The 72,089-nt window shown below is 36.3% G+C and overlaps 4 protein-coding genes and 1 long non-coding RNA gene across 6 annotated transcripts; 2 read left to right on the plus strand and 3 right to left on the minus strand.

The window, feature by feature from the left end:
- Positions 1–8,539: 8,539 nt before the first annotated feature.
- LOC147473229 (uncharacterized) lies at positions 8,540–21,082 on the minus strand. 2 transcript variants are annotated; one of them, XM_086587702.1, is made up of 10 exons: positions 20,884–21,082; positions 20,699–20,771; positions 14,898–15,126; positions 13,738–13,933; positions 11,976–12,146; positions 11,726–11,842; positions 10,872–11,069; positions 10,659–10,718; positions 10,477–10,575; positions 8,540–8,894 (listed from the first exon to the last, which is right to left on the minus strand). In XM_086587702.1, exons 3-10 carry the CDS (start codon positions 15,065–15,067, stop codon positions 8,784–8,786), a joined length of 1,122 nt encoding a protein of 373 aa, XP_086443828.1. In that variant the 5' UTR covers positions 15,068–15,126; positions 20,699–20,771; positions 20,884–21,082; the 3' UTR covers positions 8,540–8,783. The 2 variants fall into 2 exon arrangements, with proteins under 2 accessions (XP_086443828.1, XP_086443827.1); XM_086587701.1 differs by having other exon boundaries at positions 14,898–15,129; positions 20,884–21,071.
- LOC147473230 (uncharacterized) lies at positions 15,457–20,805 on the plus strand. Its single transcript, XR_015210517.1, has 3 exons — positions 15,457–18,177; positions 18,379–18,450; positions 18,592–20,805. It is a non-coding gene; the product is annotated as an uncharacterized LOC147473230 (long non-coding RNA).
- Positions 21,083–24,883: 3,801 nt separating the features above from the next.
- LOC147473231 (cullin-associated and neddylation dissociated) lies at positions 24,884–40,654 on the plus strand. The gene is given in 31 exon segments (XM_086587706.1): positions 24,884–25,025; positions 25,251–25,343; positions 25,467–25,636; positions 26,915–26,989; positions 26,991–27,123; positions 27,375–27,540; positions 27,701–27,830; positions 28,960–29,074; positions 29,174–29,331; positions 29,415–29,538; positions 29,873–29,923; positions 29,994–30,076; positions 30,594–30,678; positions 30,757–30,858; positions 30,946–31,044; positions 31,334–31,444; positions 31,588–31,671; positions 31,798–31,938; positions 32,881–32,973; positions 33,096–33,217; positions 33,312–33,474; positions 33,552–33,791; positions 34,970–35,218; positions 35,307–35,492; positions 36,432–36,578; positions 36,725–36,841; positions 37,785–37,953; positions 38,451–38,528; positions 38,653–38,791; positions 39,888–40,005; positions 40,312–40,654. Coding segments are annotated over 29 exon segments (3,663 nt in total). The 5' UTR covers positions 24,884–25,025; positions 25,251–25,307; the 3' UTR covers positions 39,985–40,005; positions 40,312–40,654.
- A 2,724-nt stretch (positions 40,655–43,378) lies between these two features.
- Positions 43,379–44,794, minus strand: LOC147473232 (RNA-binding (RRM/RBD/RNP motifs) family protein). The gene is made up of 4 exons (XM_086587699.1): positions 44,617–44,794; positions 44,259–44,470; positions 43,920–44,061; positions 43,379–43,824 (listed from the first exon to the last, which is right to left on the minus strand). Exons 1-4 carry the CDS (start codon positions 44,651–44,653, stop codon positions 43,658–43,660), a joined length of 558 nt encoding a protein of 185 aa, XP_086443825.1. The 5' UTR covers positions 44,654–44,794; the 3' UTR covers positions 43,379–43,657.
- A 430-nt stretch (positions 44,795–45,224) lies between these two features.
- LOC147473233 (CCR4-NOT transcription complex subunit) lies at positions 45,225–50,518 on the minus strand. Its single transcript, XM_086587698.1, has 12 exons — positions 50,318–50,518; positions 49,942–50,052; positions 49,728–49,814; positions 49,491–49,544; positions 49,170–49,315; positions 48,877–49,030; positions 48,653–48,790; positions 47,586–47,657; positions 47,430–47,503; positions 47,191–47,332; positions 46,297–46,375; positions 45,225–45,422 (listed from the first exon to the last, which is right to left on the minus strand). The coding sequence occupies exons 1-12, from the start codon at positions 50,462–50,464 to the stop codon at positions 45,325–45,327; spliced, it is 1,302 nt and encodes a 433-aa protein (XP_086443824.1). The 5' UTR covers positions 50,465–50,518; the 3' UTR covers positions 45,225–45,324.
- Positions 50,519–72,089: the final 21,571 nt, after the last annotated feature.

Below are 72,089 nucleotides of genomic sequence, written 5' to 3' on the forward strand. Positions count from 1 at the left end.
CATACATTATGTTAAGGTATGAACACTGATTGTTCATACCCCAAATACGACCATGTGGGGGCTAGACATTATGAACCATTCATCCCACAAAAGAAAACAATACTCAAATACGTCCTGGCAGCCACATATTACTTCACCAAATGGGTTGAGGCAATCCCACTTATTCAAGTCAAAGAAGTTCACGTCATCAACTTCATTTGGACCAATATCATCACAAGATTTGGTCTACCCCACACCTTCGTCATGAACAACGGAACCCAATTTGCTGGCACGCAAGTTAAGGCTTTTTTACAAAAATGGTGCATCACTCAAGCATTTTCTACGCCTAGATATGCACAAAGTAATGGCCAAACAGATACTACAAACAAAGTCATCAAAGAAAATCTCCAAAAGAAGTTGGAGAGCAAGAAAAGCCAATGGCCAGAACAGCTCGAGAACATTTTATGGGAATACAGAACAACAGTTAGAGCCAGTACCAATGAGTCTCCATTCACACTTTGCTTCGGAACAGAAGTAGTCATACCATCATAACTTACAATCACAACCACACGTTCTGAAATCGTCGAATTAGAAAAAAATGACAACATCTCATCCAAAGAAGTCGATCGAACTCCTGAAAGAGCGAAGGAAAACAGCTGCAATATCCTTAGCTCGGTACCACCAAACAATTCAACGATCTTACAACAAGAAAGTCGTCCCAAGATCTTTTCAAGCTGGTGACCTAGTCCTCAAAAAGACTTTAGCACCAACCAAGTTTTACCCAACTTGGGAAGGCCCATACATAGAACACAGAGTCGTTGGAAATGGAGCATACTGGATCAAAACTCAGCTCGGTGATATGCTTCTCCGACCTTGAAATATAGCTCTCCTCAAGCATTTTTACCAGTAATTTGTCTCAAGGTGTATCAATCAATATAAATAAAAATTCATCATCATTATACATACAAATGTTATCTTTACATTACATGAGTACCACGTATTTTTGCACTCACTTCCCGATCTGGGACATCAAAACATCAAGTCATACACTAACGCCAGTGTTAAGCACGACTCAACTATAATTACCACATAGTGGTTAATTATCAATCAAATCTAATTCAAAGTCCCCAAAAATGACCACAAATCAATCTAACACCAACGCCAGGGTTAAACATGATTCAATTATAATTGACGCAAATGTCAATTATCATACAAATACAAACTCGTGGACCCCCAAAAAGGACCCAAAGTCAACTTAAGGCCTTTGAAAGGGTTAAGTGTGGCTCAACTATAATTATCACTCAAAAGCTAATTATTAGTAAAAAATCAGTGAGAAGTTCCCCAAAAAAAAAAACGACTCAGCCAGTACACACACAGGACATAAGGAAACCTACGTGACAACTACGCGCATCTATCAGGCCGTGAACTAAGCAACTACGACCTACAAGTATTAGATGATCTAGCATAGTTCAACAGGTTGTCGAATCCACTACTATACAGCACAGGTCGTCAAATAGCAAAGCACAAAGTAGGAGAATCAATCACCACAAAATTCAAACACAATCTCAATAACAGACAAGTAAGTAATTTAAATAATTTTTACTTAATACAAATGTGGTTAGATACTAAAGGCCCCTAGGTTATCCTGGGAAAACGTCCTCAGTACCCAGATAAAAAAATCTTGCATCCACGACACAGAGGGGTGGTGGTGATACCCCTGATCCGCTTGTTGTCCCTTATTCTCTTAATGAGAAATTACTGGATAATGCATTTCGTATACCTTTCTGAACCGTGAAAAGTATACCACGGACTTGTCGATTGACATTTTCGGGTGCACTAAAATCGGCTCTCTGGGATATTACAACTGATCCTAGTTCAGTTATGCCTTGGGTTCGTCTCCTCCTCTTTGGCGTTGCACTCATAAGTTTTCCGACCACGTAATCGTCAGAACGCGTCGTTCGGCACTAGGAAAAACTTTCAAAGAAAACGATTCTTCATGTTTTGACGACATGGAATGAGCCTGGCGGGATGTTTCATCTCTTAGAGTCTATAATAGAGTCTCCTTCAATCAAGCCGACCAGGAAATCTGCCTCCACTTTCGGAATATGCGTCCGCCGCTTCTGAGAAAGTTCTTCGATGGACATTTTGATGTAGCGGTCAAAGTATTCAGTAGGAGTTGCCTCCAATACTGCGGAGACTATATGTGCATTAGAGGAGAAACACCCGATGCGACAACCACCTGTGAGACCGACTGTTCCTTTTGCTGAGCCTCCTTTAGTGGTAGAGAGAGATGCCCTATTGTCATATATTAGGTCATTTTCAAAGGGTACTTCTTGTGGTCGTGATGGTTTTCGAGCTCAGCATTTGTTGAATGCCATGAGTGGTGCTGCAGCAGCTATATCGTCTGATTTGCTAGATACATTGACCCCTGTGGTGAATCTTTGGTTACAGAGACAATGTCCACAGCCGTTAGCGGAATTTATTGTGAGTGCTCCGCTTACTCCACTTCTCAAGCCGGATAATAGTATTCATCCTATAGCGGTGGGGATGGTTTGGCGTTGTTTGGTCTCCAAGATTACAATGAAAGGAGTTTCCCAAGATGTGGTAGGATACTTGTAGGATTTTCAGTATGGGGTTGGTGTTTTACGGTGGTGCGAAGCGATTTTGCCTTTTTGTCGACGCGATAGTGTATGATAACAAGAACCGTACCCTCTCTTCGATCTTTGCTTGTAGATTTTTAGAATGCTTTTAACATGATTGATCGGGCTACTATGTTGAGAGAGGTTCGTATCCATTGCCCATCTATTGCCCCTTGGGTTGAGTACTTGTATTGTGAACCTGCGAGGTTATATATAGGGGATAGCTATATATGGTGCGCTACTTAGGGTCCAAAGAAGACCACCTTTGGGTCCTTCTTCTATTTCAGACCGGTGTTGCATCCCCGATTCTAGCGGATCGATCCGGTTGTCGATTATTGCTACATGCTTGGTATCTAGATGATGGGACTCGATTGGAATCTGAGAATAAGTGACGACAGCTTTGGGTATAATTCAGGAAGAAGAACCTTCTTATGGGCTGGTTCTTAATGTGGCTAAAACTGAGTTATTTTGGCCATCATTGGATCCACATCAATCCATTCCTAGTCTCTTTCCTTCAGATTTGTCCCGTCCTCAGCAGGGAGTCAGGTTGCTTTGAGGTGCATCAACACTGATCCATCCTTTGTCAGGGGCCTTGCTTGCAAGCGTGTTGAAAAGGTTGTGACTTTGATGAACCGTTTAGCTATATTAAACGATCTACAGTGTGAGTTAGCTCTCTTACATGCTTGTGCTGGGATCTCTAAGTTGGTATTTGCGATTCGTACTTGTCCACCATCCCTTTTTAGAGGCTGACTAAGGCGTTTGATCGGTATCTCCGCGTTGTTCTCGAGGGTATTATGGTTTCGATGGTCCTAACTTTGGTGATTTGCGGTGGCATTTATCGACACTCCCATTACGTCCCGGGTGGGTTAGGTATTTATTATTGCCACCGATGTCTCTACTTTTGCTTTTGTGGCCTCCGTTTGTCCGGACTCCGAGCTTGAGAACCACATTCTTAGGAGTTGTGGGCCAGTGCTTTTGGATAAGATTCTTGATGTTGCTAGTAGTGCATTGAGTCTTTGTATACCCGATTTTGACCTCAGTTCTATGGCTGGGAATGCTACCGTCCCCTCAAAACCACAAAAAATTTTGGCGGAAGCATTCTATAATAAGATTGCTGCTGGTCTTGAGAGGGAGTTTGTGTTATCTGCTCGTCATAAAGCAATCATTGGATGCTTGCAGTCAGAACACGCAAAGGATTTTCTACTTGCTATTTCGATGGAGGGACTTGGGCCGGCATATGTCGTCGGTGGAGTATCGTTCTATTCTCCGGTACCGTCTCATGATTCCTTTGTACTTTGATGGTGGTCTATGCCCTGTTTGCAAAAAGAGTAGACTAGATGCTTTCGAGGACCATGCAACACACTGTAGATATTTTTCAGGTTTCAAATACCGACATGATCATGTCAGAGATATTTTATGTGATGCATTTTGGAGGGCTGGGGTACAAATGAAGAATGAGGCCCCGTGAATTTTCTCACCGATCCGAATGAGGGAATATCTACGCCGACTGCGGATGTATTGATGTACAGTTGGTCTGAGGGGAGACATGCATGTGTTGATATAACTGGAGCCTCTCCATTGGTAGGGCTTGGGAATGGAGTCTTTGATGTGGGGGAAGCAGCTAAGAGAGTAGCGACAAAGAAGATGGAGAAGCATGAGGAAGCTTGCACGGCTAACCAGCATTGTTTCATTCCGTTTAGTTTCGACACTTTCGGTTTTTTAGAACAACAGCCTGTTAAGCTTCTCAAGAGACTTCATAAAGTTATGGACAGTAATGTTATGAGAGATGGTTTTAATGAGTTTGTTTTTAGAAGAATAGGATTTGCTATTCAGAAAGGACTTGCAGCGCAGCTTGTTGCACGCTTGTCCTAATTTTTTGTAAAATTCCTTATCAGTATCAATAAACTTTCCACTTAAATATATTTATATATATATATATATATATATATATATATATATATATATATATAAAGGAGACATAGTTCAAAACTTTATCCACCATCACTCATAATTACAAGAATAGCACAAATCACTAAACACATTGAAGATTCTCCACATTCAAAGGGTCCAGTGGGCAGCCCTCTTCAGCAACAAGGCCACCAGTTGGATCACCACTGACATTTAGCACGTTTGTGGCAACATCTTTAGCTGGGTGAGTAATAGGAGCAGCACCCAGGTCAGATGGTAGTTCAGCGGGCTGAGTAGCAGGAGCAACACCTAAGTCAAATGGTAGATCAGGTCGTCTACTAGCATCTACAACAACACTTTCACAACTACTGTTGCAGCCCCACTTTTGACCAATCTCTGAGGGATTTGTACTTACGTTCTAACTCCATATAATCATCCACTATAATGTGGACATCCCCACCTTCTATCAGATCGACCAGGTTGTTATATTCAGCTTGAGCTCGTTAAGCAACGTCCTGCGCTCGTTTGCTCTTGTTAATCCAATGCTGAACCTCCACTCTTGAAGCATCAAGTGATGGTTGCAACAAGGTCACCTTCCCAGCCAAATCCCCGACCTGCAGTTTCAACCCCGACACTTTTGTCCTTTCCACCTTTTGCACAGCTAGCAGCTTGTCATAGGCCTCCTTGGCAGCATCCAACTCCTTGTACAGGTCGGAGATAGTTGACATCTCCTTCAGCTTCCTATACATGGACAGAACCTGACAAGCTAACAAAATAAGTCAAAAACTAAAGCACCAACTCAAATCACAAAACATAAGTCAAATCGAAAGGACATTTACAAAACATATGGAGCGATCCATATCTTTTAGATTCACCTCCAAATCCTTCCTATACTCCAGCTGGTGCCTGTCACAATCTAGGGAAATACTCTCCAGCAACCCTCCAGCAACTAGTGAAGACTTGAAGTTGCAGTCCTTGTTCTTCACTAGCTTTGTCAGCCCATTCACTGGGTCGTAGTAGTTGACCAGCCTATCCAGGATGTCAGACTCAGCAACCTTGTCACCTGGGGTCGCACTCCTCGACCCCTTACACTTCTGGGCAGCTGGCTCAGTCTCACTAGCCTTCTTCTTTCCCCGGACATCAGCCACCCCACATCAACAGCCAACTCCTTCAGATTCATCATCTTCAAAGGAGCCCGACCTAAAGAAGTACGACCTTCCACCGTACTAGGTCATTCCTTAGACTCAGTTCAGGTCCTCTTCACGCCTTCAGACTCAGCCACTTTAGAACGTCTCTTCAACTGAGGCGTCCGAAAGGGAGCAGGAGTATCAACACTTCCACCTGCACCACGACCAGCTCGATCACCATCACCCCCCTCATAACGTCTAGAAGCAAAACAACTATCAGCAGCTCCTCCAGCCATTCTCACTTCAGAAACAAGTTGCCTCCTTTGGCTCTCCCTCTCCATCTTAGGATCCGAGCTAGAATCAGAGATATCAAGAACAAGCTTACGAGCCCTCTTCTTATGCTCAGCTTTTTTCTTGTTAATCTTCGCACCGCCTCGCCTCTTGAAGTAGTGTGCAACCTCCCCCAACAAAGACGCTTTGTCTTCCCAAGTCAGCTTCGCAAACTCTTCAATCGCCCTCAGACGTACGACCCCGAATTACAACCTCTACAAAACAAATAAATATCAGAACATCATCATATAAACTTATAACCAAAACAAACGACCTACAACCTACAACATAAAAAAAAAACCCACATCAAATAAACGACCTACCATCAGTCCTCACACTACGATTCTCCACCTCACATCCAGGAGGACAATAGTTCCCCACAATCAACAGAGGCCTACGCCACCACTCCTCTTTACTCACACCAACAATCACTGGTGATTTACCCTTCATCACTTGAAAACCAGAGTTCAAAGCAGCGGATATTTTCACAGCGAAATGCTCCAGCACGTCAGACAAACAAATATTATAACCTATGAGTCTCAACAAATCCATAACGTGAAACACCCTCCAACTATTACCCATAAATTGCAGAGGTGCCTTACCACAAAAGTTCAGAACGTCCAAAGTCAAACTAGAGAACGACAACCTCAACCCCGCTTTCAGTTGGCCATACGTAATTACAACCCCACCATTTTGAGGCACATAATCCGAGCCAAACACATTCTTCTCACCACTCATGCCGTATATCATCAGGTCGGGGATGTCAATCCCAAACTCCTTCTCAAGTCCCCAAAGTTATCAAACACCGACCTAGTCACTACCTCCTCAGTCATCGTCTCCAATGAAGAAGATGAGGACGCCTCACCTCCATACTAACATAGTTTTGATTTCAGTAAGCATCATGATCTTGTCGCTGCTTAAACAGTGAAACACCACAAATGGTCGAGGATGGCAACAAAGAAATACTTGGGAACTAAAATTCAAAATCCATGGCCACCCTCAAACTTCACCACAAATAGTTTCAAACCTCCCATTATATTGAATTCTCAATCAACACAAACAACGACATTACAAGATATGTTTAAATCTTAAAATACCTATGAGAGCATACCTTAATTGGATACAATTTGAAAATAAGGCTTTGGCAACTACAAACACTCTAAGAGACTATACCTAGTGTTGAGAAAAAGGTGTTTTTTTTCTCTTTCACGTGTAAGGAGCGCCCCGCCCTCACTTTTGCCTTGATGGTATTTCGGTATCATGCCTTAAGTCGACCTCCGGTGATTGAGTTGGCCCCGCGTCCGCCCTCTTTTGCTCGGTATTGAGCGCCACGCCCAATCGTATTTTAGCTTGAAAATCTTTGTTTGAAGTTTTTCAAAACAAAGATAAATATAGGTTTTTTCTGTATAAACCTAACTTAACCAAAACCAATAAAGAAAGAGATTATAATAGAGCAATTCTTTGTGAGTTGAGTGTTCATTCTTTGTGAGTGAATTGAGAGATTTTGTAATCTGTTACTCCGGACATCTAGTAAAGCTTGGAACTCGCAGTATGTACGTAGGCAAATTACCGACCCACGATATATCTCGTCTTGTGGTTTGTTCTTCTTTAACATTAATTGTTTTATTTTATATGCTTGTTTGCTTGACATTGAGAAGTGTTGGGATTACTTTGGAGGGTGTTGAAGTCTTGTCTAGTGTGTAGGATTGATCTATTTGTTGTGGATAACGTTGTTTCCGTATTATACTATTTACAACAATTGGTATCAGAGCGTAGGTTTACGACCTAGGATTTTGAGTTTTGGTAAAAAATTATAGTGCTCGAAATTTGTGTAGACAAGGTGTTCGATTAAATTCCGAAGTGAAATTGTTTTTTGGGTTATTGTGTGTAACTTGAAAGATGGCTCTCAAGATGTCAAATGCTAAGTTTGAAGTAGAGAAGTTTCATAGAAAGAATAATTTTGGGATTGGAGGATCCAACGTTAAAGACATTCTCATCCAACAAGGTTTGCATAAGGCTTTAAAGGGGATTAACTCAAAGGTTGCGAATATAAGTAATGATGATTGGGAAGAGTTCGATCTTCAGGCTTGTTCATCAATCCGGTTGTGTCTTGCTAATGAGGTCATCTATAGTGTGATGGGAGAAAATACTACTGCCGGTATTTTGCTCAAACTAGAGTCTATGTATATAACCAAGAGCATGACGAACAAGATGTACCTTGTATATTCATAAAGAAAGAAGTTGAATGAATGCTTTAGTCACTAAAATATTTTTCTGGGGTGAGTTAACAAATTTTTTTGGGGTGAGTTCAAAAAAATTTCTAACCTTACCCACCCCACACAAAAAAAGCCTGAAATGTATTTTTGGGTGAACTTTTATGGACTGTTGGGCTCTTTAAACATGAGTATGGATTCATTTTTTTTAAATCATTCATTCAACTTCCTTCCTTGCGAACATACGTGTTTTTCCCACATATTTTAAAATCACGACAAACCCTGAATTCACATGCGTCAAAAGTATACTGAGATAGTGAGATCCATACAGAGAATTCTGAAATAATGTCAACACCACTTTCCATTTGGAGACCCCAAAGAGGATGTTTGATAGTTATAAAATTGCCATACAGTTCACTGATCACCTGATACAAGCAGAAACTATGGCATGTCTTTTCACCTACATTCTAGTCAAATTGTTTGTATACAGTATTTACTTTGGATAAGAGAGCAACTTCAAGCCAAAAGAATAAAAGAATCAAATCCTATTTATAGCTTTTACAAGTTGAGTTTTTGGTTCTTGAAGACTATTTCTGCTTCACATCCTGGAGTTGTTCCTTACTTGAGCCTGCAGGCTGAACAGCTTTACCATTTTTCTTCTCATACTCTTTCTTCAGCTCCTCTAAACGTTTAGATACCTATTAAGTATATCAACCACAATGAAAGATTACAAAACTATAATGCAAAAGTTTAGAATAATGCAAATGCTACTTTCCGTGGATCCTATAATTTATTTAAAAGATGTTGAAGGTAGTACAGAAGAAAAGAAAGAAAATTTCAACATATTCCATTGTAATAAGAGCTGCTCTAAATTTACATGCCAGCATCAACAACGATTTTCGTAAATCCAACCATACAAATATGCAACTTTATGACTTCATCCATACTTGATTTGGATTGTCATGTGGGAGAACTGTAAAATCATTACCAGGAGTAATGCACACAACACATATTTTTTTAATACCTGTGCTCACTGTTGCAACATGATCCGTTATGTTTTCTCCTACCAACAAATCATTGAGATCATAAAATCATGAAACTTTACAGAACATGATTAGAAGTATCTTAAACATAGGTGACGGGGAAACGAAACTCGAGAGTAATGTGTTGTTGCATTTTTAGAGTAGAGAACTTTATCCTTCACGAATAAAATTACAGTTATTATATTTTTACATATTCTTTTCTACTTACTTGATTGTTGATTTGTATCGAGACACGCTCGTGTATGTTAATGCAAATCAATGTTATGACAGTAGGGAGTAGAAAAAGTAGGTAGAATATATAGGTGAGTCCGTGAGTGTAGAACTAATATCCTCCAAGCCAATATACTATAAACAGTACAAATTCACAATAATGCCCCCACTCAGAAAAACTTTCCCTGGTCAATGTGTTTAAGTTTACATTCAACTATATTGAAATAGTTATTAACAGTTGTAAAATACTCTTACCCAAAGTTAAATTTCTTCCACGAAGCTCCTAGTGATTAGTAAATAGCCATGAATCCCATCTTATACCCACTTAAATAAAAATTCAAAAGTTCTCAAAAACAGGGTAGCTCGATGGCTCTCTGAAGATTTTCTTCAATGAAGTTCCCATGTTAGTCCTGGGCAATGTGAAAATGGATTTGCTTATACTGAATAAGAGATTGAAAATATTACAACTTTTTCACCAGCTGTATGCTCTCCTATTATGAAACAAAAACCACTTTAACCGTGGTAGACATCAGAACTAGACTACATATGTTGAATTCATCTTCCTTCACAAAAATGATACTACGTATGAACATATGTTGAACACTATTTTATTTATTTATTTATTTTACCGGTAATAGTTTATGTATTATATTGATTATATGATGAGTTTAAGGATGAGGTATCCCACATACATCAAGATAGATAGATAGATAGATAGAAAAACAAACAACATAAAAAGTAACGGGAACATCAAGTGTCCACAGGACAGCGCCCCAAAAGAGAGATCCATCTAAAGTTCTAAACACAAAACTACCAAAAGGAGTATCCCTCCACTCCTCCCAAATCAAAGTCCAGTGAGCCACCAAACTTTGCTGAGTGCTAACTTGGTATAGCAGTTATGCAAATACAAGACATGCAATTGTAACCCTAATGAATTCCAAACTCAATCAAATCTATGCTAAACTTTACAAACATATAAAACGATATTGATGCAAACGGGAATAGAACAAATATCATAAGAGTTAACCTTGATTGAGTAGGCCATTGGTAACAAAATATCTGGGTCCATGGCTTCATCAGGGAAGTTGCGTAAAGCATGTATGAGCTTCTCAAAAGGCAATTTTATCTGATTGGAAAGTAGAATGTCACATGAGAAGTTGTGGTAAAGTTTTCATCTATAAACAGAAGGTAAGGAGTCAATGTACTCACTAAGTTGTCATGGCAATATTTCAGTAAGGCCAAACCAACTTGAAAGACAATTTGGACACCCTGATGAAAATTATTAATGTTAGAGATTGCTACTTCCAAAAATATGCTTGACTTCATAAGCAAAAGACAAATCCACATTAAGCTTAAATGGTGCTTTAAAAGACTATTCTATAGAGTCTATAACACATAGGTTGCAAGAGAAACATAACCAACCTCATACAAAAAGACATCCCAGATTCGAAGAGCCAGATTAAAAGGGAAGGAGTACGAGAATACAGTGATGAACCACTGGCTAGCATACATGCTTGGGTTTATCATTTCTTGGGAAAAATGCTCTCCAACCTTCGGCAAATGTTCTCTCACCAATTGCTCAAACTGAAAGAGGTACTGTTGTACCAATGGCAAACCAACCTGTACCACAAGAATACAAATAATAATGAGAATGAGTTTGGTTTTCAGATAAATGCAACAGAGGAACAGTAAAACTTAAAAATTATCGAGAATAACAACACACTCACAGCATTCACAAAACGAGATCAACATTTTAATATTCTATATAGCTTCAAACCCACGGTCATTAGTTTTGATACTTGACGATAGAATCAAAGGTAGTCTAAGTCAAGGGTTAAAAGGGCTAGGTTGTGATATGTATCCTTGAGAATATAGCCTTAGTGGATAGTGGGGCATATGACTGAGGCACTTAGGCTACAACTTCTCTTCTACATATCCCTGGTCCACTCCTCCAGCTTGACCTTAAACTATTCATTCAGTTTTCTCATTCTAACTTATTCATAAAACTCTGGATTCTGGATTGATATGCCAAACACGACCTTTGTACATCGTGCGGGACAAGTAGTTTTCCTTAGACAAGTTTGCCATTACCTCTACTTTATTGTGCTTCCTTTGTTCTCTCCATGAGTTTATGTAAACATATAGACTCTCATGTATAGTAATAGAACAGGGCGGTAATAACGGACAGAAAAAATGGCACAATTTATGTCAAGTAAATGTATGAAACTTTTAAAATGCAGCAGGACCAACTGAAAATCTTTTAATGAAAACATTACCAAGTACAGTCCTTCCATTGGAGCCTGGACAGCTCCTTTTAGTAAAGCAACCAACAACCAAAATGCATCTTCCTCGCTCATATAAAGAAGCAACAAACCAGCCAGGAATCCCATTCCCTATATTTCATATCCATATAACCCGTAGAGTTAGACGGTATCCCAAAACTAAAGCTTGAAGCCTAACCTCTATAACATCTATAATTCTATAAAAGGAAATTCAAGCCAACGATGTGGGTTATATTTGTCAGACCTGAACATATCCAACTTCTCTGTCATATACTGAGTATGCCTTAAGAACGTTATAAAGGGACCTTTGACCTGGTCCATGTCTCTGCTGAAAAAAAACATGTGAAGGGAATGTACGAGAGATATCTCGAATTATGTCCAGTTCTGAAGATGACGTCTCGTATAGCACTAGTTGCTGCAGCAGAAATAACAGTTAATCAGGTAGAAGACATCACGTAAAGCAAAAACAGTAAACAATAAACCAGTTAACCAGAACTGTAGCCATCAATGAAAATACTTGATCCGTCATAAGCCAGGAAAAGTTATATTGTTTCAAAGTGAGAGTGTGAGACTTGCCCAGTATGGACAATCAATTGACTCCTTGGCTAAGATGCTTTGGTGTTCACAAAATTGCAGATTAGAGGTACATATAATCTGTGTACAAAGAGATGCTCACTCGCTATAGAGAGCTAGGTTGGTGGATCAGGGGACAAAGAAAGTAATTAGGAAGAAGACCATTTAAAGGAATCCTATACAACTTGTTTGAGTCACATATTTCATCCCTATCTCATCTATCAATCAATAATCACTCATTAGACGAATATATTTGTCAATTTGGATAATTCATTCAAGCTGTTTCAAGTACTGCCCGTGACAAGAAAGTTGAGAGAAATTATATGATCTTCGGAAAAATCAACACTCTTAATTAAGCAAGTGCAATGATGAATCAACAGGTAGCATGTTTATAGAAGAACAATGGATAATAAAATAAACATGTTGCAAGGAAGGCTGCCACTTAGATGCGACTTTGTACCTCAAGGCACAACTTTCTGGTCCACCTATGTACACTTCATTTGAAGCAGTCCCTTTCATAGTTCTTAAGGTAAGAGGTTTACTGGTAAACGGACTTAACAAATGCCTTTCAGTTCTGGGGTTCTCATCTCTAGTTTGTAAATGAAAAAGTATGGTCAAAGAGGGATTCTCACGCAATTTAGACGTACAATTAAGGCCTTGTCAATATGATTTTCCTTGTCTTCAAGTGTATCAACTTAACCTATTGAACTGAATTTTTGGTTCCCCAATTTAAAAATGTGCCGACAAATATGTAGTTGAAAGAGGAACTATACTGTTGTCACAGTTTGAGACTCTTTTCCAAGGACCAGCACCTATATAGCCATATTGTGATTTTATCTCCCACATTTATGTGAATGAATCCGAACATCTTGCCGAAAGAGTAATTATGTGTGAATTGGGCTTCCCTATGTATGATCGGTTTTTCATATTAATGAAATTTTGTTTAACCGATGGCCAGACTTCTTCTCATGCATATCGCTTCTGTATTAAAAAATTAGTATTGGCTAAAATCGAAATAAGCCACAGGTAAATTTGGGTCAAAACGAAACAAGCGTACGTTGTGAAGTGGGCTTCAATATAAAGTTATGATCTGCAAATGATCATGATCTTGGGGCTTGACATACAAGTTAGAATTACCAACTACAGGTCATTTGAGAATGCTGCTTGCCTCTCAAAGTTAATGGACTTGAAACAGAATATACATAGTAGTACTGCGAGTGATCAATGAGCATATTTCCTAGATCCTCTTAAAACTGAAAATGGACATTTCTGAGGTTAATAATATCTTATGACATATCAGATAAAAAAAACCAACATAACAAGGTGCAAACAAAAAATTCATGCTAAAATTGCAACATACAAAAGAAAAAAATTATAAGAATCTCAGTTTTTTCAAGCTTGAGATTGTAAAATGATAGGCCGAAAATGAGTACCTCGTAAACTCCTGCGTTCATTAACAAAAGGTCTCGACTTCCAGATATTAGCTGCCAAACAAGACCCCTTAAGCAATCAGGAATTCCCTTCCTTATACGCCTTCTGACCACATGAGGTTTCCTTCTTACATAATGTTTCCAATCGCTTCCACCGACCCCAATCATTTTCCTCCACTTTCTAACCCTTCTCTCTTCCCTGAGAAGACATATATATATTTCAAGAGGCAAAGCAGTATTAAAATCTCATTCTAGATTCCACAATCAAATGAGAATTAAAATAAACCCAGAAAAGAAAGAAAGAAATTAGAAGATATTAAAACTCTGCGCAACATATGAAAAAGTTAAAATATAACCCGAGTAATGCAACAGTTTAATATATAAGATCATAGGCCAAATTTGAGGACATTAAACTATTCTTTTGGAAGGTGAAACAGGCTTAAAACCTTCGTGCTTGCCTTGTAACAAGGCTCACTAACAATTCCTAGAGGAAAAAGTATTTCACGAAGCAAACAATATGCTCCGAGCAAGTCTTAAAATCTATACTAAATTTACTAACTATTTTGTAAATTATGGAGTAAAACCCAACACCCACTGTGTGTCCATTTGCGGATAAGTTGTGGAATGACTTCTTTTCTTACATTGATGGACACCACATTTGTCAATCAAGGATCGTGACAAGCTGATTAATTAATCTCTTGTTAAAGGCAAGATGATTGGTTGAGCACATTCCAAATGCTATTCCTTGGGTCTTATGGTAAGCAAGAACTAGAAGGATTTGGACCGCGAAGAGAACAATCTACAGCTAATCACCTTTGAGGTGAAGGGGACTCTCTTTGATTGGGCGACGGGGAATCCAACTTTTGAAAGATACAAGTTCCGAGATTTTGTGTTTGGCTGGAATTCTTTTGCATTATAAGAATTAAAATGAGACTATGTAGTCAAAAAGAGGACGCCTGAGACACGAAGATAAACTTCTCTAACTTGAACTTGCCCAGCATAATTTCATAGCATTTTTTAAAATGTGCCAACTTTATAGCCGAAAATCCTACGTTATTCAAAATTCAAACCAATAAATAACCGAACCATACTAGATTATCTGAAACTAACATAAAAAAAAAAAAAACTTCTACTATATTATATCCATCATTGCAAAAGCATACCTCTCCTGTTCATTGGCAGACCCACTCTTGTTTAAGATATCCGGAGAGTTGTTACTTTCTTTCTTTACAAACCCAAATCTGTCCACAGGTTTTGAAGCCGGAACTGGTCCCGTTTCAAATTCCTCAACTCTTTTCCTCTCCATTTCACTATCTGATATAACCATCCTCATTCAAAAGCAAAAGTTGGAAGATCATTTTTTCCCTTAACATAGTCACCACCTCTCAACGACTTCTGGGTCACATGAGAATGAAATATAAAAAATATAGCCTATAACAATTCAAAGTCACCAAAAGTATACTAATAAAAATGACCCCTTTAATATTAATACATGCTCTCTATTCCACTACAGAACAATATCATGCACTGCCATGAAGGGTATATGCTCTTAATGCATTAGAAAACAATAATAGAGAAATCCAAAGAGTCCATTTGGGAATGTGCTTTCTATGTGCCCACTAAAAGACAAGTTACATAAGCTAAAATGCCCACATCACTAAACTACATAATAGTTATGTAAAATCAAGAAATAAAGGATTTAATCGTGACCCAATTAACCTGATGAAAGCTCCTAGTTTCGTTGATAAGAGGAAATCGAAAGGGAGATTGGAAAATTTTATCTGGTCCTATTGGCGTTCGGTTGGTCACCCTGCTCCCTGTCTCTTACACTGTAGTTTATGTTTCAACTTTCAAGCTTACTCCAAAATATCGGCATGATCGACCCACTTAGACGAGTCAAACATGGTCATGGTGGGATAGACCGTGGCACAGTTAAACTACATGGTTTCTCATCCAAATATCTTTGTTATGTGGTTATAGCCTTCTCTGTTAGCGTTTATGAACATTCAAGTGCGCTCTTAAGTCTTTAACTAGAAATAGTTAAATATTCTTCAGTAGTAATGTTAAATTTACCAGTATATATAACAAAAACTGGAATGGAGATGTGAAACTCCCACCTGACAAAGTTTCTTATTTCTGGAAAGGTGTCCACAAAGTCTTTAACCAAATTAGTGGGGGTCTGTTTTGGGCTATTGGAAATGGCACTACAACATCAGCTCTCTATGACCCTGGGCTCTGCAACACTTCAAGAACTGGTAGTTGACAACCCCATTAATTCTTGATACTCTTCATGTATGTAGCTGACTTCTTTATGACTAATTGAAATGAATGGGATAAAGATAAACTTGATACTCTTTTCCACCCTTTTATAAGTCATAAAATAAAAAGAGGTGGTTGGTGCTCAGAATGACAAACTAAAGTGGTGTGAAGATAGCAAAGGGGCCCTCTCGCGTTAAGTCTGTCTACAAGTTCTTAAATAAAAAGAATTGGGAAGGGAAATTTTCCAGCTTTGATCCCAAGACCATCTCAAGGATATGGAAATCCAAAATACTAGCTCATATTCAGTTGTTCATGTGGAAACTTTACATGAAAGCTTTGCCTACGAGTGACTTGTTGATGGAGAGGAAAATGCATGGAGAATTTGCAGGTCCCTTTTGTTTAAGAATTATTGAGACAGCTGAGCACTAATTTTTTGGGTGTAAATGTTGGGGTTAATGCCAATACCAATCGATCCCCACTACATAGATAATTTGTATTTGAACTCACTTCAATTCCAGACAAATTCTAAATATCAACTACAACCTAGCTAATATGCCTAACTCTCTAAACAACTATTAATAACAGATAATAATGTAAAGAAGTAAAACGCATACCACAACACAAAGATATACCGTGGTTCGGCCAATGGTGCCTACTTCCACAAGAGCTAATCTTTTTATAAAGTGGGAAGGAATATTACAATCACTTCGGACATGACATTATTGATGCTAAATTGTTTTACTAAAAGTTTATGTAGCATGTAAAGTGTGGTTCCTGTTGTTTGCTTTTGTGCGTTTTATTTTTCTTCTCAGATATTTCTAATATGAAGTTACTATTTCGTTCTTCCATCAATTAAATTTGAACTCGTGCTATGATGATATGAGATTTCCATTACTTGATAATGCATTTAGCTACCTACCTTCCAGTTGTAAAAGCTTTCTATGTATCTTACTATGAATGATTTAAGACTCCATGAAGTTGCAATGAAACCTGACAACTTTACGCAATTAAATCTTGAATTAGATGTTTGTTTTTCCTAACTCTGAGTCTCTGACTACTAAGTACATACTTCCATTCTAAGATAATCTTGAACTACTTGTGGACCACCTACAAAGTGTAAGTTTATTGACACATTAGTTTGGATTGCATTTGGGCAATTGGTATCTACTTCTTTTGTATGTTAATGTCTTAGGTATATATGCTAATGTCTTCTTCACTTAGTCTGATGTATGTATGTTAATTTTTTTTCTTCTTTGGAATTTTAAGGAGTTAAACATGCTACAATCTATAAGGAAATCCAATAATGTGTATACACACCGACTAAGAAGATTAAGCTATGTGGGTCTTGAAGAAGATATTGTAAATAAATTTAGTATATACCTATTTTAAATAGTTTCTTACGTTCAAACTAATGTAGATGTCTAATTGTGTTGTTATGGTTCATGATCTATAGAAAGAAAGAAAAAATCCGTAAAGAAAGGAATTTTCGTTGATCATGAAGATAGGAGTCTCAAATGGAAATTGGCTTGTCGTGACAAAAACGGCGAATACTCAAATGAGGCCAAAAGGGAAGTAATAGGAAAATTTGTAAGTTTCTATCTCATCCAGCTAGTTTGATACGTCCTAATTGACTAATAGTATTAAAAAGAGTGGAAGTGTACAAAATTAGCATCTCTCCACACTCGAGTGACAACTAGCTTTTTGGAATTTGTTTTGAACTTTATGTAAGAGTGTCCATGGTAGTTGTGAGGTATCAAACGCCTTCACTATAGCTTGCAGGTCCAGGATCCCCCCTAATTGCTCCATTAGTGTTGATTTAGATGGTTTGAGCAGTAGGTGGTTTCACTGATTACTCTTAATTCTCGGGGTAGTAGGAAGTCTGCCTTGGATGTCCATGCATCAAGCTATTTATGAATCAGCTGTATACATATGGCTCAGGATCATTGGTTTTAAGGTATTGTAGGATGATCTGAAAAAGCAAGTAAATGAGGGGACTGTAGTGGCTGAGGGAAGCAATGATGTTCTTACTATGGCTTTGGGTACCCCGAGAGCATTGTGTGCAAGTTAGAGTTGTGGTCTTTGTCTTTATTAATTGACTTTCACTCTTATAACATGTAGCTTGAAGATGGTGGTACTTCAAAAGTGAACAAGGCAGCGTCAAATAATGAGTTTCGTACCCCGCAAGTATGTTTTATAGGCTATTAAATTGTGATTTCATTGTATTATATACATTAGTCAATGTTATATATATTATTTGGTAGATGCAAAATTGTAGATTGGCTTTGGGATCAATGGACAAGATTGTCGCCAAAGGACTATTATTAGTTATATTTTCTAGAAACTACCGTAATTAACTTTATAGTTTTAACTTGAATTTCCATGTAGGATGTGGTTGATGATTCTTGTGCAGTGTGTACGTGAGGCTGTTGATTTGGACGTAAAGTTCATAGTGAATGAGTGAGTTGTTCATTCTTCTTGTTTGTTTGTTTTCAAGGTTTCATTTACTATGTCTTAATGGATACCATTGTGTGAAAGTGGCAGCTATGGAAATGTTCTATTGAAGTATAACCTCTCGCACTCTCTCTCTCTCTTTTGCAGCTCCATGGTTTGCTTTACGAATGTTAGTGTAGTCACCACATGAGCTCGTGGATTACATTTTCAAGGGAAAGAGCACACAACAATTGCTAAGAAGGTAGTTTTCTGCAATTTAATGCCTACTCAAGTATATGTAGTTAGTTGAATTCTATATATTTATAACTGAAATGATATGAAGTCCATTTGAGTGCAGTGACCTGTGACCCTTTATTTGTTTGGCCTACACTTTGTTATCACCGACATCATCACAAATTTGATTCCTGTTAATTTTTCAACCACTAACCTACTTCTTTTATTCTTATTAGTTGATGAACTCCATGATGATGTTGTAGAACCACTACTGCATGAGTAAATAACACTCGGGGGGTAATGTGATTTTCACATTTTTCACAAGCCTATGTCGGGTCTGTTTTTTCACATTTTTTTGTGTATACTGTATTCAATTATATTGCTTCAAAATATTTGAGCTGGAAATGATACTCAAGTGCAATGTCATGCACACACAGGTTCCAGGCAGTAAGAATCCTTCTACTGTTATCTGTTTTGCCTTAAAGACTACTGATGCAGGAAAAATTACGTCAAATTGGTTATTTGCCATGTGTGAGACATTCATGTGTAAAATAGTATTCAATGTTAGGTAGGTTATCAGTCTAATGCACACTTAGTCGCTTAGCCACATTCTGCACAGAGAAATTTGAGGTTTTTCTCCAATGCATGCATTTTTTATTTAATTTGTTGTCCATGCAGTCAACTTTTTTACCCTTAGCACTCCATGTCCCATTGGTCATTAATTACCTTGGTGCATACTTAGTCCTTTGAAAGTGTTATCTTGCATCATTTGGATCTATTCAGCATAAGAATTTCCGAACCTCCTGGAGGGACCTTAAACATATATGTCTTGCTTGCACTGTTGTACGTATCTATATGGATCAATTGCCTAGACCATATAGATAAAAAAAGTCGTGTGGTACATAAAACACAATGACTTCTACACTTCTCAAGCACATTGCACACAATTTTAATTAATTTCCTTAGTGTGGTTCTGTTTTATCAGGCTCTTCTCTTGCAAAGTACTGATGAAGTGCTCAATTTATGCCTTGTAGGTCCTGTTTTCATTGGAGAACTAATCAGCGAAGCGGGGAAGTTTTACATGGAGCCATCATGTGCTACTTTTGGTTTTTCATTTAGTTTTAACTTGTTGTACATGGAAATTAGAGAACTAATCAGGGAAGCTTTACATAGAGGCATCATGTGCCACTTCTGGTTTTTTGTTTAGTTTGAACTTTTTGGACATGTAAGTGAAACACATACTTTTTCAGTGGAAATTTGTTTATAGCAAGCTTTCTTATGCAAAGTTCTCTTCTGTTGGTGTACTGCAAGGATGTTCTTTTTATTTTGTGGGAGTGGCAGGTTTTTTATGTGGTGTTGCAATTAGTTTTGATATTCAAAAAATAAATAAATAAATAAATTATTTCGGTTACAGAACAACCGATACGATACAACTTTTCAAAAACCGATATGATACAATTTTTATATCACTTTTGTTGAACAACTTATATTGGTCCCAAGCTCGTCTAGAACCAATATAAAAAGCAACATGAAAACTGATATAAGAAGTATTTCTTATATCAGTTTTGCTATTAGTTATATCAATTTTACAATAACTTATGTTATAAATACTGATAGATGTTACATCAATTCCTGATTAACCGATGTGAAAAGGATGAGTTATTATATTGGTTACGGTTATCTTTTATATCGGGGGTACTTATATCGGTTTGAAGTTGATTGAAAAACCGATACGAAAAGTCTTTTATATCACTTTTTAGCCGATATAAAATCCTGTTTTTTTAGTACTGGAATAACATCACCCTAAATGCTCATCATACATCACCAAAATATATCCACCTCACCAACAATTAAATAATTCACATCACTCCATAGTTCTAACAGAGTCTAATGCTTGTTCCATTTCAATATAGTTTGTCCACTTCTAAGTGGTAAAGCACCTATGTCAGACTCCACAAAGTGTCTTAGAGCACTATAAAATCAGCATATATTTTTCTTAAAACAAAAGACTAGAGGAAAAATTAATGGTTGAGCTTCTTACCAAAATGAACAGGTATCTCCTCCTTTATATTCTCCTGCAACAGCAAGTGTTCTTCATTCTCTAAACTTACCTACTGCAATATCATAACACCCCAATTCAATTCACTGAAAATATGTTCTAACCCAACGAAACACAACGCGTTAGTTCATTTCAATCTAAACTAACAATTTGGGAAAAATACTCACCTGTCGATTAATTAAACGGAGAAAACAATATTCGAATCTCGATAGGCAGTAAGGAAATCATTTGAACAGTTAAACCTTGGCCTATAGTCTCATACAAACTAGAAAACACCCATCCAGAAAATACAAGAGGTATAATGTTCTTGGGCAGAGAATCAGTCGAGAGATATATATTGCGATATGTTTTCAACAAAGGATAAGTAAATATCACGATATGTTTATAGATATTTACAACTGCAAATATCCATGATATTTTGGCGATATTATTGATATTTTGTGAATCTTTTGCGATATTTTGTGTATTTAATAATTTTATTTAATATTTATCATTATATTTCAAATAAATATAAATTATATATTATTATATATCAATATATATTCATGATATTTGTCGATATTTTTAATATATCAACGATATTTGCATATGAAACAATGTCAAATATCCCCAAAATGGGGATATATCCACGATACATATCCATAAATAAGGAATCGATATTTTGTCATATCCTGATATTTTGTACTATGTTTGGGTATATGTGCTATTTAATTATCGTATAAACGCGAAACACCGTTAAGGACTTAAGGGTATGTTTGGAAACCGTGAGAATTCATAATTCCCACCTTTAACTTATTTGATGCGAATTCCAATTCTAGTGCATGTGTGGATGCTTATAACAGCCAAAACTCAAAATTATAGAGAAATGAGCTCCCATTTTGATAAGAATTTGATTCTTGCCTAAAACCCATGTCAGTTTAAAATTCTCATGGTTGTTATGGCGGTTAATAAATAATATAGATAAGCAAAGTGTTGTCACCTATGTCATTTGATGACATATGTACTTCTTAAATTTAGAAAAACAATAATTCTTAGGGAAACCAAACAATCTATTTCTCACTTCAATCCTTTGCAGTTCAATTCTCAATTTCTCATAGAATTCTATTTCTCATTAGAATTTCATTTTTTGTTTCCAAAGACACCCTAAATTACTTAATTAGAGACCATTAATATTGAGCAATTGAAAATGCTCCAAGTGAAACACTTCATCACCCTTTTTTCTCAAATATTGTCACGCCAGCCTTTTTGAATTGGCAAAAAACAATGATTCGGAAAAGAAAAATCAAATCCATGCCCTTTTCCCCCTTTTTGTATTATGCGATGAAAAAAAAAAAAATGAAACCATTCATAAAAAATAAACCTTTTGTGAGAACCCCAAAAATAAATATACGAATACCTTCAAAACGGCATCTAAGTAGCATATCTTGTCGACTCGGATGCTTTTGAAAAAAAATATCTACGAATACCTTTTCTGGTTAAGTAATTGATTATTCATTCTTTGACAACTCATATTTTCAAGGAACAATAGTCAGTTGTTTAACATTTGGTATCATATCCAACACCATGCTTAGGGTTTGAATCTTGGAATGAGCGACTTAGCGGCTGAATTAAAATGTTTGGTAAAAAAAAATGTGCCAAGTCATTGAATACTGATAGGTGGGTGGAGCCGCCAAAAAAAAAATGGCTACCATCGGGTCAGTGTCAATAGAGTGAGCCGACGAGGACGTCGGACTTTGGAAGCGTGGTGGAATGTTAGAATCCTCGTTAAGTAATTGAGTATTTATTCCTTGTCCACTCGGGTTTTCAAGGAATATTGGTTAGTTGTTTAACATTTGGTATCAGAGCCAACACCATGTCTAAAGTTTAAACATTGGGAGGGGCGACTTAGAGGTTGGATTAAAATGTTTGGTATTAAAATAAAATCAAAATAGTGTCAAGTCATTGAATACGTACTGATAGATAAGTGGAGCCGCTAAAAAAAATGGCTACCATCAAGTCAGTGTCGATAGAGTGAGCCGACGAGGACGTCGGACTTTGGTAGCGTTGTGGAATGTTAGGATCCTGGTTAAGTAACTGACTATCCATTCTTTTGACAACTTGGGTTTTCAAGGAACACTGGTCAGTTGTTTAACATGTCTATAACTGTTTTGAATGTCGACAATCTTCCATTAATGTCACGGTATTCAACTCCAAATACGATTAAATCTGTTAAAAGTCACACCCCCAAATTAAGTTGATTTTGACAATGAAGATGAAGAAGACACCCATATTGCAATATCGTGTGTAGTCACCCCAAGCATTAGTTGGTTTCACGTTCAAATTGTCTTGCAACCATATTTGCAAAAGTTGTTTGTTACTGATTTATCATCAAGTACTACAATTAGTTGGGAATTGTTTCAAACAATTGCGCATCCCCCATTTTTCTGAGAATTAGTCTATCTTTTTTGTTAGGGGTTTAATTTGAATGACTTTAGTTACTAAATATTTAGTAGTATTTACTCCGACAAAATCTTTAGTTCAATATATTTATTTATTATCTTAGATGCATAGAGTATTTGTCACTATTGAAGTTGCATGAATTAGCTTTGTTTCTTAGTTGATTTTGAAGTAGTATGTTGCTTTTATTGTGGAAAATCTAGAGTATGATTATGATAACAAGCCATGTGAAGATACAATCAAACCTATGGTTGATGCTATAACTAAAGGTTTTAAAGGGCCATGTGAAGGTTATCATGCTAGGAGTAACACAATGCTTTTGAGTGTACCATACGGTTATTCCCTCCTCGAGTGAAAATTCCATTTTGTACTATGCCATAAACTCTTAGAATTGATGCTCATTATATTGAATATGCCCATCTAATTAAATGGGATGAGGTTATGCAAAAGCTTATTTTCTTGTTTTATTGTTGTGCATATATAGCTCCTTTGGAAGTAGCTAAAATTTTCTCATCAATCAATATGTGTTTTAGATACACAATGGAAAAACGTTTGATGTAGAAGACCCAAGTCACAGGCAGTAGGTAAGGAACAATCATATTCACCGGTTAATATGGTTATGATTGTTTTGCTATTCATTTTACTTACCCTTGCAATATTGTCACAGGTTGTGAAGAGAGTTGAGTTATTTAGAATTTTGAGTTACATTGAAACTTAATTTGCAATGGGTTGTTATAATTTATAGTTTTTGTGATTCTTTCAATGAATGTGTTGTTGTTTTGAATCATAATTGAAGATGGTTGTTCTTTTCGTGTCTAGTTGGAATGCTTAATGGCAGTGCTAGTGATTGTGATCCACACTACCAGTGAGTTTTCTCACTCTTCAACGTTTGTTGGTTGAATGAATAATGTAGATTATATTTGTTATGTGCGTGTGTTTGTTATATTGTAATAATAATTTGGAGTACTGTTAAAACAATTTACTAATGCACTTAGAGAAGGTAGAAATATTGACTAATGAATAATATGTTATTTCTTAAAGAAAATGGTGTTAAATGGGATGGGAAGACGGGCAATTTTTTTTTGTGTTGAAGTCTATTGAACTCACACATAACTTGACAAGGAGAAAATATACAAGTCATGCATTTGTAGAAGAAAGGACCTCGAAGTTATGCAAATCATATAGAGAATATAGACATTTCAAATTCTTAGCATGATCGAAAACATCAAAAGCGCCTTAAAAAAGCTAGTGAATATTGTTTTACAAATTTGTATGGTTTTTTTAATATTATTCTGGAGACTTTTATTCATGTTGTTTGCAACTAATTTTCTTAGCTATTTTGGAGAAGAGAGCCTCACTCTTCCCTGATGGTAACTGGATTTCTCAAAGGTTTATGAGGGAGTGTTATTCTCCACTTTTTCTATGCTCACGCCCCCACTGCAAGGTAGTATACTAATATAATAGCAGGTTTGGCATTAAGAAAAATATATCGTCCCGGAGACGGTCAACTGTTAGTCAGGACTCAGGAAGTCAGGAGGATGAACGATAATTTGGCGTACCAAAGCTAAAATATGACGTTATTGGGCTTGGGAGGACCAAAAACCTAATTAACACTTTATTTTATTTTTTTTAACCTCAAGCAAACGCTAGCAATACGGGCACTGGGTTGGGAACTTGGACAGCACAAGGTTTCTTTTCCTTATTGGGTTGTGTTTTTTTTTATCTTTCTAATCTCCAAGGCCTTACCCCTCACTCCTAATACTGCCTCTCTCTCTCTCTATATAAAAACATATATTCTCCTCAATCACGACTCTCTCTCTGTGCGTGGCGTTCGCTTGCTAGAAGAAGAGCAAGGCAAATCTAGGGTTTCAGCGTAAGTTATCATTATCGCAATCTGTAGCAATGTCCGACGGTCGACGAGGGTTAAAAATTATTGAGTTGCTCCACTACTCACTCTAGTAGTCTTTTTTGCTTTCTTCCGAACTCTCAAGTATATAACGACTGACGTAATAATGAAGAATTTTTACTTGTTATAATAATATTTCGATTCTCTATCGTTTAATTACTACATTGTTTATTTGGTTTTGCTATCGTACAGGATACTTGTTGCGGACTTCATCAAATCTTTTTCGTTTAAGCTCTCACAAAACAAAATATGGCGAATTTAGCTATAAGCAGTATTCTGGAGAAGGTAATAATAACATACTGGACTTTCCTCTCCTCTTCTCATTTAGATAAAGATTAGTAGTTATGTTTATTGAGTTGAATTTTTCATTTATGATGTTTCTTTTTTATTCGCTTTCTTAATTGTTAGATGACTGGTAAAGATAAAGATTATAGATACATGGCTACTTCTGACTTGCTGAACGAGTTATCCAAAGAGGGTTTCAAAGCTGATATCGATCTTGAGGGCAAAATCTCTAACATCGTTTTACAGCAGCTTGATGATGCCTCTGGCGATGTCTCTGGATTGGCTGTTAAATGGTTTGTAATTCTTCATCTTATTTTCATGGTTTGTAATGGCTGTTAAATGAGTTAAGATATTAACAATCCAAGCATGATTACCGTAAGAAAGAAAACTATTACCATTCTTTAGTTGCACAACTAATTCTTGGGTTCAATACCTCCCATAGGGCCTCCTTTCAAACAAATAAGTATGAAAGTGGCATATCATGGAGTTCTTACGTAGAAGAAATCCTAGTTTGAAATCGTATGCACAATGTGTTTGACACGGATTTTTTTAAGAATATGAAGTGTCCATGTTACTTGTCCATAAGTTGGAAAGGTTCTCTTTTTCACTAATATAATAGCTATTGTCCAACAAGGTATATATGCAAGTTCAAAAGGAACTACAGATAGCAATAATACGGCATAACTATGTTTCATCATTTGTATAACCATTTTTTGTAGTATGTATATGTTGTACCAAATCGATATGGGAGCCTCAGACTGATTTTAGGAAGGGATTATGTAGTTTTAGTTAGTTAGTTATCACCCTCACAATGAATTTTCTGATCAAACTGGGTGTGAAATTGAGAGTCGTGGTTGGAGATCATTCTCTAGTAAACTTGACCTCCACGTTTAGTGTGCATCTATTTTCTTTTCCGATCGAATGTTTAAACTGGGCCTTCATTTTCACAAGAATGATCTCCATTGTAAGTGCTTCATCTTCCATCTTTAGCCATCCCTGTCGTCACCCAGTTTCCACATGTCATTTATTAGCGTCCTTCATCGCCACCCCACCATAGACAAGAAAAGGAGGAAAGGAATAGAGGTGTATAGAGCATTAGAGCTCATCCATTTCATTGAGAATGCTGTGAGTTGTATTCAGTTGAGCTCACCCATTTCTTGTATTTAGTAGGTCACCTTGTCCTGCATTGCCCTTCTATCAGATTCTGTTTTTAGGTAGAGTTCGGTTTCTGATGGGAAGTTAGTAACCTATCTTCTCACAATTAGCTCTTGGATTGGATAAATGTGATTTGATTCATTGCCGTCTTACTCATGTGTACGTGCATGACAAGCAATTTTACTATGATTTTTTTGACATGCATACTATATATGAGACTGTGACAGGTAACCATAAAGATCGTGGCATACATTTCTAGAAGTACAAATGCCTTTTCGCAAACTTTTTATTTATTTGCTTTGAGAAGATTTGAGAAGAAAACTACTAAACTTTTGGCTGGTTTTCTTGGTATCAGATAAAATTTACTTCGGGCTCTCCAAATTTTTCTATTTCACTGTTTTCCATGGTTTATGCAGTCTGGCACCCTTGGTGAAAAAGGTTACTGAGACAAGGGTTTTGGAAATGATGAATAAGCTCTGTGAAAAATTGTTGCGGAAAAGATCAACATCGTGACATTGCTAGCATAGCTATGAAGACAATGGTTTCGGAAGTCACTAGCACAACTGTTGCACAACGCGTTCTTGTATCTCTTTCTCCACAACTGATGAGTGGGATAACTGGTGCTGTACGTTTCTTGTAACTACTTGTACTTTCTTCACTATATGATGGTCAGGGGAAGGAGTCGGTTTCATGTGGAATTGTGGGCTGATTAAAAAAAAAATGCTATGAAGACTAATCATATTAATTAATCCTTGATGAACAAATATCTGATGAATCGTGTGTGTGTGTGTGTGGGTGTATGTGATCAATAAGCATCTTTCCTGAGGATTGTTTTTATCTTTCACAAATGTAGTTCTCTTGATTTTTTTTTTCTAGGGAATGAAGCCGGAGATTAAGTGCGAGTGTCTCGATATCTTATGCGATGTTCTTCATAGATTTGGAAATCTGATGACAACAGACCATGAGTTGCTATTAAATGCTCTTTTATCCCAGTTAAATTCCAATCAAGCCAGTGTTAGAAAGAAAACTATTTCATGTATTGGTAAGCTGGAATGTTTTATGTACTGTATCTTTAGACATTCAGTGATTTTTTTTTTTTTTTTTTTATAGATAAAACCTGGTGTTATAGTCGAATTTGTGATGAGTTTTCTGCTTGTAATTGAAACTAGAAGCTGAGATTAACAACATCGTTTTGGTTATAGCTTCTCTCGCTTCAAGCTTGTCAGATGATCTGTTGGCAAAGGCAACTACAGAAGTTGTTCAGCTCTTGAATAATAAAGGACCAAAACCTGAAATTACGAGGACCAACATTCAAATGATTGGGGCTCTGAGGTAAATCCGTAAATAGATGCACCAAGTTTTATTTGTTTTTCTTGAACCGAAGTACTTTGGATCTTATGTGTACTTTGGGTGTGTGTACTCTATGGCACTCCACTATAGCAGTTACTCCAATGTTGTTCTTCGCATGCCCAAACCTAAGTTACAGTGGAAAGTATATACTGGAATTTTATTATCTGGGTTGCTTTTGGTATTTTCGAGACACCTTTTTCTATACTCACCTTTTGGGGCTGCATATTTGCTTGATGATTAAATAAAGAATGGGAAAATTTGTTGGGAATTAGAGATCACACTAACCCCGACTAAGAACAATTTACCTAAAGATCTTGGAATCAATGACAAAACAAAAACACTAACACGACCACTAAAGTAATAATGAAAGAGCAAAGAATAAGCAAACACAAGGAACTCATGTGGTTAAGCAATTGGCTACCTCCACAAGCGCACCAAAATCCACTATAATCAAAGAGTTGTTGCAATGTCACGAGCCTCGCACAAACACCAATCTCTCTCTCACAATACACACAATTTTGGCTATTGCCTACACTAAATCATCTCTCTCTAATAATGTACTCACAATGCGCCCTGAACAGTATGAGCTCTCTTAATTGTGTGCACTAATTCACAAGTCTCATGGGGTATTTATAGGGAAACCCGAGTTCCAAAACCGTGAGAAGTTGGCTTCTAAAAACCAACATTAAGTCCAAAAGCATGTGGGACACGTAATGGCTATTACCAATTCCAAATTGGTGTAATGTACTGTGGAGGTCCATAGATTGTTTCCATATTCAATTTCGAAATCCAAACTGTGTGCTCCATGTGATCAGGCTCCGTACTTAACAAATATAACAATGGAGCAGTAAAAATCTTCCAGCCTACATTAAAGTACGTTAAAATAGCAATAAATTGATGACCATGGTGATCTCCAGGATACTGCCACCACCACCCAGTTCTTAGGCTTGAAAAAACCAGCACTAGGTTTGGTTGTCTATTATATCGTTTAGCAACTTTGTTCCTCTATTCCATAATATTCAATTTTGAATATTTTCTGTCTGCTTTTCATCATGTTCTTAACAAAAAAATTGGAAAATAATCATTCTATAATTATCTACTGTTGTTTCAGCCGTTCGGTTGGGTATCGTTTTGGACCACTTCTCGGAGATACTGTTCCAGTGTTGATCAATTACTGCACAAGTGCATCAGAAAGCGATGAAGAACTTCGTGAATACAGTTTGCAGGTGTGATTTCTATTATGTTATCTTGTCATCTATGCATGGTATTCTTTCTTTTCTATGTCACTGCTTTGTTGCTTACATGAATCCTAAATCTTGTTGCAGGCATTAGAAAGTTTTCTGCTTCGATGTCCTAGAGATATATCAGCTTATTGTGATGAAATTCTACATCTCACTCTAGAATTGTTAAGTTATGATCCAAATTTCACTGATAACATGGAGGAAGATACTGATGATGAGAATAATGACGAGGAGGAAGATGAGTACGTTATACTACAAAATGAGTTAATTGTTTGGTCGCATTTATACGATAATTACTGCTTATTTCTTGGAGTTTGCTATGTAGGGAGAGTGCAGATGAATATACAGATGATGAGGATATCAGCTGGAAGGTACGAAGAGCTGCCGCAAAATGCTTAGCGGCCATTATTGTTTCTCGTCCAGAGATGCTTACAAAACTATATGGGGAGGTAAATCATACCTATTTCAGTTAGTGGTTATCTTGATACCTTGATGGATTTCATATTTTCATATATTATATCTTTCTCTACTCATCTGTGTTACGATCTCTTGCAACTCATTGTCTTCCAAATTATCATCAATTGAAGTTTTGGTCTTCCGTGTTGCTGTTAATAGATTTAATTGCGGCTTACTATGGGGCTGGGATCAGTTAACTAAGATACTCACTTTTCTTCATCTTTTCTAGTTCTACTATGTCCTATTGCTAATTAATTTTCTGCTTATTTGTTGTTATGAGCTTCTTTGATGAAATTATAACTTGATATTATGGAAATTTTCCTGCAGGCATGCCCTAAAGTTATCGATAGGTTTAAAGAAAGGGAAGAAAATGTGAAGGTATACTATATCTGAATGATCTTTCTTCTCTTCACCTGTGGGTATATCTGATAACTATTTTTTTCTGCAGATGGATGTCTTTAATACATTCATTGAGTTACTGCGTCAAACTGGAAATGTCACGAAGGGGCAGATTGATAAAAATGAATCGAGGCAAGTGAATAGTTGCAAGTGTGGGATATGTTGCAGTTTCTATTGTCGGCATTATGTGTAACTAGTTAATGCTAGCATATTAGTTGGCAGTCTTCAATATTAGTGGTCTGTTTGATTGTAGCAACTTAATATCAACTTGCTTTTCAGCTTGTCAGTGAATAAGAAAGGAGGTTGAGAAAAATTTGATTAAATTTGTTGAGATTATCAGTCTCACATCAGGAGTTTAAAGCCTTGCCTAATAGTATATATGTTCCCGGGGCCGCACCACTCATTGCCAATTGGTTTTGAGTCCGTTGCTCCAAAATATAAAATGGCATCAGCGTGCTTTTTAAACATTCATGCACATCGGTTTTGTCTACTTATTTTACTGTAGTTTTGGACACTGCTGTTTTTTATTCCTTTACAATGTCAACCCGGTTATCTATAGAATGTAGTTAATAGTAATGAGAAGCTCTCACATCTTGAGATGGGTAATGCATTAATTAGAAGCTCTTTCTAAGTTTTGTTTTCTTTGCAGTCCTAAATGGTTGTTGAATCAAGAAGTACCAAAGATTGTTAAATCTTTAAATAGGCAGTTACGTGAAAAATCTATCAAGACGAAGGTCGGTGGCAAGATAATCTTATTTGTTGATTCGTAATTAAATGTTTTACTTCTTTTCTCTAATCTTTTACTTTTACAGGTTGGGACATTTTCAGTCTTAAGAGAACTCGTTGTGGTGTTGCCAGACTGTCTTGCTGACCATATTGGTTCACTTGTTTCTGGTATTGAAAAAGCCTTAAATGTAAGTAGCACCTTTTGTTCTGTTTTTAAGTGATTGGCTCGTTTGCTGAGTTTTTTACTCATCCGTGCATTCACCTTTCTTTTCTAGGACAAATCGTCTACCTCAAATCTAAAGATTGAGGCTCTTATTTTTACGAGATTGGTTATGGCTTCACACTCGCCTTTGGTTTTCCACCCTTACATAAAGGTACCAATGGAAATTATGTTATACTGCCATCAAATGTTTTTCATTATTGTGATTGTTTGGAAATGAGCAGCAGTTTCAAATCTTTTAGCTTCTAAGAGTTTCCTTTGAATAGGCTCATCCTAGACTCCTTAAGTGTTATTTGTTGCGGGTAGATATCTCATTTGTAACATGTATGTAGTTATGTACTGCCTTAATTTAGTATTCCAATTCAAAGCGATGGAATGCTTCATAGGTGTATGATGATGTGATACATTATTTGAGTATTTTCACTGGTGTTCTTTTCACTCAGGTCCTATCTAGTCCTATATTGTATGCTGTTAGTGAGCGGTATTACAAAGTTACTGCTGAGGCCTTAAGAGTATGTGGGGAGCTTGTCCGAGTTGTACGCCCAAATTTTCAGGTGATTGTAGTTGCAGTTGATGGTGACAGAAATTTTCAAATGATATATTTCTTGTAATAATAATAATAATAATAATAATAATAATAATAATCGATTGTTATTATAATATATATTTGATAAGTAAAGATATATATGTTTTGCAGGCTTGTGATTTTGACTTTAAACCTTATGTCCATCCAATTTATAATGCCATCTTGAAACGTCTAGCAAACCAAGATCAAGATCAGGTTTGATAAATATCAATAGATGTTCTTTTGTCTATTTTGTTTTTTAGATTCTTTTCTAGGGGAATGGAAGAAGCATGCATTATTTCTGAATTTTTGTGACATAACTTTTGGGAGCTCTAATTTCAGGAAGTTAAAGAGTGTGCCATTTCTTGCATGGGCCTTGTCATCTCAACCTTTGGCGATAATCTTCAAACAGAATTGCCTACATGCCTCCCTGTACTTGTTGACCGGATGGGTAATGAGATAACTCGTCTTACTGCTGTAAAGGTTAGTTTGAGCATATCTTACCTACTTATTGACGAAAGACATTCACATCTAATTTGTCTGTTTAGCATCTGCATGTAGAGGAGTGTCACCTATTTACCAAATCTAAAATCAAAGCTAATTTGTATATTTAAAACAATTGGATACATAAAATATGTTGATATACTCCTTCATCCAATTGTTCTACTGGGGTTGTGACTGAATTTGTTACGTAAAAGATGAAGGAGAGTGAGGCAAAGTTAAAATAAAATTTAGATGTAACGGAATCTTCTTAGTTAATTGGAAAACTGTGCTTGAAGTTCTTTTAAGTCTCTTTGAGACATACTATCCTTGTAGTTATTTAAAGAAATATTGGTGTCTCAGAGCATCTTTAATGGTGCAAGCTCAAAAACACCAAATTTTTTTATCAAACCAAATACCAAATGAAAAAAACACCAAACAACTTCAGTCCAGACATCAAAATTTCGCTACCGAATGACACTACTTTGAATAAACCGCACCAGAATAACCCACGCGGTTTTCGAAACACTGTGCTAGAAAACCCACTGTATAGCCCAAAGCTCATGCAGTGTTTCAAACACCATCGCGGCTTTTGAAAATACAGTTTACCCCAAAGCCCACGCTGCTTTCTGAAAACCGCGCTAGAGAAGCCGACAGGCCCACGCAGTTTTCCATATTTGGTGTTTGGTTTGCTGATTTTTTGATGTTGAAATGAATTGGTGTCTCCACGAATTTGGTGTTTGCATATGAAGAATTGATGCCTCCATTAAAGATGCTCTGGTCTGACTGCAATTTTTTTTTAAAAATATTGCAGCATTGCCCTCCAACGGCCTAATAGTTGTTCTACGAACCAAGACATGCCATGTCTTGTTACTTCACTTTTATTGTTGATATTTATTATGTTAATTGGTTTTCTTTCAAACAATTCTAAAATTCCCCATGCAGGCGTTTTCTGTCATTGCTTCTTCTCCACTCAAGATTGATCTAGCATGTGTTTTGGATCATGTTATTGCAGAGTTAACAGCATTTCTGCGGAAGGTATCAATCGAACAAATTTATGCATGTTTCAGAGCTGCTGTTATTCACTTATCTGTAATCCTTGGACTTTTATAGAAAGTTTTCAACTGCTAAGAACTGTATTTTACTTCTCTTCCAAATAGGCTAATCGAGCACTGAGACAGGCAACACTGGGGACACTGAACTCCCTAGTGGCTGCATATGGTGACAGAATTGGCTCTTCTGCATATGAAACTATGGTTGTGGAGTTATCGAATCTTATAAGGTTCGTAGTCAACTTTTATAGACCCGTGATTGTAGACGTAGTTATTCTTTTTAATGGTGGAAGTTACTGTCTGATGCCTAACTCAATGTTGCAGTGATTCAGATTTACATATGACAGCTCTTGCATTAGTGCTTTGCTACACGTTGATGACTGACAGGAGGTCAGGCCCTAATGTTGGGTTGACTGTCAGATACAAAGTTCTTCCTCAAGCTCTGACATTGATCAGAAGCTCATTGCTGCAGGGACAGGCCCTTCTGGTGCGTATCTTAACTTTGTTCTAGATCTTCTATATGATGGGTTTGCATCATTGAAACCATTGTCTTTAATTCTGCAGGCTTTGCAAAACTTTTTTGCTGCCTTGGTCCATTCCGCAAACACAAGTTTTGACGTTTTACTGGATTCTCTTCTTTCTAGTGCTAAACCATCTCCGCAGTCTGGTGGTCTTGCAAAGCAGGCACTATATTCAGTGGCTCAATGTGTGGCCGTTCTTTGCCTTGCTGCTGGTGATCAGAAATGTGCTTCTACAGTAGAAATGCTGACAAATATCCTTAAAGATGACAGTACTTCGAATTCTGTGAGGGTTCTTCTCTAGGATTTCTTTTATTCTTTTTTCTCCTCTGGGATGTTTTGAAAAGAACATATAGTATCCCAATGTTCTTATGTTTTCGTAAGACCAACAAAGTAATCAACTAACTTGCCTGGAAGGGTGAAAAAGCATTAGTCCCCCAGCCGTTGTGGACGGCTGTGTTGTCAAAATCGTAAGATTCCTGAGTTGAATTATATGATTTGAGTTGAGTCGAAAGCAGAGAGATCAGAATCGTTATGCAGAGTTGGAGCATGGTGAACTTGCTGGGACTCGCGAGTTAAATCCCCGGAATCGTATGGAATCGGAGTATTCCACGATTCCACGATCCCAAACAAAAAAGAAAAAGAAAAGAACCATAATCATCTGAAATTTACTGTAAGGAAAGAAAAAGAGAAAAAATGAGAGAAAGAAAGAAGATAGTGTAAAGTCAATCCGTAGAAGTGAGACTTCATCTTCTTCGATCTGTTCTCATCTTCATAAACTGTACTTCCTATTTTTTCTTGCTCGATCTCTCTTTCTTCTTACAGCAGCATGTGTTCTGGGCAAGACAGTTGCTTTAGGGTGTTACATATAAAAGTTAAGTACGATCTTCTTTTCAAAAGAGAATATGGGCGACATAACTAATGTAAGGCCCATTTAAAGACAGGCTTGAGCACTTGACTACTCAGAGGCTCAGGCCCATTTTAAGTAAACTTCAGTACTACACTAAAAGCATATGGGCCATCCTATAAGACCAACTAAATACTCTATATGACTGGCCTGTGTAACCATACCCACTTGTTTTGTTCTAACCATCCCACTTTCTATGTAATCATTTCTAATTCCTCCAAAGTTCTGACTTGTATTAAGTTGTGTGTATATAATATGTATTATTTATATTTTTGTTGTTTATATAAAACAACTGCTTGAATCTTATGATTCGCAACTCGTTACGATTCGTGAATTGGCAGCTATGGCGAATGGAGCTCGGGACTGACGGCCATCATGGTCTACACTGGATAGGATTCATTTAGTTGATTTTTGCCCTGATAAGTTTTGAGTTGATTAGGCAGGCAGTTACATCCATTGAGAGCTTCTTGACCCCCTGCTGACTTTTGTCAGGATATGGAATCAGTTGTTTGCTCTTTTGGTACAGTTCTATGTGACTGATTTACATCTGTTTGCAGGCCAAACAACACCTTTCATTGCTTTGTCTAGGAGAAATCGGGAGAAGAAAGGATCTTAGCTCACATTCACATATTGAGAATGTCGTTATTGAGTCCTTCCAGTCTCCTTTTGAAGAAATAAAATCTGCTGCGTCTTATGCTCTGGGAAATATTGCTGTTGGAAATCTATCGAAGTACTTACCTTTTATATTAGATCAAATCGATAACCAACAGAAGAAGCAGTATTTACTACTTCATTCTTTGAAAGAGGTGCTCTCTTGATTTTAAAGTATTATATGAATTTTTGTGTATGTTTGCTTGTAGCATTAGAATACTTTTTAACTCTTACATCTTGCAGGTCATAGCTAGGCAATCAGTAGGTAAAGCTGGGCAGGCTGAGTTTCAGGAGACTAGTGTTGAGAAGATACTAAAGTTGCTTTTTAATCACTGTGAAAGTGAGGAAGAAGGTGTTCGCAATGTTGTAGCCGAGTGTCTTGGTAAAATTGCACTAATTGAGCCTGCAAAGCTTGTTCCAGCACTTAAGGTAAGGATTTGGGAGTTGCTTGTTATCTGTCCAGAAAACCAAGTGATCATATATTCTAAACATCTTATATCCAAATTTTAGCGTGTACTTTGTGAAGGTGTTCACGAAAACCAATCCAAACTGGCCGGTTTTCTGGTTTCTTGCATGTCTGGTTCGGTTTTCAGATCAAAATTGTAAAACCGACTTCTATCTGTTTGGTGCATGGTTTCTATCTTTGGTTAACTGGAACCGAACCCAATTGGGTGTACAATAATATAAGACTTGTTATAAATCCCTTGGATCTCAAAGTAAATTTCTGACCATTGGATTTCAATGGGATATATAAACTTTAAAGTACCAAGCCCTAGCTCTCTTAACTCGGCCACCATGTCTCTCTCCCCTTTCATTCTCTTTCAAAGTAGCAACTCATTTACAACAAAAATACACCACTCTTCCGCTCACCATTTCTCTTTGTAGTTTCCGATTTTTTTCTGAGGATGTCATTCAGTGTGAAAGAAGATCAAATGTTGGTTCTAGATTAATTTGTTCTCTTTGTGTAATTAAGCCAAACACTTATTTTAATGTAACTATTTTTTTTGTTTTTGTTTCATCTATTCTGTTGTGTTTAATTTTTTGTTTTGGTTTTGGTTTCTATGTATTATGTAAATGATTAAATAGATCAAGATTTTTAGCTTCATAAATAATTGCTAAAACATCCACTTTAGCACAACTTTTCTTGCTGGCCGTAACCGCAAGACAACCGGTTCGAACTTATTTTACGCTTCAATTTTGAGTCGTTTTGTGGGATATGTTGATTTGGTTTCAGTTCTTGGTTTTAAGAACTGAGTACTCTGGTTCGGTTTGCAATATAACCTGGAACCGATCCAAACCGGGGCATTGAGCAATATCTTCCCCGGTTTGTTATCTTTATTTTTTTAACTTCTGATTACATTTATGTAGGTGCGAACAACTAGCACAGCTGCCTTCACCAGAGCCACAGTAGTCATTGCAGTAAAATATTCAATGGTTGAGCGGCCAGAGAAGATAGATGATATTATTTTCCCTGAGATCTCGTCATTTTTGATGCTAATCAAGGATCATGATCGGGTATTTTGAATTATTTGTAATTGAATAAATCAATGTGTCTGTGTGTGCTTTATTACTACTAGTATGCATCACAGCCTAGAGCCATTATTCTTTAATAGTCATGTCTACTCTAACATTCTTGGTTGGTTGTTTGAATTGTTTTGCAGCATGTTAGACGTGCAGCTGTTTTGGCTTTGAGTACAGCTGCTCACAACAAGCCAAACCTCATAAAGGGCCTTCTTCCTGAATTATTACCACTTCTTTACGACCAAACTGTTGTTAAGGTAATGGTAGTGTGCCCTGCTTTAATTTTCTTCATCTATAAGAAATATTGTTGCATCTATCGACTTTAAATTGTTTTTAAACACTGAAATTTTAGTGGCCCACGGATTTAACAGCTTCTAGAAACAGTTTTAACTATTAATATAACAGTGGTGCCTAGTGAAGAGGTAAGAGTGTAAGACATAGACTGCAACCTACTATGGTTTATGAAGAAAGAAGTTGGACAGTTAACAGAGAATATACGCATAGATTCAGCTTAAAAACAAGTTGAGAAGAGCAAGTACTATGACTACCAAAGATGAAATTAAGAATGTGTATTAACGTAGTAGTTCCAACGTGACAGTGAAAGCCAAATGAGATGGCCGTCACTGTCGGAATTACGATTATATTCACAATGCACACATTCTTATTTAATCTTTCCTTGTCATACCCACTTGTCTATCTCAGCATCCTAATCAAGGAATCTAATCATACTAGCTTAAAGGAATAGTGTTTTATGGATCCAATGTTGGTGAACAGGGTCCTTGATGAATTTTAATGTTCACTCCCTATCTGTTATATTTTGTCTGATAAAACTATGTTTATGGTTGTCCCTGAGAAAAAAGTATAGACAGTTCATTTACTATTATGTGGCCAGGATGATCCAGAATGAATACAATATGTGTGATTTGTCTGGGTTTCCAGTTGAGGTCTATTACTTTTAACTTTGCAACTGCAATTGTTAGGTTTGCAACATTGTTTTTACGAGTCAATAATCCTGAATTATAGGGATTAGTTCCAAATCCTTATGAAATTCACCTTTTTTTCTTCCTCTGTTTAGATTATATTTTCTTACTGTAATTTGTGCTCTAAAATGAATAAAAAATGCACCTTTTTTTGTTTTGTTTCTTCTTGCACTTGGCTTAGAATTGCAAAACAGTCTAGAACTCATTGTTTCTGGTGCAGCAAGAGTTAATAAGGACTGTTGATCTTGGTCCTTTCAAGCACATTGTAGACGATGGCCTTGAGTTGAGAAAAGCAGCTTTTGAATGTGTAGACACTTTGTTGGACACTTGTCTTGATCAAGTGAACCCTTCATCTTTCATTGTTCCTTTCCTCAAGTCTGGCTTGGATGGTTAGTATACAAATCTGTTCTCTCATCCCTATTATTTCTTTATTCTGAGTTTTATCTTGTTGATTTTATGCCAGTTCAGCTCCTTTTACCTTTAAGTGGTAGTGTGCCTTATGTTTTCATATGTATGGTATGTGAGTCGATATAATGGATGTTAGTAGTTTTTAACCATCCCTTCCAGGGGCGGATCTAGGAGTTGGTTGACCCTGGCTATAGCCCCCCCCTCCTCCTAACTTTGCTCAAAAAAAAAATCTATAGTGGTAACTGTTCATAATTTATACCCCCAACAAAGTAAAAAAAGAAAGAAGTAGCAGTGTGAATTACTGCTAGTAGCCCCTCCTGGTGGAGAATCCAGCGTCCGCCCCTGATCCCTTCAAAGAAGTTTTTGAGAATCTCTCTATGCAACTGAACGAGAAAAAAACCTAACTTAATTAAATAAAACTATATTAATGGCTCTCGTGGTTGTACTTCCTTGCTAATGGAAACTTCTGCTTTCTCAGATCATTATGATGTTAAGATGCCTTGTCATCTTATCCTCTCAAAACTTGCAGATAAGTGCTCTGCAGCTGTACTTGCGGGTTAGTTCAACCCTTCTCTGAATCTTCTTTTTAGTCTGCACATGCAACAGAGTTGTATCTGTCTATTCTTATATTGCATTTCCATTTTTATTGTTTTATTTCATGGTGAACTTCCATCTTTCAGTTTTGGACTCGTTGGTTGATCCTCTTTTGAAAACCATAAATCACAAGCCAAAACAAGATGCTGTAAAGCAGGAAGTGGACCGTAATGAAGACATGATTCGTAGTGCTCTTCGAGCAATTGCTTCCTTGAATCGCATAAGGTTTGTCTTTCTAAAATTTTGTGGTAGAATCTAAGCATAAGGTTTTATTTAGGTGTCATGAGCAACATGTTGGAAGCCAGAAGAATCAATAGTTAAATATCTATGTTACATGGGCACATCATATTTTATAATAATCCGTGTCGGATACTTGTCCATGTGTTTGTGTCGGACTCATTGTATGTGATATACCTCAATTTTTCATATTTCGCCTTGTCACACTTCGTATCTGTCTAATGTTACTTAGTAAAATATCAATGCAGCTGTTTCACAGAAAACAATTTTCTTTATGAACCAACAAGCTGGAGTTGCTTTTATTGCACATGCTGTGGTTCCTGGATACTTCAATACGGGGGTGTTGTATTGTGTCTTTACTGTATTAGAGCTGTGTCACCCCTGTATTTGGGAATCAAAGGGTCCCCTCGACATTTCTTACTTCACATATAAGAGAGTAAGGTGGAGGCACTGTGAACTGACACCTGTTTCGCTGGCGTTTTAATCGAAACTAATTCATCAATAGTTGGAACGAATTTTCTGAAAACTGTAACCAGATCCTCCTACATTTGACAATCACTAATTTCTACTCTTTTATATTGGTGGAGTGGTATTGGAGATGTGGTAGGTGTATACATAGAAAATGGACAATGTCAATATGTGATTCACATTCTCTTGGTTTTCATTGCAATAGACCATGTGGATCTGTTGTTTAATCACACTATTTTTTGGTAACGTTGTAAGTGGTAGAAATTGCATCTCATTATACTGAGGTAATATTGACCATAAGATGAATGCTTTATTGATACAATCAATAAAGGATACAATCAATAAAGCGGAAGTACTTATAATTATAGTTCTGTTTCCTGTACCTGTATCCTAGTTTTCAAGATTTATTGTGACACCGGTTCCTCGTGTCAAGCACAACACTCTTCCTGGGTAGATGAGAACAAACCATACCCATTTTAAATATGGACCGGATGGTCATTTTCCTTTAAATTCATTTTTCCGAGTTCTCTTTGTTTTTTGTTCCAGCTGCACTTCATATAACTGTTATTTTTAATTAATATTAGTTTTTTACTGTTTTTTTGGGTTTCCTTTTCAGTGGAGGGGATTGCAGCCTCAAATTCAAGAGCCTCGTGAACGAAATATTGAGATCCCCTGCACTTGCAGAGAAGTATAATTCCATCCGGAACGAGTGATTTGTGTGTTAGTTGTGAAAGGTAGGGTGGTTTGTATGAAAGCGTTTTTCATTTTTCATTTTTTTTTCTTTGTTCTTTTTTTGAGAACAAAAGATGACAAGGGGAAGAGGGGTTACCTGCTTTTAGAGTGCTCTGCAGTGAAAATATTTTGTTACGGCCTCTTTTAAGGTTTAGTCCCCTGATTATACAAGTTGATGTCTACGTTCTCTACGTTCTTACACCCCATAACTTTAAATTGGTAAAGAGTGAAAATGAGATGGAAAGTCATCCCTGTATGGAAAGAAACGTAACTCACTTGTACTGATCTGGATATTTATGGAAATTTAGGTGTCATTTTCAAGTATTTTTAAGTGACCTGTATACGATCAACTCTTCAATCAGATCGGCGCAATTTGGTGTAGACTCGGCAATAGAAGCATGAATCCCTTCACAGGGTAAATGTGGCGCAGCAGATGGGAGGTTTTGAGCTTCATTTGGAGGGTGACTTGACAGGAGTTCCTGACATTCTAAACAAGAAGCACGTATGGAGGGAATTTATTAATATTTAATAACGTCTTGCGTATTTTTAGATCTACAATTGTACGACCGAGATAAATAATACTGAATCCCTCTTCTGAAAAATGAACATTTTCACATAGAATTAAAACAGACATTGGGCATTTTACAAAAACATTTGTAATGGGAACTCTTTTGTAATTGATATACCACTAGAATAGCTTTTAATTTAAACAGAATGACTTTTAAATCCATTGGAATGGTTTCATCTTTTCTTCTAAAGAAAAAGTTTGGTTTTGAATCTTAAGGGCTATCCGTATATTCTAAATTTCTAACTAGATCCAAAATTAGATGGAATGGATGTATCCCTAGAAGATCTCGCAAAGCGAGGTCTGTACTATGTAGTAACTGCAGTTTCGTAAGGCTGAATCCCTTATGCGCAAGGCACTGTGTGAATAATTTGGTCCTCTATAGCATTTTCAATGGTAACACCAAATCAACTATCAAACTGTGTGAATCATCTGAATATTCTATATCAGATTGTGCATCTTTTTGATATATATAAGATATCCTCCGGATAATTCAAATCGAAGCAATTGGATTGGATGTCCGAGTGTCCGACTCGGGCTTACACATACTTACTCCAACACTCTACCTTTGTCATATATAGAATATTTTTATAGGCACATAGAAACAAACCGACACCCAATGCAAAATTTAGCCTGATGTCTAATCCCAAAGATCCCGCCTAGACCTAAGACCCACATGCGGCATTTGCAACGTAACATGATAAAGTTATCCGCAACTTAAATTAAATTTTTTGCTAAAATAAATATTGAGTACAAATATTCCGATCCAATGTCTAGAAATGCTTCATTGAAAAAATCATTATGACTATGTAAATGAATCATTTGTCTTGGAAATAATAGACTGACAAAGCGGAGACCAATTACAGAAGCATGACACTTAGTAATACCCATAAATGTTTTAATGTAAATAATCGGTAATTAGCAACACCTTACAAACATTTTAATTTAAATGTTTTTTTTATTCCAATACAATTTCAAGATCTATCATCACATATACACAAGGGTTGAAATTGTACATGTAACCATAATCCTAAGGTATTCAAATGGCAAATTAAATAAAACTTTCAAAAGGGATTCCAAAGTCACACCTAAAAATTTATCAACAATATTGAAAAAAAAAATAGACATTAAGGGCTATGCTCACTTATGAAAAGCTTTTGACCAACTAATTGTACGTAAATCATGTTTCAAGAATATTCAAATTCCTCTATTAACCGCTAAGATCTAAATTAATGCTTCATTTTGAAACCACGTTTCCTACTGTTTCAACGTTACCCCAAAGGACATTGTTAGCTAGCATATCTTTTATTAGTCCAGTCCTTGTGTCTGACATATTAACATGTGAAAATATTTTTGTATTGGATGTGCATTTGGTAGTATGCTTGAATTCATTTATTCCAAGTCATAGGGAAAAAAAAATTGAAAAATCAGGCCTCAACAAAGAAATCTTAAGAATTTTCTTTAAAAAAAGGTAGGGGCTAAATTTCTTCAATCTTTAACAAAAATCAAAATTATTAATAATGAGAGCATTAGGGGAATTAAGTTAGGAAATTTCTTCATTTTTTGAGTTGTAAACAAATTATTCATCCATGTTAGCATTATATACTCTTTGGCTTGCAATGACGCAAAACCAACACAAATATTTTCCAAGGAAATCTATATAGTTCTATTCAAATCCGAGTCTTTCAGTAAGTAAACAATATATGTTTTTACTGAAATCTAAGTTTGGTTTATTAGTAAGAGTTAACGAATAATTGACTAAAATACAAAATGTTCCTAGTGAAACCGCTTAACCCACTTATATTTATGTCATCAAACTGAAAATAAATCAATGAAATACATAAAATATGCCTCATTGGCTGAAGCATTATACAATCAATGGCTGAGCAAATAACTATAGTGTGCAATCAAGAAAGTATCATCTATGCAGTCGGTCAACCTAAAATGAAAGGATTTTAAGTGTTGGTCCTACTATTAGTACATAATTTTGGCTTTAGTCTAGAAATCTTAAATATTAGTCTTTAGTCCTACTTTCGGTAGTTGCCGGTCAGTCCACTCGATTGACCGTAGTCAAACTAGTTGTTTTTTTAATATAGACTAACAATCAACTGAATTGACTGACAATCAAGCACCAGAAATATGACTAAAGACTATTATTTAAGTTTTTTTGTGGTCAAGTACCCGAGCCACTCTCCATCGACTTACAAATTGAATTAAGACCTGATTTTTTGTAGATATGATGTTCTCACAATAGATAGCGTGGCTATAAAATTTCATCCTATTTGGATATGTCTAATCTTGCGAAAACTAATGTTCAATTTTGAACATTTATCTAATAGTCCAGAATTTTCCGATTTCATAATAATATTTGATTAGATTATATATATTGACTACAACATAACACAAGATACTAAGGTAACTACAGAGAATCAGAGAATTAGAAAATTGAGGGACAGGTGCGTAAGTGCATTCAAACAAGTGGACAGTGGACACCTGTGCTTAAGGCTCTATTTGAAGTGATAGCAACTCAAACTTGAGAATCCACATGAACCATAAAATACCTCGTCCAAACAGTGGGGATGGTAAACAATACATTGAATTCAGACTCGCTACTTCTGATGGACGTCGAGTCGTCGACTAAAAAATTTGGCTCAAGCATGCTAGAAAATATACCACAAAGACTAACTTTACCATGTAATAGCATCTTCAACAAACCCACAACCAATAAATTTGGCCATTCAGAATCCTAAAATGTGGTCAGAGGCACTAGTTCACTTATCCACAAATCAACACTGTATGCTAGAAAATCATAAAGCAAACACAGAGACGACTTTAAATAATTTGGCTGCTACAACAAACAAACAAAGTGGTCTCGTCATCAACAGCAATATCTTACACAAAAAATTAAGAAATGAGTGATGCCACCTAGACACAGAGAACTCTGGATCATTCTGAAGCAGCCTAAAACTATAAAGAATCTACTAGTTACCCGCCAGAATCTAGTTAGAGGCACCTAGATTAAACTTTTTCACATTCCCTCTACACCTGGTTTTGGACTGGTCAAGCTATCATCGTTACTGTGGACAATATCAATTAGAAGGATACACATTAGGGTTTTTCCATTCATATGGTCTGTGACTTGAGTGGCTGACGCTATCTAGTGCTGCCCCAAAAACTCGGCGACTGTAATCAGGTGTGTTGCCAATTATACTTGACCTGTAACCATTAGGTTGTACCATTCCAAGGGGAGAAAGCTCTGTACAGGAAAACAAAAGTTGCAAACAAGTAAGAATAAAAAACTAATAGATGTCTCGTTTCCAAGAGTGGTGTGGACACGTTAAACCAAATCACCTGGTTGTGCATAATTCCTGCTAGAGCGCTGAGAATTGCCCGTGTAGTTGAGCTGGGGAGGGTGAGAGCTTAGATTAGGCAATGAATTCATAGGGAGAATGTGTGTAGACACCTTCTGTGAGGATTTATCCTGCCCGGAAATCTGTTTCAAAGTCAAAAGTGTCAACGTGATACACTAGTTACAGCTACGACGCATATTTACTACTGAAAAAGACCGATTAAACATAGAAATAAGTGGTATCAGAATTAACCTGCTGTCTTCAGGGGAGGGTATTCAGAAACATTGTGAGAAATAATAGAAATAGATATGCGATAGAGTTAAAACAGGGAATGACTCACCCCAAATCTCAAAGTTCTATTGTAGAGAGTGACAAGACCAGAAAAAAGCCTGACAGCATAGTCGGCTATCTCCTCAGTTTCATACTCGGCAAAGGCAAAACCCTTGTGTCGATTAGTGTCTTTGTCAAGAGGAATGTGTAAGTCTACTATCCTTCCAGCTTGAACAAGGATCTCATACAAGACCTTATCGGTAACCCTCTCATCCAAATTACCTGCATATTTAACTCGGATAAAATTTTAATTCGATTAGGGTTAACTGATTAAGTTAAAATAGTTGACGACCTTTCATGATTATTATTATTATTATTATTATATAATATTGACTAATTTGTGGATAACAATGAAGAAGACTACTAACCTACATAAACCGTGGAATCTCGATTTCCCGGTGGCATCGTGATCGATTGATTGAGTGATGGTATTTGCCCAAGAACAATTAATAAGACTCGCCGCAAAAGCTCTTATTCCCTTCTATATATATATATATAATATATAATAATAATAATAATAATTACAGTGTATAGAGAGACAAGACTCGAGAGAAAGAGATAACGAGGACGACAACGATACACGAAAGGGCACGTGCCGGTTTTATTTATTCCTGGATTGGATTGAATCAACCTGGGCTCAACTTTTGGGCCGACAGATGCTACGGCCTTTTCTCAAAGAAACACACCTTGTCCATCCATATCACGATGTCTAGGGATGCAGACGGATAGTCTATTCATTCCAATCCCAAAACCTACCTCAGACCTGTAAGTTTCATTACGATACACCATAGACTTTTAACAAAATATGGCCAACCAAACCCTCTTTGATAATTGTATCACCACTGCTTGGTATGACATTTCGTGGTGACTTCAGTAAGAACAATTTGATCTGGATTGTTTACTCTACAAAATCAACTCTTTTACATTACCAGCAATTTTCTTTTTTCCTAATGATAATGGACACTGAATGCAATAATAGCCATAAACTTCCAAATAAATAGAACATTTGTGCATGAAACAGTTACATGATAGAGAATTTATGGATCAACAAAGATAAAAACAGAATGAGTAATAATTCATTCCAAGGTCTTAAGGAGCCTAAACAACGTAGCTGCTTCCCTAATCCGTGAGAACTCGATGCAGAAAGCCTGGACTTCAATGAATAGATCTTGAACTGCATGAAACCAACCTCTAGTTAGAATCAACCAGGGTCAATAACCAAAATTGACACTACATACAAATACCATCCATCTGCTGCAGTACTACGTCAGCAGACATTGCTGGTCATGTAAACCGAGAATAATCATTGCAGAAAATAACATTCTCATTCTATAGCAGTCCAAAGAAATCAGCTCATTCTAAAATGTCTTGCTCCATTATCCATGGTCTTCTTCCCAATGGGACAAGGATCTTCTGGAAACAAATGTTTCATTATTCCACCCCTCCCCTTTTCATCTGTAAACCAAATTTCAGGCTGCTATGTAAGGGAAATTTCTCCAATGATTAGAGGCAAGGTTGTTATAATGAATATTCGAAACATTCAATAGGTCGAGTCCCATACAGACATATATCTGCAGCTTAAGGGTTTTTGTTATTGGTAGAAGTGTAGAACTCTCCACAAGCTAACCACAACAACCATATATCCCATCCTTCCCCTCTCTCCCAGACACAAAGCTGGGAATTAAACTCCTCAAGACCTTGGGCCCAACCCACCAAAGCTTTGACCAGCAGGCCACTAAAAGCCTGCGGAGACCATATATTTTAAAAATATCTACATAAAACGGTTATATTGTTATATCAGCATACACCATTATATCAATTCCTAAAAAACCGACAGATACCAACAATATATAGGATATCTCCACAGTAATTATAATTTGAGTATAAAAAGAACAATCTCGACCATCTGTACGGTAAAACGGCTGGCCTGTCAACATGTTGTGCAAGGTCATTGACTCATTGGTACATGCACCTAGACCATCCATTGAAAGGGTGTATCTGTGAGTGTATTAACGTAAACCAGACATCAACTAAAGAAGGATACTCACCATTGATTATATGATTTCGAATAAGGCTTTGTAAGAAAACGCAGACAAGTCTCACCAGTCGGTTCTGCATATACTTATCCTGGAAAAGAACTCGTATTAGATATTCTTCCTCCTCATACTAGTTAACTTAGTAGAAAAATAAATAAATAAGTAAACACCCATAAACTGAGAAATCGAATCAAAGATAATTTAACAATAATCTATTAATAATAAGTTTAACATGCCCTGGTTATGGAGTTAGCATCATCAAAATCCAGGCACACAAGCACATTCTAGATCGTTTCACACCATCCAGTTCAATTATAATCTAAGAAGATCAGGCAGCCTATGCCCTTGCTAGTAACCATGACACATCTTAATGCTTATCAACCCACACTAGCCCATCCAATTTCTATTGTTGGTTGTAGGGAAATCACGGAGAGCGTGATGACTAACTCACTAACCCCAGCAAAAACGACTCATTCAGCAGTTTTGACCTCAAAGTGAAGATAAGTAAGCGCATCACAAAACAATGAGCAACTTGAAAAACAAAACTATAACCTCCCCTTAAGCAGAGAAATTTGATGGTGTAAGTATCCAAAAAAAAGTTATACGATTCTCTGAAAAAGCAATTTAACCAATGGCAAGGCTTTTTGACCTTTTGAGCGTTTACCTTTATAAATAGGGTGGGAAAGATAAACAGAAGACTGCATAGATGCATATTCAACAATGTCCTGAAAAGGCCTAGGTGGTAGTTGGGCAGTGGGAAAGCACCTAGCGCCTAGCGGTGTCTTTTTTGTTGTTGTAATATATATTATATAGACACACACACCTACACTACAAGAACTGAAGAAATCAAAATTTACATACTTGACGTTTTTACATAAGAAAGTAACTAATAAGATAAGCAGACACCTTGACGTTTTGACAGGACGATATACAATTTGTGATATATTTGTGTACGAATTCTGTAGGAAGGTCAGCCTCAGTCGTCAGCCTGTTCACGACTTCCATAGAGTGTAGACTCATTTCCATATTTACAAGAGCTTTTAAGTATCTGGAATAGCAAATAAAGCAAGAGAAAAAAATTAGAAAACACAATGTGCATAAGCTTCAGTAGCCTCGCAAAGAAAAAATCACGGAAAAGGACAGACTCTTGAATTTCTGCGGAGTTCATCATCTTCAGAAGAACTTGAACAGCAATGAGAGGATTGTTTTCCACAAGTTCCTAGAGATGAGAAAGTATTGATGATCATACCATAATAGTAAAACAATAGATGGACAAGGATTGCAGTTAATAGAACACGTACAGGTAACTTTCTAGGAGTAAGTCCACAGTGGTAGACAATCTTCGGGTCACTTGCTAACTCCATCAAGAATTGCTGACATCCCAAGGAAAAGAAAAAATATTGATGAGAGAACTAAACAATAAACCTGCTAAATTTTGGCGGTAGACAGCACCAATGTGCTTTGTTTTAATACTTAAATATACTATAAAATCCAATTGTTTGCAAAGTATTTCTTAAGATTGAATCAAAAACTATTCTAAGCTTCTGGACCTTTGAGTGCAGTCACACGCACCAAAAGGAAAACATATGCATTTTAAGGCCGCATGATTTCTTGATGTTTTAAAAATAAATTGATATGGAAATCAATATACAACAAGAACTCAAGAAACACATCTGAAAACCGAACACAAAGTAATAAATAGCATATCCTGAATCAAAGTCAACATCCACTCAATGGATGCAATTGCAATTAGAACACAGCATGGTATCAACCCATGATATTAGTCAGGAAGTTTAAACATATTAAACATAAATCTATTCAACAATTTGAGTAATAATACAAATATCGAAGAAGATACAACGTCAATTTCCTCATATGAAATAGAGTCATACTAAATGCATCAATCTCTACAACTGAGACCACTGAAGAAGACATGGTGACCAACAAGAGAAGTGATCCCACTAAACATGAGGCAATTCTCAACATCGTATTGGTCCTCTTACTACTGGGCACAGATATGTGATCTAAGATTAAGTATGAAAGTATGAAATTTAGCTTTCCGTTTACAGCCCTCCTAGTACCACCGAATATGAGGTAATTTGCCATTCAGAGGACATAATTTCTTTTCTTTCTTCTCAAAGAAAACATTATTTTTCTGTAGCACCAGATTGCCAGGGAGAAACCCGGTCAAAAGGACGAGGCAAGTAAGGAACAAGTGTACCACTTCCCTGTCACCTACCAAAAATCCTAATATTCATATCAGACATAAAATGGAATAAATGTAGAGTGGGATCAATTCAGTCAGCCCAAACATTTGTTAAATGCATTGTGATATGACTTAAAATACATGAGCATAGCAATTCCACACCTGTTGTTGTGCTGGTGCAAGAGAGACTTTCAAGGCTTTCGTCATTAAATCCCTAATGGCAACCCCTCTGCTCGTATCAGCGCACATACCATAATCCCATAATAGTTCATGATTATTGTCAGGATTGATCCAACCAAGCTGTAAAACGCATGTAATGGTCAAGTCCAACACATCTAGCACATCAAACATACTCGAGGAATGGTAATTGTTAATAAAGAACATGCCTCTCCATCTTGTATTGGCAGTCTTGGTGGAAGAGGTCTAATCCACTGAGGCCCTAATCCTTCCAGTGAACGTTTCTGCAATAGCTCAACTACTGCGTCCTCCCTCTCTCCAGACCCAATTCTAGCTTTGCCACCATCTGGTGTAAAATCAAGCCTGAAATACCTCCGAGTGTCACACAACATAAGAGGAAGCAGAACATAGTAGACACAGGAGTTTGATACGAATCAACCAATGTACATGTGCAGAGCCTTATAAAATTGAATTTTGCAAATGCATCACAAAAGGGTCATACTCTGGTGCATTTGCATCGTAACCATGGGGAATGTCAGGATCTCGAATCACATTATTCACAGCAGCATTTTTGAATAGGCATTTATATGGTTCCGGTTGGATACAGTCACAATATTGCTTCTGTAGCTGTTCACGTTGGGGGAGAACCTAGTTAAAAAAGAAAGACCTGCTAATTAAAAATATATATACAAGGATATAGCCATTGAACCAGGAAAAGGAGAAACGGAGCGGTAATTGATGTTATGCCAACTATGCTCCCAGTCTCACAAACAAAGCCGGTCACTCTTTATTAAGAACATGAAAGAATGGTTTATAAACTCACTACTGATGAGGAATCAAACCCATTGATATAATCTAACACGGACTGACTGAGAACCTGCATTCGAGGAAAACAGACGTCTGAGAGAAGCCTTAAACAAGAAATAAAAAAGAAGTATGTATTCAGATAAAACAAAACCCTGCCCCTAATTGAAATTGCAGAGAGTTATGATGTTTCACCACTTCAAATTATACTGTTTGACACAAAAATGACAGACAAATCCCTTCATATGAAGCAAACCTCTCTACTATTGCCATCACCCACTGATCCCAACAATTGAAGAATAAATGCTCTTTCCATTTTTTCGATTGAATCATCACATGCAACCTGTATAATGGCAATATCTCAGCACGAATGAAGTCAAAATACCAAATTCAAGCAAAAAAAAACAATAAAGGATAAAGAGCTTCCTTGCATGAGTTGAAAACAAAGAGAAGAATAGCAGTATGCTTACATTGACAAGAATAGAAATGAAGGGGTTTGCAGAAGAATGTTGGGAGGAATAGGTGTGATGCAGAATAGCAAATGCAATCAAACGCTGAGTGGGCTTGAGCATATCATTGTCCTGAAAACAACAACAACAACAACAACAAAAAAAAAAAAAACAAAAGTTAGAGGAAACGAGTATAGAATAGCTGGTGACATGGCAGTGTTGGGTTTGAAACCCTAAAACCAAAAAACCCTACCAGGATTTCTCTATTGAAATTAGTCTTCGAAACTTATGTACAAAATGTATATGGGAGACAAGACAAGAGACGTAAAGAAATGGGGTCAAGGGATATACATACATTTAAATAATAAAAATAAAAATAAAAATAGCACATGTATACCTCGATGAGAAACGCCAGAGAACAGCAGAGGTTGAAGTGGATTGCGTGCGGGAATTTGGAGGTGAAATCCTGAACCACTTGATCAATCGAACGTTGATCGGAGTTGAGGAGAGCGAACAACTCTTTCGATTCTTGAATGCCAATCATCTTTTCTCTCTATTTTTCACAAGCACTCTCTCTCTCTCTCTCTAATAATACTACTCTTTTATGCGTGCGTGCGCCTTCGGCCTTCCACACTAATGCTGCCAAACGGGCCTCCATGATCCAACAAGGCCCAATCAACTAAGTCTGGATTTGGATTCAGATCCTAAATAATTAAGGGTCATGCAGACCCGGCCCAATTTAGGGTATGTAATTGTGTTGGGCGCAACCTAGAGTTTTGGGCATACCCCATCACCAAAGCCCGATAAAAAACCCGGAAATAACCAGTTATCTTCTTTACGTTACATACATCCTTCGTCTCCGTGTTTATGAAAATGATTCAAGTTACCACACTGAATATCTTTAGCAGATGGACAGTATAGATAGTTGTCATTTCCGGTATACTCACTAACTCTTCTTGTCTACCTTCCATTAACAAAGAAACAAAGAAGAATCTTGTAGCTTCACCACCAGGGCCATCCCTCTCTTAATGCAATTTAGCAACCCTCCACCAACTTTCGATAAACTTTCTCCAATTCCGTACAGAAACACATTGTGATAAAAGATTTTGTGATCTTCAGGGAATAAAGAACAAAAACGGAAAAATGACTTGATATCTTCATGTTGTAAAAAGTCATAACTAAATATTAAAGAGGAAATCAGTGAAGACGCATACTCTCCAGATTCATATGGTATGGTGTTTTGTAAGGCACTCAGTTCATCATCCCATGTGAGACAACGTTTCTCCAATCTCAACAACGGCCCAGCTATCACAATTGCCAAGGGCAAGCCTTTGCATTCTTTGCTGATCTACTTGGCAACAGTTTGTAACGTTGGAATTTCCACAACATCACCAACCTTTTCCTTGAATATAGAGAACCCAAGATTCCTCCTCCGACAACTCTTGCATTCTGATGATTACTTTAGTCCCCATTTCACGGCAAATATTTTCCATTGGAGTTGTCAAGACGATTTTACAGCCCTTATGATCACTTCCTATTGGGATGCCAATATCAGATAAGTCTAGTTTCTTCCAAATATCATCCACTATAAAAAGGAAAGGTTATTCTTCCTTCAATCTCTCGGACAATGCAAAGCAGCGCTTCTAACAAAATGTGAACTACCAGGTTTAAATTCCAAGCCAAGCCTCTGAGTGTTGGGGTTTTTATACCAATACCAATCGATTCCCCCATTACACAGATAACTTGTATGAACACACTTCAACTTCGGACAAAATCTAAATATCAACTACAACCTATACTAACATGCCCAACTAGCTAAACAACTATCAACAACAAATAATAATGCAAAGCAGTAAAGGCAAACCACAAAACAAAGATTTACCGTGGTTCGGCCAATGGTGCCTACTTCCACAAGAGCTAGTTCTTTATAAAGTGGGAAAGAAGATTACAATCTCTCCTTTCTGTCTCTCACCTTACTAGATCACTCTTATCTCTTTACAGGGTTGTATCTCTGTAAAGGTTATCTCTCAATCTTGATAGCTTTCAAGATTGGGTTTCTCTCTCTTTTGTTTTGGTCTGGTTCTTAGTCTTAGGTTTTCCAAAACCTTGATTTTGGTTTTTATCTCCAAAAACCAAATTTTGGCGATTCTTGTGCCGAAGCCCACGGAAAAAAATTAGCTGGTTTCTTGCTGGCTTTGAGCAGGGTGGCGCCAAAACACTAGAGATCGAGCGGGCCTTTTTGGCGCAAGTCGCCCAAACACTGGAGTCACAAGCGCAAGTGAGCTCTCTCGGCCGGTGGCGCTTCTCAACAACGGATCGATTCAAAGGCACGAGCGCCTCCTCGAGCGCAGCGTAGCTCGACATATCCAACGCCGAATCAGCTCGTTTCTCTCCTCATGTGAGGGATAACTCCAACACCGAAAGTAATCTCATCTTGAATTTTTGTATGTCGTGGTTCCGGAGACAGTCACCATTATAACTTTCTTGAAGATTTGATCCGAATCTCCCAACGATTTAGCATGGTCGTTTGGGTTTAGTTTTTGCTACCCAACCGGGTCGTTTGGGAATTCGATGTCCCAACGATTTAGTAGTGTCGTATGGGTTTAGTTTCTCGCGACCCGCCCGGTCGTATGAGAATGGATGTCCCAACGATTTAGCGATTGTCGTTTTAGGCTTAGCTTCGCGACCCAACCGGTCGTTTGAGAATTGGATTCAATACGTGACGATGTCCCAACAATTTAGCAGTACGTGTCGCTCTAGCCTTCCCCTGGACGACTTCACTAGGTGGATTGAGCGAACTACATAGCGGTATTTATGGCCATCTAGATATGTTTGTATTTGGAAATTCTTGAACTGAGAATTATTTTTTGGAATTAGTTTTTATTTTTTGGAAGTGGGGTCTTTTAGGGTAAGGGCAATAGGAGGTTGCAACAAATTACCTTTGATGTTGGTGGGAGTGCCCAACACAAATTACGATTTTTTTTATCAATGACAAATTTGTAAAATTTTTTTTTTTGGGTCCGCCAAACACAAAATGAGTTGTGCCCAAAGTGAGTACCATAATTAATTAGGGGTAATCGGTAACAAGTATGTTCTCAAAGTGATAAGATTTGCTACACTGACTGTTTTAAAAAATGTTACCACGGTATTGGCCTAGATAAGGATCATTCCACCTATAGAGCGAAATGTTAACCCAACTCTATAACTTAATGTCTCTAATAAGTCCTTAGTTGTCAAATCCGTTTGGACTATTAAATTGTCAATTTCTCTATAAGTTCGAACTTATATGAAGGGTCAATTCTATTCATATATGAGAGGAGGTCTCGAAGACATGTGAATGACTAGACATCTTCACATGTCAACATAGATATGTTATAGTTTAATACAATGTACTATACTAGTTTTTTTAACTTGATTGATTGCATTGGTCTTTTTTTGTTACGAAAAGATAGATACAATGTACTTTCACTGATTTTGTATTGTGTTGTGACCAATATCACGAAAATAGGTGGTTGATTTGAGGAACGAAGGGGTTTTTGTCCACGCGCACATTTGGTAAAGGTTTTTAGACATAATTGGGCCGGTTGTACAAAATATAAAATTCAATGAAATACATTGTGTATTCTTTTTTGTGTTAAATATTTAGAGAGTTAAGTATACCCACACCGATTAAATCGAAGGACCTTAGCCCGAAGGCCCAACTGCCTCTACTTTGTCCATGAAGACTTGTTTTCGCTCTTTGGTCAATGAACACTCAATGTTCTATCTTGACCAATCTATGTACATTGTTTTACTTACGACTTCTTTGTTATACTTCTTTTGTTCGCACCTCTCATTATACTTTATTGTCATTGAGTTTTAGCTTCCAACTTCTTATATTTAATTATTCTTAATTTAATTTTGTTTTCTAGAAAGTTTGAGTTTGAGTTTCAATCTCCTCCGAAACTTGTACACCAACAAACAATACGACATAAATGATTGAAAATTTATCAAACAATAATTAACTTTTAACCCTGAAAAATTTGTGATACTTCATTCACTAATTTCATGCAAATACAACACATATGCAAATAAGTTTGTGCATGTGTGTTAGAACATGCATACACCTCTTTGCATGTAAATTCGTTGCTCAAATTAGTTGTAAATAAATTAAGTGAAATTTGAATAACAACATACCAATTATTCTAATTCATTTTAGACAACTAATTAACATATTTACATATAATAAAAACATAAATAAAATAAATCACAAAATAAACTAGAGTTTTACCTTTAATGGTAATTCATTATTATTTTCTTCTTCATTATATTCATCTTCAATTCATCCAAAATCTTCATCAACATGTTGATCCAAACTTCTCATTCTCAAATTGTTAGAAAATATGACTTTCAAATTTCATAGATTATGGTTTCAATCGAGTATTGGAATAAATCAATGTTGTGTGTGTTTGAAAGTGGTAGATTTTTTAAATTGATAGATTCAAATACTTTTAGTTGGCTGATGAGGTTGTAATAAGAATGTGCAAACCAATAATGGTGATTTTTCAGCTTTCATTAGTTGTGATTTAATTACCTGAGCAAAATTGCATAAGAGTTGGGTTCAAAAACAATAAACAATAAAAGACAATACCGTCTTCGCAAGTCTAGTCAACCCAGTTTGTCCTTCAGCCATAATTATCTACTACTGACCCTAACTAGAATCAAAATTAAAATGCAATATTGTCATATGGGCTCGTTCTTTGAGAAATAAATTTCTACCAATACTTGGTGGGATTCAAACTTGCAACCTCTCCCATGAGAAGAGGGATACACAACCAGCTCTTATATTCTTATTGTCTCTTATTGTGTCACAAAAAAAATCATCTTCAACCAAACCAAATAAAAATAAAAATAAAATGGTGCCCATTGGTGCCCATTTTCCTCGAATACAGCAACACCACAATATCAACTTGCCCCTTTTCATTTCCTGTCTTAAAAAATGGCAAAAAGCCAATCCCAAATTCTTTATAGTTTATCTTGACAACTTGTAAATAAAAAGGTGTTGGGAGAAGATGGTAGAAGGTAATGGGCAATGAGAGATAAGTTTAAAGAGAATATATATGGTGGGATAGAAGGATTCAAAATAAAATTTAGAGAGAAGATGGAAGAAAAGTTCATGGGAGTTGGAGATCTAAAAATGGAGTAGTCGACCAAAGAAAGTCTATTTTTATTTTTATTTTTTTGTTTGTTTTTCTTTTGTATAACGTTATCTCTCCTAAACCCCACGATACCATTATACACGTTTTTTTCGTTTCGAAAGTCACCAGCTTCACTCGTTACTCATTAATTGTGGCCCCTATTCCCAAAATGGATTGGACCAAACACATAGACATGGTATCATGGGCTTATTCATTGTACATGCTGGCTAATCCATGCTACGAAACAGAGGCTTAGGCTTCCACAAGACAAGGTTTGGAGAGAAAGATATAACCTCTTTGCGATCGTGTTATTATTTAGCTAGAACTCAATTTTATTGTCTATTTTGTACCTTCTTTTGATCAATGGAATTTCCACGAAACAGAAGAATCCCACGGCGAGACTACACATATCCACTATGTCAATATGTGAAATATCCACATCAACGTTGGCAAACTCAGTCCAAAAATGGGTATAGTGGAATCAAGCTAAGTGGTTCTAGGTCTCATTTTATAAGTGAGCTACGAGCTAAGATCGTGCTGCCATAAATGTAAGGCAATAATGTGTTGCATGAGGTCTAGAAGACCGTTGTATGAAATGTATTTAAATTCAATGATGACTATATCTATAACAGTTGCATGAGGTCTAGAAGACCGTTGTGTCAAATGTGGAATGTTTGGCGCTGGATCCTATAATGATTATCTTCATTTATTTGATGAGAAGTGTATGTTGTAGACGGTTTGAATGAGATAGAGTGACGAGTTAGGAGACGGAGTAAGATGTAAAACGCAATGTAATAATTCGTCATGAGTATGTAGAATGTAGTTAAATAATTGATTGAAAAAGTAGGCAACCCCTTTTTGGCAACCACAGTGTCCAATCCAAGTTTAATTTCTCAGCATGAAGTGATCGAACACTAACTTTTACTTGTGAAGATTATAACATGTTATTGGTATAAAGATCGTATTCTTCATTCTTAGCAATATGTTATTGTGTTGTGCTGAAGTCGACATAGTTATGGGTCGGGTATCCTATTTATAAATTATTGGTGAGATTTTGAGAATGTTATTATCTATTTAGAAATTTCGCTAAAAGAAGACAATTACATGTGTGCAGAAGGTGATCACAAACACATATTCCAGCCAAAGTTATTTATATTCTTATGAATTCCAAAATAACCACATATTCCACCCAAAGTTATTTATATTCTTATGAATTCCAAAATGAGCGGTTACATATCCAAACAATGCACTTATAACATACTAGCAGGTGCTAACTAGCAATATTGGTAAAATATTTGGGTGATGATACATGACCTTTCCTCTTTTTGTGTGTGTGAGATGTGGTATGGTCGTTGAACAAAAGAGAAGCGTATCAAAACCTAATTATCCCTCAATAAGTAAAGGATAAGTAGGGTATCGTTCCACTTTTAAGTGTATGTTTATATGAAGGACAGGATTTGGAAAGGGGTTTGAGGGATTAAAACTATGATTATAGATATTGTAGATTCTAATGCTAAACTAAACTAAACTAACTAAACTTATACTAAAGCTAAGAATTGGAAATAAGGAGAAAGAATATGAGAGAGATAGATTCAAGAGATTCAAATCCACCAATGCTTTTGATTCAATGACCTTTTACTTCATGTTGTCCTCCAAGTAGACTACAATCGGGCAATTGAGCGAGTGCCGATGCCCTCTTGGATGAAACATCGTTAACAATTAACTCTACTCAAGGTTGTTCCTATGTTCATGTTACTAGTATCTTCTTTCCTTTTATGTGAGCTTGGGCAGCTATTCAATGAATCACCATCTAAGGTAAACACAAGGAATACTTCCCTTACTCTAAAACACTACACAACTAGAATAAAAGTAGAGAATAATAGTATAATATTCAATTACAATAAATAAAACTCTATTCTAGCATGATATTCAATTGCAATAAATAAAAACATGTTACTAGCAAATATTCAATTGCAATAAATAAAACCCTAAACTAGCATGATATTCAATTGTAATAAATAAAAACTTTAATCTATACTTCCATCCCATGGTGTGGGCAATGGAACTAATAACTAAAAACATAAAGAACTAACCTGATTGAAGAATACCATGAACCAGAAGAATCATTAAACCTTAAGCACTGGCTTCATCTCCTCCATTGAAGGAGAAGATTAGCCTTCCATAAAGAAGGAAGAACAAGAAGAAGAAGAGTTGAAGAACATAAGACTAGAAAGAATAATTTATTAAGACTCAGCTAGTTAAAATTGATCTTTTATTATTAATCTCTCTCAAGTTCCGAGACAAGAATATAAGTGAATTGGCCAATTACATGAGGCACTTAGGTCCTCTATTTATAGGGGTTACAATGAGCTCTAGAAGCATTCCAAACCGTCATTTGTTTCCTAATACAAATAGACTTCTTCCAGAGTCCGACTTCTCTTCAAAACTGAGAAGGAATTGGCTACAGTGTCGATTCATGTGTTTGGACTCATTATCCATGCGTCTCAGACTTAAGCAATGCGTCTGGACGTTCGATCTATGCGTCCCAGACGCAATCAATGCGTCTGGACGCTCGATCCATGCGTCCCAGATGCATAAGCCGATTTTCTCTCTTCTGCTCTATCCTTCTATCCTCTTTTGCGGGCTTTGGTCCAAGTAACGAATCTTTTGGCCTTGGGCTTCCAAATAGGCTTTAAAATAGGTCCAAGTCGCATCTTTAATAACTCCAATTCCTTGGCCTTCTCCATGATTGTCCACGGACCTCCCATGTGATCCTCAATGCTCCGAATTGCTTCGTTTTACCCCATTTTCTCTAATATTCTACGAAACTCTCTTTTTCACCTGTAGAATCTTAAAACACAACTTATAAACACTATTAGTCCACTAAGATGGCTAAACAAGAGGCATAATCGAGGGTTAAATAGCACTTTTTAAGCACTTATCAATACCAACTAGAGCGATGGGGATTGAACCCCGCCGACATGAAAGAGTTAGTGATCTCATTTAAAACATGGTAGACAATAAAAATAATACCATATTCATTTACGGGTTCTTATTTGCATATATAATGTTTAATGGTAATGAAAACACGATGAACATGTAAGTTACATGCATGGTAGATAACCGAAGCCATAATGGAATTATGGATGGACACTTGAAAAACAATTCTCCTATAACAAGAACGAGATAACGAGGGTCGGATTACTGAGATTTTATGAAACCGTCGAATGGGTTGGAATTTGAAATTTCGGGCACAGTGTGTATGAAAAAAATTGAGCTCTCTCGGGCTAGTTCCCGCTCTATTATTTTCTAAAAATTTAAAAATTTAAGTCATCCCGCTAGCCCGAGATTTGAGTGAACCCAAAGTTTAAAAATTTAAAAATTTGAAAGTGGGATTTTAAAAACCCAAAGTTTAAGTAATCCCGCTAGATATCATCAAAGAGGGGGAACTAGCCCGAGATTTGAGTGAACCCAAAGTTTAAAAATTTGAAAGAGGGATTTTAAAAACCCAAAGTTTAAGTCATCCCGCTAGATATCAAAGAGGGGGAACTAGCCCGAGATTTGAGTGAACCCAAAGTTAAATTTAAAAATTGAAGTGAAGCCAAAGTTTATACCCGCTTAACTCAAAATTTGAATAGATTTGAGTTTTGAGAAAGGGAAACCCTATTCTTGTTGCACAAAATAGAAATAGAGAGAGAGAAAGTGTGTGATTAACTGGTCCTGACGGGTGCATTATTGGCGGTGGAGTTGCTGGTGATTTAATGGCCGCTAGCACAATACAAGTAAGCCCTTGCTTCTTTTTTCTGTTTGTTTTCGGACCAGTGAGTTGATGGTGAATGAATTGTTAGGTATTCTAGCATTACTTGTTAATATAATTTGTTGAGATACTAATGCATGTTGTTGACCAGAATTACATAAACCATAAATGTTAACATCTTAATTCGAAAATACACTGTTATGATTTAAATAATATAAAATGCAGTGGTTATATAGATCGAAGAGGCTTTGTTTATCTCTAGTCTCTAGTCTTCTAAAGCAAAAAAGCTGAGACGTGAATGGTGTTGAGATATATTATTAGGAGTGATGACATATTGCTAAAAGACTAGAAAGTTATCTTGATTGAAATAATTGAAGTAAGCAAATCTATTAAGAAATGAAAAGTTTAGCTGTAATTAAGTTGGTGCCGTGGTTGTGATATGAGGGACAGTCCTTGCGTCCTATACATGCTCAGTCTGGGTGATCCTATAAAGAGTTGATTAGGAATATGTATATAATACATAAAAATGAAATGGTAATGAGCATACAATATTGTAAACAGAGTAGCACAGGTTTGAGTAGAATACAAGTGTCCTTGATAATTCCCTTAAAAATGTTTGTAGTATGGTGATCTGGAGTGTAGAAAAAGGTTTTTGGTAAGCTGTAGCATTTGTAGCAGCTTGGTGTGGTGAGCTTAGGCATGATATTCTATAATGTGGCAAACTGTAGAGAAAATGATTCTAGTATATTGTGAGAGGTTAGCTTGGAGGATATTTTGATTTGAATATTAGACGATGAATATATATCCACATGAATCTGGTTTTAATTTAATAATTCCATGTTTAATATGAATGAAGATGATTTGGGTGAGTCGCCATCCTCTTGACTTTTGAGTGGCAGGTCAGCAGTTGACTGTTACTAAATCTTATAGGTTCCACTGTACTGAGCATTCGGAAGTTATAGCTTTCTCGAAGGGAACTGAAAGCTTGCAAAGTAAGGGTGTTAGGCGTAGGAACAGAATGAGCATTAGCCAGAAAATTGGTCCCAAGTGGTTTGGAGTGTAGAGTGCATGACTATAGTTAGTTGTCTGTGCAGATGGGTGTGAAAGGGTTGTTTATAGAAATTTTTGGTCCTAATATGTTGTTAGAGAAAAAAGATTTGTCTTGTTGGAAGACTCTAGCCATGCGTTTTGAATTTTTCCATATGTTGTGGTGGAAGTAAGTTTTGATGAGCTGTTTGCAAGCTGGAGAGTTGTGAAGGTGAGAATGCAGAGTCTAGGATGAAGAAAAAAATGTATGCAGTTTTACAGCTGTACTGGTTAATGAGTTGTGATCAAGGTTGTTGAATAAGACAGAGTGCATGCAGCTGTAGTTTGTTATATTAAGTTTGTTTTATGATGCAATAGAAGTTACTGTAGGGGGTATGAATATTTGTTTTGTCAAATACTTAGCCTCTATATGAATCTTCCTGTTGTCATGTTTTGTCGCTTATGGAAGATTCCCAAGCAGATGAGTTGTGATGTGCAGTGATATATAGATTAATGAATGGCATGGCAGTTTATGCATGCATTAAATATTATGATTAAATCCATTTAAGTTGCTATTTTGTTCTAGTGGTGCCTTTGGTGAATATTGGAAGAGCAAAAAAGAGCCCTTATGCAGTAAGGTAGATATATAAAATTAATTACACGGTTATTTTACACCTGCCTAAAGGTGTAACTAGAGTGAGTTCTCTTCTATGGGATCGCTACGAGCTAGAGTATGAGGTTTAATGATTCTTTGTTTTAGCGCAAAGGAGCACATTAGATTACAAAAGAAGTAGTTGACAAAGAGCGGTTGAATTTTACAGGTTCCAAGCTATCTTAACACCGAGTTAACTAGGAGTAGTTCTTGGTTACTGTTTATTTTCCTAGGTCCTGGACTAGGAAAGGACTAGGTAGGGGCTATTTGTTGGTTACTATTTGATGGTACCGGCAGTCCACGGTAGTGTGGTTTAGTAGCAGCTTTCCTTCTCCTTTATTTGAATATGTAATGTAATGCTGTTTACCTTATGATGAGGTCCCAGCGACCTGAGGCCTCCAACAACTACACTTAAACTCCCTTTCACATTAGCCAACGTTTGATATGTATGACTGCCTGGATGCACGTGATTTGGAGTTTGGACACTCAGACACATAATTGAATATTCTGTTTTGTTTGTCTGAGTTACTTAATTTACTGTCTTCTTGTGGTTGCTGATTTTCCTGATTTGACAAGAAAAAATTGTATATTGTAATAAAATTAACGAATTTGTGTGATCTCTACGTTTTGTGCAGTATTTTGTGTATCAGATCCTCTGTGGGTTGAAATACATACATTGAGCCAATGTTCTCCACAGGGACTTAAAGCCTAGCAATCTCCTCTTGAATGGCAATTGTGATATGAAGATATGCGATTTGAGACTTGCCCGTATCAGCTCTGAAAGTGATTTGATGACAGAATATGTGGTGAGAAGATGGTATCGGGCAGCTGAACTGTTACTGAAGTCATCTGAATACAGTGCAGCTATTGATGTACGGTGTGTAGGCTGCATTTTGATGGAATTAATGGAGCGGAAAGCGTTATTTCCTGGGAGAGAGCATGTGCACCAGCTTCGATTACTAATGGAGGTAAACAATTTGATTATGGGTATTATGCATTAGAGCTAGTGAGGTTTTTGGTTGAACAACAACGGTTGATATCCTATATTCTGGGTACATTATATGTTTGCAGTTTCGTTAATGTTTTTAGCAACACTATCTAGGTACACTTTCTGCTCTGACCTTTTATCACTGATGAAGTAGTGGTAAACTGGTAATACCCAAAATTTAAGAAACGTAGAGGGAAAACAAGATAATAGTCTTTATGACATTACATTAGGGAAGAGGCGACAATGAGTTTCTGAAAGCACTTGGTAATGTTATAGTGGGACGATGCCAAGTGGAAAAAGTTTGGAATTGGCATTTGCCTCATTATGTTGTGACTCTGTCACCTACTGGTGCTGAGTGCTGTAATGTGGTGGCACATAGGCAGTGAAAGCAAACACTACACGAGAGACAACACAGTGATTAAGGGTTTAGGGTGCACGGGTGATTAAGGGTTTACTCCTCCGGTAAATTAAAGTATATTCACGAAAGTCTTTATAGGGTGCACGGGTCATACTCCTGATTGATGTTTCCAAGGTTTTGTGGAAAAGAAGAAAAGAAATATGATATTGAGCCATTGGTGATTAAGAGACAACATGGAAACATGGAGACACACAAGCATACACACTGAAAGAAGAAAAATGCACACTGGCCACATGTGATGTTGGTAGATATATACAGACAGTAAAATGAGTTTAGATGCTGGAATGAAATTGGTCATACTTGCATCATTTGTTGTTTTTGTTGGCTACCAGTCTACCACATACCTATATATTATGTTTTTCTGGGAATATATAAGTGAAGTTAGTTGTGAGTTAAACATATTACGGTATGAATTAGAAGTCGATCTCACACTAATTAACCATTAGTATATAGATGGATGGTCAAGCTGTGTTAAACAATTGGAAATAAATTCATAATTAAATTTCGGATCGGATCGTTTTTGATAAAATCAGATCGAATCGGATCGTTCTTGATAACATATTCGATTCTGATCCGATTTTTTTCAGACATCAGAATTTCAGATATCGGAATGCATATATGATTAACAAATTCGGAAATATCTCGGATCAAATTTAAGAAAAATCAGAATTGGTGGAAAAAGTGACACCCTATCTATTTGTAACCCTTTTGTTCTTCGTGCCATTCTTCACTACTTCCTGCGCCCTTCTTTTCACTTGAGCGACATATTTTTTCACTAAACTTTTTTTTCATCACTTCCCACTAGGGGTGCAAATGGATAGATTCGGATTCGGATATGCCTGTATTTGAATCTGAATTCAAAAATTTATACCGATATCCGAATCCGAATCCAATGGATATTAAAAATTTTATCTGTATCCGGAAATTTATATCGATATCTGAATCCGAATCCAACGGATATTAAATGTTGTTGTTTTAAAATCCGTTAGTATATTAAAAGAAAATGTTGTTGTTGTTGTTTTTTAAGTGGAAATTTTATTGATAATGATAACGAGTTTTACAAATAATGAGGACAAGCGTGTAACAAGCTGTGACGCAAGTCCTTTCTGAACGGCAAATCCTATCCTCCTGAATACAAACTCGTTAGAACCAGCTGTCATTAGGTTGTAGTCCATAACTTTCTGCAATCACTTAAGGAGCTTAACAGATTGCTGTGCCAAGAAACCAAAAGTGTCGAAACTGAACGGAATGAAACAATGCTGCTTAGCTTTACAAGCCTCCTCGTGTTTCCAAATCATCCCTGCTGCTGCTCTATTAGCAATTTCTCCCAACTCAAATATTCCATTCCTAAGCCCTACCAATGGAGAGGCTCCAGTTACATCAAAACACGCATACCTCCCCTCAAACGAACTGTAGACCAATACATCAACATGCTGAAGTGTTAATCTTCCCTCATTCGGATTAGTGAAATTTTTTACGGGAGCCTATTTCTTCACTTGTACACCAATCCTCCAAAATGCATCACATAAAATATCCTTGAAATGATCATGTCGGTATTTGTAACCTGGAAAATGTATACAATGTGCTGTCAATGATACTCCGTGCATGAATGTTCAAGAAAAGATGTAAAAACTATTGCGTACATATTATATTAATTTTCTAAGAAGAAATCCTAATTCGAATACTAGTGTGAGATTTCTAGACAATTTTCATCATAGAAAAGGAAACAAGACTTTGTCACTAAGTACACTTATTCATAAAGAAGCTCTATACAACCTAAAAACAACGTAAATTTTGCTTCAGGTTCTTACCACCCCCAAATAGAAGAATGCTTTCTCCTCAAAATGTCAAGAGATGAAGAAAGAAAATAACTGTGAAGCTTGAAAAAAAATTAAGCTAACACTGCGGCAAAAAGTGTGTCGAGCACAATATGCAACATGTCAAAAGAAAGTTAAAAATATCACACCAATCAATGAAAACAAACAAATATCACACAATAGGAAAGAGATAACACACCAAATGAGACATGTGCTTTTGTGCGGACACTCTTTACGTGGTATAATGCGTGAAAAGTTAATTTTTCAAGATGGGTTTTTAACTTCAGATTTCCTAGACGAAGATCGTGGCTTTGTAATGAGGTAGAACATATGGAAGAATGTTTCACAAGGTAGTTAGACCAACATGTATATTCTGAATTGATGGCTAAACTTCAATAGTGGAAGCCGTTTGGAGCTTTATAGAGTAGTGCACGCGACTGTATTTGAGCAGAATAAATTCAGTTAGCTTTGCTTTTGTGATATTTTGATTTTTTTTTATTTTTAAGGGTTTTTTTCATTTATTTTTTTGATTTTTTTTTGTATTGGATAAAATACGAAAAAAAGAAAATGATGACGTTGTATTTTTTTTAATAGTTTTTTTGTAGTATATACTCTTCGAATAAAAGAAAATGTTGTTCTTTTTGTTGTTGTTATTTTTTTTTTTTTTTTATTTATTGTATATACTCTTCGAATAAAAGAAAATGGTTTTTTTTTTGTTATTTTTTTGTATTATATACTCTTCGAATAAAAGAAAATGTTGTTGTTGTTGTTTTTTAAGTGGAAATTTTATTGATAATGATAACGAGTTTTACAAATAATTAGGACAAGCGTGCAACAAGCTGTGATGCAAGTCCATTATGAACGACAAATCCTATCCTCCTGAATACAAACTCGTTAGAACCAGCTGTCATTAGGTTGTAGTTCATAACTTTCTGCAATCACTTAAGGAGCTTAACAGATTGTTGTGCCAAGAAACCAAAAGTGTCGAAACTGAACGGAATGAAACAATGCAGGTTAGCTTTACAAGCCTCCTCGTGTTTCCAAATCTTCCCTGTTGCTGCTCTAGTAGCTGCTTCTCACAACTCAAATACTCCATTCCCAAGCCCTACCAACGGAGAGGCTCCAGTTACATCAAAACACGCATGCCTCCCCTCAAACCAATTGTAGACCAATACATCCACAGGCCGAAGTGTTAATCTTCCCTCATTCGGATCAGTGAAAAAATTCACGGGAGCTTCTTTCTTCACTTGTACTCCAACCCTCCAAAATGCATAACATAAAATATCCTTGAAATGATCATGTCGGTATTTGAAACCTGGAAAATGTATACAATGTACTGTCAATGATACTCCGTGCATGAATGTTCAAGAAAAGATGTAAAAACTATTGCGTACATATTATATTAAATTTCTAAGAAGAAATCCTAATTCGAATACTAGTGTGAGATTTCTAGACAATTTTTTCATCATAGAAAAGGAAACAAGACTTTGTCACTAATTACAACTATTCATAAAGAAGCTCTATACAACCAAAAAACTGCGTAAATTTTGCTTCAGGTTCTTACCACCCCCAAACAGAAGAATGTTTTCTCCCAAAAATGTCAAGAGATGAAGAAAGAAAATACCTGCGAAGCTTGAGAAAAAATTCAGCTAACAATGCGGCAAAAAGTGTGTCGAGCACAATATGCAACATTTCAAAAGAAAGTTAAAAATATCACACCAATCAATGAAAACAAACAAATATCACACAATAGGAAAGAGATAGAACACAAAATGAGACATGTGCGTTTTGTCTGGACACTCTTACGTGGTATGTACGTGAAAAGTTAATTTTTTCAAGATGGGTTTTTTAACTTCAGATTTCCTTGACGAAGATCGTGGCTTTATAATGAGGTAGAACATATGGAAGAATGTTTCACAAGGTAGTTAGAACAACACGTATATTCTGAATTGATGGCACAAACTTCAATAGTGGAAGCTGTTTGGAGCTTATAAAGTAGTGCATGCGACTGTATTTGAGCAGAATAAGTTCAGTTAGCTTTGCTTTTGTGAGATTTTAATTTGTTTTATTTTTAAAGGATTTGTTTTATTTTTTTTTGTAGTGGATAATCTACGAATAAAATGAAAATGATGATGTTGTTGTTGTTTTTTTTTTTTTTTTTTTTTGTTTTTTTTGTAGTATATACTCTTCGAATAAAAGAAAATGTTTTGTTTTGTTTTTTTTTTGGTACTATATACTCTCCGAATATAAGAAAATGTTGTTGCTGTTGTTTTTTTTAAAGTGGAAATTTTATTGAAAATGATAAGGAGTTTTACAAATAATGAGGACAATCGTGTAACAAGCTGTGACGCAAGTCCTTTCTGGAACGACAAATACTATCCTCCTGAATGTAAACTCGTTAGAACCAGTTGTCATTAGGTTGTAGTCCATAACTTTTTGCAATCACTTAAGGAGCTTAACAGATTGCTGTGCCAAGAAACTAAAAGTGTCGAAACTGAATGGAATGAAACAAAGCTGGTTAGCTTTACAAGCCTCATCGTGTTTCCAAATCATCCTTCCTGCTGCTCTATTAGCTGCTTCTCCCAACTTAAATACACCATTCCCAAGCCCTACCAACGGAGATGCTCCAGTTACATCAAAACACACATGCCTCTCCTCAAACCAATTGTAGACCAATACATCCACAGGCCGAAGTGTTAATCTCCCCTCATTCGGATTAGTGAAAAAATTCACGGGAGCCTCTTTCTTCACTTGTACTCCAACCCTCCAAAATGCATAACATAAAATATCCTTGAAATGATCATATCGGTATTTGAAACCTGGAAAATGTATACAATGTACTGTCAATGATACTCCGTACATGAATGTTCAAGAAAATATGTAAAAACTATTGCGTACATATTATATTTTGTTTCTAAGAAGAAATCCTAATTCGAATACTAGTGTGAGATTTCTGGACAATTTTTTCATCATAGAAAAGGAAACAAGACTTTGTCACTAAAGTCTGACTATTCATAAAGAAGTTCTATACAACCTAAAACTGCGTAAATTTTGTTTTTAGGTTCTTTCCACCCCGAACGAAAGGATGCTTTTCGTCAATATGTCAAGAGATTAAGAAAGAAAATACCCGTGGAGCTTGAGAAAAAAAAGCTAACTAACATTGCGGCAAAAAGTGTGTTGAGCACAATATGCAACATGTCAAAAGAAAGTTAAAAATATGACACCAATCAATGAAAACAAACAAATATCACACAATAGGAAAGAGATAGCACACCAAATGAGACATGTGCTTTTGTCCAGACACTCTTACGTGGTATGTACGTGAAAAGTTAATTTTTTCAAGATGAGTTTTTTAACTTCAGATTTCCAAGACGAAGATCGTGGCTTTGTAATGAGGTAGAACATATGGAAGAATGTTTCACAAGGTAGTTAGACCAACACTTATATTCTGAATTGATGCCGCAAACTTCAATAGTGGAAGCAGTTTGGAGTTATAGAGTATTGCACGCGACTGTATTTGAACATAATAACTTCAGTTAGCTTTACTTTTGGTTGATTTTGTTTTGTTTTATTTTAAAAGTGTGTGTGTGTGTGTGTTTTTTTTTTTTTTTTTTTTTGTAGTGGATAATCTACGAAAAAAAGAAATTGATGATTTTTTTTATAGTTTTTTTGTAGTATATAGTCTTGAATAACAGAAAATGTTGTTGTTATTTTTTTTTCTTTTTTTATTTACAGTATATACTCTTCGAATAATAGATTTTAAAATTTTTTTTTTGAAGTATATACTCTCCAAATAAAAAAAAATGTTGTTGTTGTTGTTTTTTAAGTGGAAATTTTATTGATAATGATAACGAGTTTTACAAATAATTAGGACAAGCGTGCAACAAGTTGTGACACAAGTTCTTTCTGAACGACAAATCCTATCCTCCTGAATACAACCTCGTTAGAACCAGCTATCATTAGGTTGCAGTCCATAACTTTCTGCAATCACTTAAGGAGCTTAACAAATTGTTGTGCCAAGAAACCAAAAGTGTCGAAACTGAACGGAATGAAACAATGCTGGTTAGCTTTACAAGCCTCCTCGTGTTTCCAAATCTTCCCTGCTGCTGCTCTATTAGCTGCTTCTCCCAAATCAAATACTCCATTCCCAAGCCCTACAAACGGAGAGGCTCTAGTTACATCAAAACACGCAAGTATCCCCTCAAACCAACTGTAGAGCAATACATCCACAGGCCGAAGTGTTAATCTTCCCCCATTCGGATCAGTAAAAAAATTCACGGGAGCCTCCTTCCTCACTTGTACTCCAGCCTTCCAAAATGCATCACATAAAATATCCTTGACATGATCATGTCGGTATTTGAAACCTGGGAAATGTATACAATGTGTTGTTAATGATACTCCGTGCATGAATGTTCAAGAAAAGATGTAAAAATTATTGCATACATATTATATTAAGTTTGTAAGAAGAATTCCTAATTCGAATACTAGTGTGAGATTTCTAGACAATTTTCATCATAGAAAAGGAAACAAGACTTTGTCACTAAGTATACTTATTCATAAAGAAGCTATATACAACCTAAAAACTGCGTAAATTTTGCTTCAAGTTCTTACCACCCCCAAACAGAAGGATGCTTTCTCCTCAAAATGTCAAGAGATGAAGAAAGAAAATACCTGTGAAGCTTGAGAAAAAATTCAGCCAACACTGCGGCGAAAAGTGTGTCGAGCTCAATATGTAACATGTCAAAAGAAAGTTAAAAATATGACACCAATCAATGAAAACAAACAAATATCATACAATAGGAAAGAGATAGCACAACAAATGGGACATGTGCTTTTGTCTGGACACTCCTACGTGGTATGTACTTGAAAAGTTAATTATTTCAAGATGGGTTTTTTAACTTCAGATTTCCTAGACGAAGATCGTGGCTTTGTAATGAGGTAGAACATATGGAAGAATGTTTCACAAGGTAGTTAGACCAACACTTATATTCTGAATTGATGGCGCAAACTTTAATAGTGGAAGTTGTTTGGAGCTTATAGAGTATTACTTGCGATATTTATTTGAGCAGAATAAATTCAGTTAGCTTTGCTTTTGGTTGATTTTGTTTTGTTTTATTTTAAAAGTGTGTGTGTGTGTGTGTATTTTTTTTTTTTTTTTTTTTGGTAGTGGATAATCTACGAAAAAAAGAAAATGATGATTTTTTTTTATAGTTTTTTTATAGTATATACTCTTCAAATAAAAGAAAATGTTGTTGTTATTTATTTATTTATAGTTTATACTCTTCGAATAAATGATTTTTTTTTTTTTTTTTTAATTTTTTTGTAGTATATACACTCTGAATAAAAGAAAATGTTGTTGTTGTTGTTGTTTTTTAAGTGGAAATTTTATTGATAATGATAACGAGTTTTACAAATAATTAGGACAAGCGTGCAACAAGCAGCGACACAAGTCCATTATGAAAAGGCAAATCCTATCCTCCAGAATACAAACTCGTTTGAACCAGCTGTCATTAGGTTGCAGTCCATAACTTTCTGCAATCACTTAAGGAGCTTAACAGATTATTGTGCCAAGAAACCAAAAGTGTCGAAACTGAACGGAATGAAACAATGCTGGTTAGGTTTACAAGCCACCTCGTGTTTCCAAATCTTCCCTGCTGCTGCTCTATTAGCTGCTTCTCCCAAATCAAATACTCCATTCCCAAGCCCTACAAACGGAGAGGCTCTAGTTACATCAAAACACGCAAGTATCCCCTCAAACCAACTATAGATCAATACATCCACAGGCCGAAGTGTTAATCTTCCCCCATTCGGATCAGTGAAAAAATTCACGGGAGCCTCTTTCTTCACTTGTACTCCAGCCCTCCAAAATGCATCACATAAAATATCCTTGACATGATCATGTCGGTATTTGAAACATGGAAAATGTATACAATGTGTTGTCAATGATACTCTGTGCATGAATGTTCAAGAAAAGATGTAAAAACTATTGCGTACATATTATATGAAGTTTTTAAGAAGAAATCCAAATTCGAAAACTAGTGTGAGATTTCTAGACAATTTTCATCCTAGAAAAGGAAACAAGACTTTGTCACTAAGTACACCTATTCATAAAGAAGCTATACACAACCTAAAAACTGTGTAAATTTTGCTTCAAGTTCTTATCACCCCCAAACAGAATGATGCTTTCTCCTTAAAATGTCAAGAGATGAAGAAAGAAAATACCTGTGAAGCTTGAGAAAAAATTCAGCCAACACTGCGGCGAAAAGTGTGTCGAGCACAATATGCAACATGTCAAAAGAAAGTAAAAAATATCACACCAATCAATGAAAACAAACAAATATCACACAATAGGAAAGAGATAGCACACAAAATGAGACATGTGCTTTTGTCTGGACACTCCTACGTGGTATGTACGTGAAAAGTTAATTTTTTCAAGATGGTTTTTAACTTCAGATTTCCTTGACGTAGATCGTGTCTTTGTAATGAGGTAGAACATATGGAAGAATGTTTCACAAGGTAGTTAGACCAACACGTATATTCTGAATTGATGGCGCAAACTTCAATAGTGGAAGTTGTTTGGAGCTTAGAGAGTATTGCACGCGACTATATTTGAGCAGAATAAGTTCAGTTAGCTTTGCTTTTATGAGATTTTGATTTGTTTTATTTTTAAAGGATTTTTATTTTATTTTTTATTTTTTTTTTTTTTTTTTGTAGTGGATAATATATATATATATAAAATAAAATAAATATGATATATTTTTTTTTTTTTTTTTTTTTTTTTTTTTTTAGTATATACTCTTCGAATAAAAGAAAATGTTGTTGTTTTTATTGTTGTTATTTTTTATTTTTTTTATTTATAGTATATACTTTTCGAATAAAAGATTTTTTTTGTAGCATATACTCTTCGAATAAAAGAAAATGTTGTTGTTGTTGTTTTTTTTTAAGTGGAAATTTTATTGATAATGATAACGAGTTTTACAAATAATTAGAACAAGCGTGTAACAAGCTGTGACGCAAGTCCTTTATGAACGGCAAATCCTATCCTCCTGAATACAAACTCGTTAGAAACCTCGTTAGAAACAGCTGTCATTAGGTTGCAGTCCATAACTTTCTGCAATCACTTAAGGGGCTTAACAGATTATTGTGCCAAGAAACCAAAAGTGTCGAAACTGAACGGAATGAAACAATGCTGGTTAGGTTTACAAGCCTCGTCGTGTTTCCAAATCTTTCCTGTTGCTGCTCCATTAGCTGCTTCTCCCAACTCAAATACTCCATTCCCAAGCCCTACCAACGGAGAGGCTCCAGTTACATTAAAACACGCATGTCTCCCCTCAAACCAATTGTAGATCAGTACATCCACAGGCCGAAGTGTTAATATTCCCCCATTCGGATCAGTGAAAAAATTCACGGGAGCCTCTTTCTTCAGTTGTACTCCAGCCTTCCAAAATGCATCACATAAAATATCCTTGACATGATCATGTCGGTATTTGAAACATGGAAAATGTATACAATGTGTTGTCAATGATACTCCGTGAATGAATGTTCAAGAAAAAATGTAAAAACTATTGCGTACATATTATATTAAGTTTCTAAAAAGAAATCCTAATTCGAATACTAGTGTGATATTTCTAGACAATTTTCATCATAGAAAAGGAAACAAGACTTTGTCACTAAGTACACTTATTCATAGAGAAGCTATATACAACCTAAAAACTGCGTAAATTTTGCTTCAAGTTCTTACCACCCCCAAACAGAAGGATGTTTTCACCTTAAAATGTCAAGAGATGAAGAAAGAAAATACCTGTGTAGCTTGAGAAAAAATTCAGCAAACACTGCGGCGAAAAGTGTGTCGAGCTCAATATGCAACATGTCAAAAGAAAGTTAAAAATATCTCACCAATCAATGAAAACAAGCAAATATCACACAATATGAAAGAGATAGCACAACAAATGGGACGTGTGCTTTTGTCTGGACTCTCTTACGTGGTATGTACGTGAAAAGTTAATTATTTTAAGATGGGTTTTTAACTTCGGATTTCCTAGACGAAGATCGTGGCTTTGTAATGAGGTAGAACATATGGAAGAATGTTTCACAAGGTAGTTAGACCAACACTTATATTTTGAATTGATGGTGCAAACTTTAATAGTGGAAGCTGTTTGGAGCTTATAGAGTATTGCACGCGACTGTATTTGAGCAGAATAAATTCAGTTAGCTTTGCTTTTGGTTGATTTTGTTTTGTTTTATTTTAAAAGTGTGTGTGTGTGTGTGTGTATTTTTTTTTTATTTTTTTTTGTAGTGGATAATCTACGAAAAAAAGAAAATGATGATTTTTTT

Source organism: Coptis chinensis, unplaced genomic scaffold (assembly GCF_015680905.1).
Source record: "Coptis chinensis isolate HL-2020 unplaced genomic scaffold, ASM1568090v1 utg3369_pilon_pilon, whole genome shotgun sequence".
Lineage (NCBI taxonomy): Eukaryota > Viridiplantae > Streptophyta > Magnoliopsida > Ranunculales > Ranunculaceae > Coptis > Coptis chinensis.

What these genes read in the sequence shown, in the direction of transcription:
- LOC147473229 (XM_086587702.1), bottom strand. Translation starts at nt 15,067, where the DNA reads ATGAGGATGGTTATATCAGATAGTGAAATGGAGAGGAAAAGAGTTGAG. An exon ending in TGAACGCAGGAGTTTACGAG is followed by an intron (nt 12,147 to 13,737) that starts GTACTCATTTTC and finishes TTTCTGCTGCAG; the next exon opens with CAACTAGTGCTATACGAGAC. An exon ending in AATATTGCCATGACAACTTA is followed by an intron (nt 10,576 to 10,658) that starts GTGAGTACATTG and finishes CTTTCCAATCAG; the next exon opens with ATAAAATTGCCTTTTGAGAA.
- LOC147473232 (XM_086587699.1), bottom strand. Translation starts at nt 44,653, where the DNA reads ATGCCACCGGGAAATCGAGATTCCACGGTTTATGTAG. An exon ending in AGATTCCACGGTTTATGTAG is followed by an intron (nt 44,471 to 44,616) that starts GTTAGTAGTCTT and finishes TTAAATATGCAG; the next exon opens with GTAATTTGGATGAGAGGGTT. An exon ending in ATAGAACTTTGAGATTTGGG is followed by an intron (nt 44,062 to 44,258) that starts GTGAGTCATTCC and finishes ACTTTGAAACAG; the next exon opens with ATTTCCGGGCAGGATAAATC.
- LOC147473233 (XM_086587698.1), bottom strand. Translation starts at nt 50,464, where the DNA reads ATGATTGGCATTCAAGAATCGAAAGAGTTGTTCGCTCTCCTCAACTCC. An exon ending in GTGATGGCAATAGTAGAGAG is followed by an intron (nt 49,545 to 49,727) that starts GTTTGCTTCATA and finishes CCTCGAATGCAG; the next exon opens with GTTCTCAGTCAGTCCGTGTT. An exon ending in GGTTTGATTCCTCATCAGTA is followed by an intron (nt 49,316 to 49,490) that starts GTGAGTTTATAA and finishes TTTTTTAACTAG; the next exon opens with GTTCTCCCCCAACGTGAACA.